The sequence below is a fragment of the Triticum urartu genome, chromosome 7A, assembly GCF_056163025.1.
Source record: "Triticum urartu cultivar PI428250 chromosome 7A, HENAU_Tu73, whole genome shotgun sequence".
Lineage (NCBI taxonomy): Eukaryota > Viridiplantae > Streptophyta > Magnoliopsida > Poales > Poaceae > Triticum > Triticum urartu.
The window spans coordinates 223,158,708-223,228,495 of NC_141879.1; the positions used below are offsets into that span (position 1 = coordinate 223,158,708).

A 69,788-nucleotide genomic window follows, 5' to 3' on the forward strand; every position below is an offset into this window, starting at 1 on the left:
GGACCGGCTATGGAGTTCTGCAGACGCGTACATGGATTTGGCTGCCAGCACTGCTGATGCCGCCGAGTACTTCAAGGATCAGAAAGGTCCCGAAGTGGAGAAGCTGTTCTGGTCACAGTTTGACGCTCCAGTCCGTCCGCTGCTGCTGAATGAGCGATTGACCGGTTGGGCCGAGCTCCATAGATTATCCGGACTGGCCATGAGGTTCGTTGTGGATCATTTGTGGCCAGGAGGGCCAAGGCCGAATAGCTATTAGCTTAGTGCAACAATTCCTTGGCGCCGTGCCACGCATTGATGCTGTGAAGAGGTCGGCGTGCATAGAAGGCTCGCGGATGGCCCTTGCCCGTGTCAAAACATACTGGGCGGAGATGGATTCCACCACTGTTGCGGCACAGGGTTCGGCCATAGGCCGAGTGGCTGCCGAGCACTACTTGAAGAAGTTCTTGAAGGCACTCGTTCAATAGAGGCTCAGTGCTCGAAGAATATTATGTTTGAGTGACATGTATTCCCATTGTAAAAACAATATTTTATTGAATTTATCAAGGCTGTATTTATACTTTTGCCCAAAAGTGCTATGATGCCTCCTGTGCGGCCGTTTAGTATGTATGTATATAACCTGAAAGATTGTAGTCGTCGGCTTCAGCCCCCACGCATATAATGTGGGGGTGTTCGCAGAAGACGCATGTTCACACTTGATCCAACGTCTTGGTCCATTAAGGAGGTGATAGCACAGCGAACTAGGCAACCGAACTATAATGCTTTAACACTTTCACTTAGCCAGAGGAGTTTGATAGTGGGGCTACTACATAGCCCCTGGTGGCTCCGCACTCATCCGAATTCGGGGTGCGTACATGCCTGGCCGGGAAACGGCCCTTCGTTAAGGCAGAGGAATCCCAAAGATTCTGATAGGTCATCGAGTGGTTGACCAGTCTCACGCTATATCATGACAGTCAGTTTTCGGCTTTCTCTACTGAGGTGCTCGTCCGGATGAACCATGGCACAATCGCAGTAGTTCTCCTGGTGCCGCCTTAGCCGATAGAGCAGAACGTAAGGCAGCAAAACACAGGAGCTGGGCAAACCCAACATTTGACCAAAGACATGATTCGGAGCTGATGAATATAAGGCCAAACTCGCGACGACGAACACTCCCTAAGGTATTCGGTCTTTATGGTGTAAACCGGGCCTAAACAGTGCCCTTTGTAATAAGCCCCTGGTGTCCAGGTACGTGCAATATTCTGACATGGCCACATGCCAATACGTCAGCATCCTGCTCAGTTGTACTGAGAATGCAAGGGATGTGTATCAACAAGAGACAGTAAAAAAGGTTTACGCAGGGTCTTAATCTAAAAAGAATCCTTGGAACGAGTCCCTGCTGCACGTCTGCGCCTGTGTCTCCGTTGTGCCGTATTCTGGACTGGTGTAGCACGATGGTCATCTGAAAAAGAGAGGAACTTAATTGAAAAGTTATTGTGCAAAAGGTAAGTTATACTAAATAAACAATATGGATAAAGTTGAGCCTGATTGTCACTTGTGCGCGCGCGTTGAGCCCTTTGTATTGTAATAGGGGTATAGCCATCAAACTTGTATCAATTACATATAGCAGTACCGGACTCGTCCAACCGTGCCCGTGGTCTTAATGACATGTCAGATGCTTTAGTTCGTGAGGCCGTTTAGTGTGCGACTGCCAAGGCAACCGCACGGTCTTCCGCGCGCAAGGAGCGCTCAATATTTCCATTTACTGTAATGATGCCACGTGGACCGGGCATCTTAAGCATGAGGAAAGTGTAATGCAGTATTGCATTAAAGCGAGCGAAAGCTTCGCGTCCGAGTAGTGCTTGATAGCCACTTTGGAACGGAGCGATGTGGAACGTTAAATTTTCGCTACGGAAGTTATCGGGAAAGCCGAATATAGCCTCTAGTAGCAGGGAGCCCGTGCAATGGGCCTCTAGGCCTGGCGTTACTCCTTTAAAGGTAGTATTGCTGCAGCTAATTTTTGTTGGGTCTATCCCCATTTTGCGGACTATGTCCTGATATATCTGGTTTAAACTGTTGCCACCGTCCATCAGGACTCGTGTGAACTGGTATCCGTCAATTATTGGGTCTAATACCAAGGCAGCCCATCGTGCCCGTTGGATACTTGCCGAGTAATCTCGATGGTCGAAGGTGACCAGTTGGGACGACCAGTGGCAGAACTCCGCTGTGATAGGCCCTGGGACATATGTCTCTAGGAGTGCCGCTTTGTTTCTCCCCTTTATCACGTGTAACACGTTGACTGTTTTGACTTCTGGTGGGAATTTCTTCTGTTCCCCAGTGCTTTGCTTGCGAGGCTCGTCCTCGTCTTTGCTTGGTGTATCCTGCCCCTTATGTTCGGCGTTGAGCTTGTCGAACTGCTTGAAGACCCAACATTCTCTATGAGTATGATTTGCAGGTTTATCAGGGGTACTATGGATCTGACATATTTGGTCCAAAATCTTGTTTAGGCTGGACAGTTCGTCTCTGTTGCCTTTGGAGGGCGGCTTTTGTTGACCTGGCCGAGAGCTTCTGAATCCGGCGTTTACCGCCGTGCTCTTCGGGCTGTCTTCTTTATTCCGGCGCTTGTTTTTGCTACGTCGTGATTTCCCGTTTCCGTCCCTGACTTCGGATGTACTTGGGTCGCTGGTGCTGCATCGGGCTAACCAGCTGTCCTCGCCCGCACAAAAGTGGGTCATGAGGCTTGTTAATGCTGCCATTGTTCTCGGCTTTTCTTGGCCGAGGTGTCTGGCGAGCCATTTGTCTCGAACGTTGTGCTTGAAAGCTGCTAAGGCTTCGGCATCCGGACAGTCGACTATTTGGTTCTTCTTAGTGAGGAACCTGTTCCAAAGCTTTCGGGCTGACTCTCCGGGCTGTTCAGTTATATGACTTAAATCGTCTGCATCCGGTGGTCGGACATAGGTCCCTTGAAAATTTGCCTGAAAGGCGTCTTCGAGCTCTTCCCAGCTTCCAATGGAGTTTTCGGGGAGGCTTTTAAGCCAGTGCCGAGCTGGCCCTTTGATCTTGAGGGGTAAGTACTTGATGGCGTGGAGATCATCTCCACGAGCCATGTGGATATGGAGGATGTAGTCCTCAATCCAGACCCCAGGGTCTGTCGTTCCATCGTACGCCTCTATGTTTACGGGTTTGAATCCCTCTGGAAATTCATGGTCCAGCACCTCATCGGTGAAACATAGGGGGTGTGCGGCACCCCTGTATTTGGGTGTACCGAGGTATTAGGATGTTTGTTGTGTTGCATTGCATGCTAGAGCGCGCTTGCGTGGCCTGTAGATGGATCTGGTTGCGCCATACTTTTGATGCGAGTCCTCATGTGGATCGCGTACCGGCTTATTGCGGCGTCGTTTGTCGTTCTATGTTGGCCACGAGGTCGTGTATCCGACTGGATGGCCGTTTTGTTTTTTGATTGCGGGGGATCTAAGGCCTCCTCATCGAATTCAGGTAGCAGCTTTCGCTTCGGGTAGCTCTTGGTGTGGTGATTACCGCCGTACTTTGCTGCAGTGTTGAGTACTTCACTCCATCTGATTCTAAGTGTGTCTTGTGCAGCCCTGAGCCTTTGCTTCTGCTTTTTCAGACTCCTCGCAGTGGCAACCAGCCTTTGATGGGCATTTTGTTGCTCCGGGTGCCTGTCCGGTGTGATGTTGTCCGGACTGTTATCTTCGACGGGGTCGGGTTGTTCGGTTTGATTCTCCGTGTCGCCCTGGTCGGGCGATGGTTCGCCCTACTCTATCGCTGGGTCTATATGACCGCTGTTTCTACCGAGGCGGGATTTGGAGCAGCGCTTACGCCGCCGCTTTGACTGCTTCTCGAGGGAACAACCCTTCGCTGCGTCCTTCCGTTCCTCGTCGTCGTTTTCTTTGGGTGTGTCCACCATGTATACATCATATGATGAAGTGGGCGTCTAGTGCCCTGTGGGCAGTGGTTCCTGTTCGTCTCCTGCATCATCGTCCATACCGTCGATGTCTTCGGAGTCGAAGTCGAGCATGTCGGTCAAATCGTCGACAGTGGCTACTAAGTGGGTGGTGGGTGGGCAGCGAATTTCTTCGTCATCCGCATCCCAATCCTGCCGAACATAGTTCGGCCCGGACTCTCCTGCCAGGGAGAGAGACCTTAATGAGTTCAGTATGTCGCCGAAGGGCGAGTGCTGAAAGATATCCGCGGAGGTGAACTCCATGATCGGCGCCCAATTGGATTCGATAGGCACGGGCGCAGGCGGCTCGGAGTCCATGGCCGGGGAAGAATCTGGTAGTTCGGCGTCACGGCTCCCGTGAAGGGTAAGGTCGATACTCGGCTCGATCACCGATGAGAGTGAGGCCTCTGTGGCGGGTCTATCCACCTGTCCATGGATAGCGCATCTGGCTCCGAATTGAGGGCCGGAGCGGTTGTCGGTGCGATCTCCTGAACACTGTCCGATGGCAGAGCTAAATCATGCTCATCGTGACAGTGGGCGCACTAGGCAGGGGCTCGAATCCGTCGAAGATCAAGTCTCCGCGGATATGGGTCGTGTAGTTTAAGCTTCCAAACCTGACCTGGTGGCCAGGGGCGTAACTCTCAATTTGCTCCATATGGCCAAGCGAGTTGGCCCGCAGTACGAAGCCGCCGAATACAAGGATCTATCCGAGGAGAAAAGTCTCACCCTGGACTGCATCGCTATCGATGATTGAAGGAGCCATCAAGCCTAATGATGATGACACAGAGGAACTCTCAATGAAAGCACCAATGTCAGTGTCAAAACCGGCGGATCTCGGGTAGGGGGTCCCGAACTGTGCGTCTAGGGCAGATGGTAACAGTAGGCAGGGGACACGATGTTTTACCCAGGTTCGGGCCCTCTTGATGGAGGTAAAACCCTACGTACTGCTTGATTTATTCTTGATAATATGAGTAGTACAAGAGTTGATCTACCACGAGATCGGAGAGGCTAAACCCGAGAAGCTAGCCTATGGTATGATTGTCTATTGTCCTACGGACTAAAACCCTCCGGTTTATATAGACATCGGAGGGGGCTAGGGTTACACAAGGTCGGTTACAAAGGAGGAGATATACATATCCGTATTGCCTAGCTTGCCTTCCACGCCAAGTAGAGTCCCATCCGAACACGGCACGAAGTCTTCAATCTTGTATCTTCATAGTCCAACAGTCCAGCCAAAGGATATAGTCCGGCTGTCCGGAGACCCCCTAATCCAGGACTCCCTCAATACCCCTCCACCTCCTCTTCATTCGTGGAGAGAGCCATCAGAACGAACCTACACTTCCAAATTACTTTTCTAAGAGAGAACCACCTACACTTGTGTTGAGGCCAAGATATTCCATTCCTACCATATGAATCTTGATCTCTAGCCTTCCCCAAGTTGCTTTCCACTCAAATCTTCTTTCCACCAAATCCATATCCTGTGAGAGAGAGTTGAGTGTTGGGGATACTATCATTTGAAGCACAAGAGCAAGGAGTTCATCATCGACACATCATTTGTTACTTCTTGGAGAGTGGTGTCTCCTAGATTGGCTAGGTGTCACTTGGGAGCCTCCGACAAGATTGTGGAGTTGAACCAAGGTGTTTGTAAGGGCAAGGAGATCACCTACTTCATGAAGATCTACCGCTAGTGAGGCAAGTCCTTCATGGCCAACGGCCATGGTGGGATAGACAAGGTTGCTTCTTGGTGGACCCTTCGTGGGTGGAGCCCTCCGTGGACTCGCACAGCCGTTACCCTTCGTTGGTTGAAGTATCCATCAACGTGGATGTACGATAGCACCACCTATCGAAACCACGACAAAAACATTCGTGTCTCCTATTGCGTTTGAATCCTCCAAACCCTTCCCTTTACATTCTTGCAAGTTGCATGCTTTACTTTCCGCTGCTCATATACTCTTTGCATGCTTGCTTGAATTGTGTTAAGATTGCTTGACTTGTCCAAAGTTGCTAAAATCTGCCAAGAACTAAAATTGGGAAAAGGATAAGTTTTATTTGGTCAAGTAGTCTAATCACCCCCCCCTCTAGACATACTTTCGATCCTACACAAATAGATCTCCAAGAGACCATTGTATTGAGAATCAAAAATAGAGAAGAAGCCATCTAGCTACTGCCTACGGACCCATAGGTCTATGGTGAACTACTCACACATCATTGAAGGAGCACCAATGAGGATGATGAGCCCCTCCGTGATCGTGTTCCCCTATGGCTGAGTGTCGGAATAGGGCTCTAGATTGGATCTCGTGGTTCTGGAACTTGCGGCGGCTGGAGTTGTGTTTTTTCGACTCCCCTAGGATTTCTGGAATATTGGGTATTTATAGAGCTGAGAGGCGGTGAGGGAGACCCCCGTGGGACCCACAACCCATCAGGGCATGCCAGGGGCCTCTGGCACGCCCTGGTGTCTTGTGGGCCCCACGGGCCTCCCCCAGGTGCTTCCTTGGCTCCCAAGTTGTCTTCTGGTCCAAAGAAAAATCTCTAAAAAGTTTTGCTGCATTTGGACTCCGTTTGGTAGGGATATTCTGCGAAGTAAAAAAAACAAGCAAAAAACGGCAACTGGCACTGGGCACTATGTCAATAGCTTAGTGCCCAAAAATGATATAAAGTTCCTATAAAATGATTGTAAAACATCCTAGATTGATAATATAACAGCATGGAACAAGCAAAAATTATAGATACGTTAGCGACGTATCAGCACCCCCAAGCTTAATTCCTACTCGTCCTCGAGTAGGTAAATGATAAAAACATGATTTTTTTTTATGTAGAATGTTGCCTAACATGTCCATCAGATATTCTTTTCTTTTGTAGCAGGGACATTTGGAATTTTAGATGGTTCAAAGAAATGGTCTATATTTGACATGAAGACTTCAATACTCAAGCATATCAACAAGCACCAATGTTTTTCAAAATATCAACACTAAAGAAAGTTATCCCTAGCCCATCATGCTCAATCATTGATCCACTCACGAAACACACTCAAATATTAGCTACATCCAATGCTCAGGTATGATCATAGTGCTTCCTAGTTTGTGCTTTATAAGAGAAGATGGAGACTCAAAATATAAATATAAATTTCATAAAAGTAAATAGATAGGCCCTTCGCAGAGGGAATCAGAAAATTGTAGAGGTGCCAAAGCTCAAAGCTTAAATTAAGAGATAATTTTTTTTGAGAGGCATACTTTTCCCGTCAGCGAAAATGACCGACTTATTCCCAACACTTTCCATGCTAGATACATCATAGGTGGTTCCCAAACATAAAATAAATTTTATTCCTTTTTCCATCATACTTTCACATTCGGCGACTGGCAGTATCCACGGGTACCGTTCATAGCAACACTTTCTAAGGAATTTATTATTTGACAACATAAAGTAAATTTCTTTTTCATTTCGGGACTGGGTATCCCTATTACCGCTGTACCCTCACATACCGCCGTACGTTCGGTACTTGATTGGTTGGATCGCGAAGAAGTTCGACTACATCAACCGCGTTACTAAACGCGTCCGCTTAAGGTCTATGAGGGTATGTAGACACACTCTCCCCTCTCGTTGCTATGCATCTCCATGGATAGATCTTGCGTGTGCGTAGAATTTTTGTTTGTTTTCCATGCAACGTTTTCCAACAGTGGTTCCTTCTTACCTTTACTTTGTACAAGCTTATATTGTATTGTATCTTGTGTTTGCTTGTGTTGTTGTTGTTGAGCTCATCATATAGGTTGTCCACCTTGTTCTATATCTAGACAACCTATTTGTTGCTAACCGTATATGTTAAAGCGAGCTAAAAATTGGTAGTTGGCTATTCACCCCCTCTAGTCAACCATATCGATACTTTCAACTATTAAATGAACTATGCCGCTTGGTTGTGGCTTTAGGAACACACGCCGGCTAGATTCCCTAAGGGTCATTCTTTTTGTTTCCTTCCCTAACCTAGACATGCAACAACAATGACTGATCTACCCTACTTCCAAGCGAGTTCCTGTCACTCCTGCGTCTGGAGGGGGCGGGGGTCCCAGGGCTTTGGTCCGGCAGTGGTGGGGTAGGAATAAATTTAGAGTGTGTCTTCATTCGATGGTGGCGAGATGATGATGTCGCGGTCGACATGGAATATGGTCTCCTTGCCTCGCCCATGTTCTAGTGATGCTTCTGCCTATCGTATGGAGGTGTGTGGAAGATGGCGTGTCCACAAATCTATTTCTTCGGGGTTTAACATGTTCTTCTGCAGGTTTGTCTCGACCATGTTGTCATGCAGAGCGGATAACGACGATCTATGTCTTGGTCCCTCGGCTCTAGTTTCGACCGACAATGTTTGGTCAACCTGGGCCTCGTCAGGGAGCTTGTGAGATTAGGGTTGGAACTAGGACATTTTATATGCCCTCTCTGGCGTTCTCTTTTCCGAGCAGCGATTTACCACGTAGATCACAACAGCCAACATCTTCTGGTTTACATCGATAATTTCTCAACTGCTACTTTTACAATCTTTTGAGTTTAAACAAGTTTGCTCCATTGAGACGAAGGCCATGAAGGGGCAACTATCTTTGCTCATGATGCGTCGCCGATGGGTGCAGGAGGAAGAAGACCTCGACAGACCCAAGGATTTAGATGTATCTCTGAATTTCTGTAAGAGTGATTTTGAAAGGGTTTTTGCTTCCGAAAATCCACTGCTGATCACGAGCTCATGGATGATCAGTAAAATAAGAAAATAGGGGAAAATGAATATTTTTTACATGAAAGATGATTAAGTTCTCTACGTGCCTGCAAAGTTTCATGACCATATGACATCGTGGGAGCTTCGGACAAAAAGTACTCCCTCCGTTTCTTTTTCCTCCGCATATAAGATTTGGTCAAAGTCAAACTACACAAAATTTGATCAAATTTATATAAAAAAAATATGAACATCTACAATATTAAAACTATATAGTATGAAAATACATTTCGTGGTGCATCTGATAATGTTGATTTCATATTGTCAATGTTTATATTTTTTAATATAAAGTTAGTCAAACTTTACAAAGCTTGACTTGACCAAACCTTATATGCAGACTAAAAAGAAACAGATGGAGTAAAATCGGTGCTCCAAATTCCAAAAAAAATGAACCTTTCTAAAAGCTGATTTTTTTTTCATCCAGAGCTATCCCAGTGTTATATTGTCATGAAATTTTGCAGTCACATAGAAAACTTGTTCATCTTTCATGTATTTTGTTATTTTTTTTCCAGTTTTTTGTAGTCATAGTCTTGTAGTTGGCCCTCCATGTCTCTTTAGTCTTTCTAATCCTGAGGCCTTTTTCCTTCACTGTTCATCCATAGGAGCAGGTGAGCTCGAGCACTGAAACGTCGTCTTCTATGTGATTCTTAGTATATGGTCTTTGTCATTTCCGCAAAAAGTAATAAAACACTAGAATTCTTGTGTGTGCGCGCGAAGGTCATCATGATTAGATTGGAGTCTCTGAGGTTATCCATTTGTGTTCTAGTACTCGCAAGCCTTTTCTGACCTACATTTTGGCGCCCTGTTGAACGTGGTGATATAACAGATGAAGGATAGGCCAAACAGCCGTTTGTTTTCTCATATTATTTGTCCTTAAGGCTAGAGACAGTTCTATCGGGCACTCCACATTTCCGTTAGTTCTTTAGTCCGTCAGTACAAAGGACCTCAACAACTGTACTTTAACAGGAAGTATTATTTAAGGTGTGTCGATCTGTCCAAGAAATATACAGATGTGCGGGTCTGTCAGCGACCAAACTACGGGGGTTTGCAATTGTCACATGGGTTAACATGGGTCCATTCGGAGTTTACAACGACATTCCTCCCTGTCTAGGACAGCCGAGGACATCACATTTTCTTTTACTAAAATATACCCCAAGATTATTGCAGCGAAAGAAGGGGATTATGAACAAAGCAAAATAAGATGCGGGAATAAATGTAAAAATATTAATAAAATTACAATTAATTGTATCTGCGTTCGTTTGATCAAATTGCTCCGAGGGTTAGTTTCCTAAGATCAATGAGCAAACGATCGATCAATGGTTATATTTGTGAGGCGGAGGCCCAGAGGCAGCATCAAACTATGCTCACAGCAAGCCGCTGGTGGATGCGGGAAAGAAGATTTCAACACTTTCATGGATTTAATTATAATTTCATCTTTTTGTATGGGTATTTTGTAAGGACCTACGATACTTAATGTATCGCCATCAACCTTTTCACAAAAAATAAAGAGTTTAAAATCTACCTCATTAGGGTTGATCACTTGGGTCATCTTCCTCCTCACATAGATGTGCTCTCGTCCTTTTGTGGTGCTGTGGTCTTTCTACACACATGGCATATAAAGAACAAAAATCACAAATTGTACTCGGGAGTAGCAACATTTTGGACCCTCTAAAGTGTACCTAGTTGTAACATCACTGAAAATTGACATGTTAGTACACCCTTTTTATTTATCCAAGGAAACAACTAGAAGGTTGAGACGTCTAAACTTGAAAGCACAATGGTGGTACTCTGTTTCTCCCCGACCCCCGATCCGCTCCCGCGAGCGGACGGGGGAATCCCTAGCCCTCCGGCCCCGTCGCTCTTCCTCCTGCCGCTCCCTCCTGCCGCCGCCTGGCGGCGCCGCCGGGCTTCCCGACCCCCGCTCCGCTCCCGCGAGCGGACGGGGGTATCCCTAGCCCTCCGGCCCCGTCCCTCTCCCTCCTGTCGCTCCCTCCTGCCGTCGCCTGGCAGCGCCGCCGGGCGAAGTCCGGCCGGCGTAGGCGGCGGCGGGGCCTCTTCTTCCTCTCCGCGCGGGGGCTCGGGTTGGCGCGGGACAACCTGCCGTCGGGGGCGTCGGGATGCTACGGGGCTCTGCGGCACTACAGCGGGCGCGTGAGGCGGCGTCGGCGGCGTTTGGCGACGGTGCCTTGCTGTTCCGGGGTGGTGTGGTGGCTGCATCATCGGTGGTGGCGGGTTGACCTTATCCCTGCCAGATCTGGCACGGGATTGGCTGATGGCGCAGGGCCAGGGGCGCGGGGGGCGGTGGGTGCGTGTTGCCGGCATGGATCCAGCGGGGCAGCGCGCGCCCAGCGCGGTGGTGCGGCTCGGCTGCAAGGCGGGTGGCGGCGCGTCTGTCCTAGATCTGGCGTGGGATCCGGGTGGATGGCGTGGGTGGGGCAGTGGCCTGGCATCGCTGTTGCTCCGGCCGTGGGTGGTGGCGCTCGGAGGTCCGGCAAGTGGTGGTGGCCTTCCGGGGACGCGCCGGCTACACGGTGGTTTGGCGGATCTGCCTGCGGCGACGGCCGGCTTTCTCCGGCGTCGGCTTGTTTGCGGTCGGACTGCTTCGACCGTCGCTCCATCTCCTCGTCATCCGGACGATTCTTCGGTCGAAGGGCTGGCCCTTTCCTAGCTGTGATTCATCGCTCGTCTCGCGCCCGGAGCTGCAGGACGGAGCTCGTCTTGCGCCCGGCAGCAGGACGGAGCTCGTCTCGTGCTTGGGGCTGTAGGCGGGCGGTGGAGGCCAGTTTTGACCATCCTTTTGGGTCTCGGCGTTGGGGTGGTCCAGGGGTGCGAAAGGCGGGGCCTTTCCGCTCGTCTCTTCGGCTGGACTAGCGGCGGGTCTCGGGTCAGGTGGTGCCTTGGTCTTGGATGTTGGGACGGTGGCCCCGGTGGTGGTAGCGTGGTGATTTTGGGCAGAGCCCGCGGCCTGGTGCTGCCCGGTGGCCATGGCCGTGCGGGCGACGTGGCAACCAGGGTGCGGCGTTCGGTGGTGGTGAGGGGTGGCCGGGGTGAAAAACCGTTCTCTCTGTGGATAGACTGACGGTGGCGAAACTCGTTCCCTTCTTGAAGGCGTCGTCACGGCTCTCACACCCATCGTGTGCTTCAGGGGAAACTCTGATCCTTGAATCGGGCGGTGGCGGCGCTCCGGTGTCGTATCCTTGCTGAAGGCGTCGCCTTGGAGCCCACGGATCGTCGTATGCGGCTTCATCTCTTCGTAGTTAGGGGTGGTGTTGCTGCGCTCAGCGCCTGTGTTTCATGTCTTGGGTGTGTGTGTTTGCTGTGTTGGCGTGCGTTTGTATCGGAATGTTGATGATCTTGGCTTTATATATAAAGCGGGACGGAAGCCTTTTTCGATAAAGCACAATGGTGCCTAATTAACACAAAAGGTTGGTACTATTAGTCAAAACTTTGGATAATCTTTGCTAGCTAACCAACCAAGGATACATTCTTCTCATTTTGTAAACAGAATGCACATGGGAGTTCTCGTTCTTGCATTTTTTTCCGAAAAAGGAGGAAACCCTCCAACCACCTCATTGAGTGATGACCTAGACATATTTTTGCACACATTTTTGTTGCTACATGGAGCAAACAAACGGTAGAGAAGTACATGTATTTTAAAGTGTGCATGCACCTATTAGCATGACATGACAATTCAATAATGGGGATAAACGTGATCAATGTTGGCGAATTCTGTAGATATTTCTTATTGAAAATTACGTATTTACATGTTCGGAAGTGTAAAGTCTGCATCTTGTTACAATGAGGACATTTTTATTGAAACAACACACATGGTGTTCGAAACCTTAGCATTAAAATGTCACAAAAATCAAGCCTCACAACATTTCCCCCCTCTAAAATGCGCCTTGTTTATATGAGTAGTCTATTATTCCTGTTAAGCCAGGATGTCACACGATATTTATTAAAAACACTTCAAATATTTATGTTCCTACCAAATTACCTTTTCATAAAATGTTTCTTCTTTTTCCATTTAAACCAACTTATCTGAATCTTTTCCTGATTATTCAATTTTATACTTTCCCTGTCTTTTAAAAGTTCCCTCTATTATCCTAAACATACTCGCCTGCGTTAGACCAGTTAAACTGGAAAACAATTTTCAGCCATAGTATCTCTTAAAATAGGGCAACCAATGGAACTATTGCAATATTGATGCATTTAGTTATTTCATTAGTCGGCATATTCTGATTGAGCATCTAGTGGAAAGATAAATATCACATTTCACATTATTAAATGAGATGAGTAATTACGATGGTATCGACTGTGGTGCAAAACAAAATTAAACTCCTCAATTTAACCAAAAGCATTTGTGTAGAAGCCAATTGAATAAATGCAGCTATGCAGAATAGTCAAACGGTGCCCTATATTTCAACAAACATCTAGTTGTTTCTTGTTTCTTTACCATCAGAGAGATAATTTTAGAGGTTTGGAGAAGGAGCTAACAAAGCCAAATTTGAAAGGCTCATGGCTTTTGAAGTCTCATAGGCTAAGATACCAAGTAATTAGACTAGTTAAGAATATGAAATAGTAGTAACTATGAATGCACATCCATATTTGACTAAAATAGCACAAATTCATTTTCCTAACATTTACACAATTTTTTAAAACATATTTGCTTACCTTGAATAATGTTGATGTGGAAGAAAACTAGAAGGAACTTGTAGTTCATGCTTTCCAAGAGAATACTAATATTAGAACAAACATGTTTAACCCATGGCATAGTTTCAGATTAAAGCACACATTCGGTTCAAAATTTAGAACACAAAAGCCAACAAAAAATTGAACACGGTACAATCGTAGATGCTCACATACACTCGCCCCTATGAACGTACACACGCGCACCATACCTCTATGAGCACCTCAGAAATATTTAGCCGGCACTACTTGAGATTGACGAAGTCACTACAGATACCTCGTAGTCGACGGGAACATCTCCTTTCACTGAATGAACATCGTCGAAATGTCAGAAGTAAATATAGGAAAATGTGAGCATCGGTACCAAGTCTAGAACTTGACCCCTGATGGGCAGGTTCCACCACAAGGAACCTAACCATCTGAGGTACGCTCAGTTTGCAAAAAACCAACAATTGCACACAAAGTGAAAAAAGAAAATAACTAGAGAAAATAAGTATAATTAATAGGCTACGAGTGACTACGTGAGGTTGTAACGTTCGTTTACACCTTTAAATATATGTTTATTGTTTTTCGTTGACGAAAGCAATTATGAAATTAAATATGTTTTGAGGTAAACTGAAAGTTTTGATATGCATTTTCTCAAAAAAGAAGCTTTGCTATTAATTTAATTATGAAATCATGATATCTAATCAACAGCGAGAATGATATATTACCATGCCAACCCGTAATTTTCTAAGAGATTCGTTTAACCGCCGTGGTAAATATAGCAATAATGTACAAAGTAAGGTTTGTTCAAAAAAATAACAATAATTATAGTACACGGTAAGGAATAATGTAGGAGTAGTACACACAAGGAAAGAGTAAAATCATACATTCATAAACAAATGGAAAGATACACGTAAAATCCCCAAAAAGCTAGGCAACACAGTCACGGCAAGCACAATAGTAGCAGCAGCGCCAACAACCAAACCGGACAGCCCAAGAACCCATCCCCCACCCCCACCCCGCGCACACGCCCACAACTCTACCTCTCCCCCTCCGTTCTCGCATCCCCATCCGTCCCCTACTCCCTTCTCGCTTCCATTTGACCCCTTCCTCTATCTCTTCGTCGACAAAGCTTCGGATTTTCCTCCCTCCCTTATCGCAAGCCTTCTGCTTCCGTGTCAGTGTCTTGGATTTGTCCACCGCGCAACAAAGAAACCGCGTCCATGCGCGTTGGTTCAGTCCGGTCCGGTCCCGCCCTTGTTCCTTCCTTGCCGGCCGCTGCTTTGTGCACATTGTCGACGAAGAGACGAAGGGAGGGGTAAAATGGAAGAGATGGAGAGACGTCAGTTCAGTTAGGTCCTGTCACGTCCTTCCTTCACATTTATTAAATTAGATGAGCAATTACGGTGGTACCAACTGTGGTGCAAAACAAAATTAAACTCCTCAATTTTACCAAAAGCATTTGGGTGGAAGCCAAGTGAATAAGTGCAGCTATGCAGAATAGTCAAACAATGCCCTATTTTTCATCTGATATCTAGTTGTTGCTTGCTTGTTTATCATATATGACACTACTATAACTACATAGAGACAATTTTAGAGATTTGAAGAAAGATTTGAAGAAGGAGCTAACGAGAGCTAAATTTGAAAAGCTCATGGTTTTTGAAGTCTATAGGCTAAGATGCCAAGTAATTAGCCTAATTAAGAATATGAAAATGGTAGTAACTACGAATGCACATGCATGTTTAACTAAAATGGCGGAAATTCATTTTCCCTAACATTTACACATTTTTACTTTCACATATTTGCTTACTTTGAACATCGCTAGTGTGGAGGAAAACTAGAAGGAGCTTGTAGTTCATGCTATTCAAGGAAATGCTAATATTAGAACAAACATGCTTAGCCCGTGGTAGAGTTTCAGATTAAGGCCTCTTTTGGTTCATAGGATAGGATTATCATAAGAATAGGAATTTTGTAGGAAATGAGATGGCATGTATCTTAAATCCTATGAGTAGGAATAGGAAACAAGATGTTATTTGGTTGACACCAAAGGAATTTTTCTATTGAGTCTAGGCTCATTTTTATTTTCCTATGAAATGTGGAGGATAGGAACCAATCCTATGTAGTAATAGAAATCTATTCCTATGAACCAAATGGCTCTAAACGAAAAAATCCTATAAGAATCCTATCCTCTAAAATTCCTATAAATTCCTCCAGACCAAAGGAGGCCTAAAGTACACATTCCATTCAAAATATAGAACAACAAAACCAACATTTTTTTAACAGAGTACAATCTCACATTCATGCACAAAGACTCATCCCTATGAACGCACACATGCACACCATACCCCTATAAGCACCTCCAAGATACCGAGCCGCCACAACACCTTAAGATTGACAGGAAACCTAACCATCTGAGCTACGCTTAGTTTACAAAAAACCAATAGTTGCACACAAAATGGAACAAGAAAATAACTAGAGGCAATAAGTACAATCAACATGCCATAAGTATACGAGTGATTACATGAGGTTGTAACCTTCGTTTACACCTTTAAATGTATGTTTACGGTTTTTCGCTGAGGGAAGCGGTTATGAAATTAAATGTGTTTCATGGTGAACAGGAGGTTTCGATACTATGAAGTTTCTTAGAAAAAGAAGATTTTTTTGAAAGCTTAAAAAAAGAAGATTTGATAATAATTTAATTATGCAATCATGACATCTAATCAACACCGAGGAACGATATATTGCGGTGCCAAACCGTAATTTTCTGGGAGATTCATCAAACCGCCGTGGTAAATATAGCAATACCTAATATACAAGGTAAGGTTTGCTCAAAACGATAACAATAAATATACTATCTCCGTCCTGGTTTATTGGTCATTTTCGTGTTTCGTGCCAAAGTTCGACCATAAATTTAACTATTAAAATGTTAATGCATGTCACCAAAACTTATACCGTTGGATTCGTCTTTGAACATAGTTTTCGATAATATTATTTTTGCTATATATAACTTATATTTTATTAGTTAATATTATAGTCAAAATATGACCCTAAATAAGAGGGGGGACAAGTAAACCAGAACGGAGGTAATACATTGTAAGGAATAATGTAGGAGTAGTATTAGTACACACAAGGAAAAGGTAAAATCATATATTCATAAATGGAAAGATACTACAAGTAAAAATCCACATCTACTACTACCGGACGGCACACGTTTTACCCACCCCCAAAGCGCCAGGCAGCGCACAGTCACGACAGGCACAGCAGTAGCCGCAGCGGCGCCAACAACCAAACCGGCCAGCCCAAGAACCCCTCTCCCCCCTGCCCCACCCCCCACCCCGCGCACACGCACACGCCCACGACTCTGCCTCTCCCTCCCCACCTCCGTTCTCGCATCCCCCGTCCGTCGTCCCCTGCTCCACTCCACCCTTCTCCCTCCTTCCATTTGACCCCGCCCCCCCCGTCTCTTCCTCGGCAAAGCTTCGAATTTTCCTCCCTCCCCCCATCCCAAGCCTCCCGCTTCCGTGTCCGCGTCCCGTCTTGGATTCGTCCGCCGCCCCAACAAAGAAACCGCGTGCGTGCGTGTGTGCGCGTCGGTTCGGTCCCGTCCCGCCCTTGTTCCTTCCTTGCCGGCCGCTGCTTCGCGCGCATTGCCGCCCCGCCCCCCCGCCCGCGGGATTCCTCCGCCCAATAAGTTCCTTTCCCGGGGACGTTTCTCGGAGGACGGACGGACTGGAAGAAAAAAGCCGCGCGCGCTGCCTCGCCGCATGGATCAGGGTCCCCCGCGCTGCCGCCTGGAGCTGGGATTCCGGGACGTTCAGGGGTTCCGGCCGGACGCCGCCGCCGCCGCGCCGCGGCAGGGCGGGATCTCGGAGCTCTGTTGAGGCGTTCCGGGTCAGGTGATTTAGTCCAGTGCTGTCCAGTTCCTCGTGTGGCTGCCTCGCCTGCTTTTTTTTAGGTAGGTGGGGGTGGTGGAGCCTTTCTTGGTGGGTGGGAGCAGTCGCGCCCCGAATTTATTGCGAGGCGTTTCTTGGGTTCTCACCTGAAATCTGACTTCTTCTTCTTGCCCAGAGGGGGAGTCCACTGATTTGTTCCTGATTCATCCACTGCTTCTCGAGGGCTGAATTTTCAGATTCAGCTCAATAAGTTTGAGGCCAAAAGTTCAGTAATCTCGGCAGTAACCAGGAGAGCTGAGCCCTGGGCAGTACTAGTCTGGTGTGGTGATCTGGTTCTTGTGTCGAAATGGCACGGGTAAGGAGGAGGCTGGAGAAGCTGAAGCTGAGTACATTGTACAGCTTCGCGCTCTGCGCCAAGGGCTCCACCGAAGATCACTCCAAGATCGGCACGACGGGGTTCTCCCGAGTCGTCTACGTCAATGATCCAGACAGGCATGAAGAGGAGGGCTTCAGATACCCAAGAAATGAGGTGTCCACTACCAAGTACTCGTTGGTCACCTTCGTGCCCAAGTCCCTCTTTGAGCAGTTCCGGAGGGTGGCCAACTTCTACTTCCTCGTCTCGGGGATCCTCACGCTGACCCCGCTTGCGCCCTACTCAGCGGTAAGCGCACTACTGCCATTGTCGGTCGTGATTACGGCCACCATGCTGAAAGAAGGGGTTGAGGATTGGAGGAGGAAACAACAGGTATCGTTTCTGTTATCTTCTCTTCAAATCCTGCCACAAGTGAATCATATTTAGCAAACTTTCTTTGACTCATATGGATAGTATGTCGTGATTCACAAGAACTTAACATGCCTGCGCATAATCCGACCTTTCCAATGGTTGTTTCATGAACTTCTTAACAAGGACGTACGGGGTTTCCTTTTTCTTGATGACGAGGTGTTTTTTTATTCAGTTGCATACCTGGGCTAGCACCTTGAAGGTTTTTTTTTTGTATGTGATAAGACAAAGTAGGCAGGAACCTAAATCTAGTGGAGCTTTCTTTCTGGATCAACCAATAAAAAGTCATAAATTGACAGGAAGTAAAAAATATGGGTTTTACTATTAAACTGTTGATTTTTATGTAAGAAACTGCAAATAACTGAAGGTCAGATCACTATCGCAAAAGAAGTACAAGAATTATGGATATGATTGATCTTGACATAATATGTGATGCTTTGTATTTTAAGGGTATAATGTGTGTCACTTAGTTACAACCAAGCTATGAGCTTCCTATCGAAACAATGCCATGAACTACGTCACAAATTACTTTCGTCTCAGCACATTAAATATTCAGTTACTTCATTTTGCATGAGATCTAATCATACAATGTCATTGCGAGTTTTACTGGATCTGTTCTATCCTAGACAGCTGATAAACTATTTTAGGAAGAATTTATAATCTCGGTTGTAGCACATGGTTTTGTTGTATCAACTTTTTTTTTCTGTGAATAGATAAATGTTCAGTTTTTCTGGATATTAAGGTAGACCATAGCTAAATTTGTTACGAATTTCCATTCATCGACATGATACACATCTTTGTGATGGACTAGTTGCACAAATATTTATCTTTAAATTTTGCTGCTTTATCTCTATGATTTAGTTGGTCTGTATGTATATGCATATTCTCATGCTGTTGGTATGCAAAGTTAATATATGCAATTCTTCATTCAGGACATTGAGCTCAACAATCGAATAGTAAAAGTACATAGAGGGAATGGCAGTTTTGAAGAGACAAAATGGAAGTATATCAAAATTGGAGATGTGATAAAGGTGGAGAAGGATAATTTCTTTCCTGCTGACTTGATTCTACTTTCATCTAACTATCCGGATGGGATCTGCTATGTAGAGACTATGAACCTTGATGGTGAAACAAATTTGAAAATTAAACAAGCTCTTGAGGTGACATCGGATTTACAAGAGGATGGTGATTTCACAAACCTTAGACAAATAATCAAATGCGAAGATCCGAATGCGAATCTTTATTCTTTTGTTGGTACTATGGATTATAAAGGCATGCAGCATCCTCTGTCACCCCACCAACTCCTTCTTCGGGACTCAAAGCTGCGGAACACTGATTACATATATGGGGCTGTCATCTTCACAGGTCATGATACAAAAGTGATGCAAAATGCAACTGAGCCGCCATCTAAAAGAAGCAAGATTGAGAAGAAAATGGATAACATCATTTACCTGCTGCTGTGTTCTTTACTTGGAATTGCTTTACTTGGTTCAGTCTTTTTTGGTATATGGACAAAAGCTGATTTAAGGAATGGTGAGACAAAACGGTGGTATCTTCGCCCAGATGATTCGACCGTCTTCTATGACCCGAAACGAGCACCTCTGGCATCCTTTTGTCATCTGTTGACAGCCTTAATGTTGTACAACTACTTTATCCCAATTTCTTTGTACATATCCATTGAGATGGTCAAGATCTTACAGGCTGTATTCATCAACCAGGACATTGACATGTATGATGAAGAATCAGATAAGCCAACTCATGCTCGAACCTCAAATCTAAACGAAGAACTAGGTCAAGTTGACACAATTCTCTCTGATAAGACTGGAACCTTGACCTGCAACATGATGGAGTTTATCAAGTGTTCGATTGCTGGCACTGCATATGGTCAGTCTGTCACAGAAGTTGAGAAAGCTATGGCCCTGAGGAAAGGGGTGCCGCTAGGTGACGAGATAGAAGCTGGAGGGCACAAGGAGAAACAAATCGAGGAGAGTCCTCATGTCAAAGGTTTTAATTTGAAGGATCCACGTATAATGGATGGAAATTGGATACATGAACCTAATAAAGATGTCATCAGGGATTTTTTCCGTCTGCTAGCCATCTGTCATACATGCATACCTGAAGTAGATGAAACTGATAAAGTTTCATACGAAGCTGAGTCCCCTGATGAAGCTGCATTTGTTATCGCAGCAAGAGAATTAGGGTTTGAGTTTTACAAGAGGACACAGACAAGTATATTTATTCGTGAACGCGATCCTAGCCAGAATGTTGCAGATTATCAGTATAGGTATGCAAATTTCTTTTTATCATTAAAGGATATTGTTTATTACGTAAATTTGACCTTTAGCATCCTCTTACAGAAAATACGAGCTCCTAAATGTCCTGGAATTCAGTAGCTCAAGAAGACGGATGTCTGTAATAGTGAAGGAACCAGAGCCAGAGGGGAGGATATTACTGTTTAGCAAGGGCGCTGATAGGTAAGTACTCCACATGTTCTAAATTTCTGTATTGTTTCACAATTAACGGGCAAACTTGTATATGCCTATGGCTTCTTATCTGTCTTCTCCATGTGAATAGTGTGATGTTCACAAGGCTTGCACCAGATGGAAGAAAATTTGAGGAAGAGACTAAAAGGCACATAAACGAGTATTCTGATTCTGGTCTACGAACGTTGGTACTTGCATACCGCGTCTTGGATGAGAAAGAGTACGAGAACTTCGCTGAAAAATTCAGGACTGCCAAAATATCTGGAAGTGCTGACAGAGATGAACAAATTGGGGAGGCTGCTGATAGCATTGAGCGGGACTTGATTCTTCTTGGTGCTACTGCTGTTGAAGACAAGCTCCAGAAAGGGGTATGTTTTTTATGAGAAGGCTATGCTTTCCAGTCTAATTCATTTTAAATATTGAATTGTCATTTTTCATTTGTGTGGATGTGCATTTGTAATCAGGTACCAGAATGCATTGACAAGCTTGCACAAGCAGGAATTAAGATATGGGTGTTGACGGGTGACAAAATGGAGACAGCTATCAATATTGGGTACTTAGTGTATTTTTGCATGGACATGGTCTTTTTAGTACGACTGGATTCTAGAAGCTCAAGCTGACTGTTTCTTTTTCTGATTCATCATTCATGTGCTTCTTCAGCTTTGCATGTAGCCTACTTAGACAAGGAATGGCACAGATAATCATCGCCCTGGAAGCACCTGACATCATTGCATTGGAGAAAAACGGAGACAAAGATTCCATTGCCAAGGTGAATAAATGACTGATGCCTCTACTGAATCACTGCCTATGTAATTGTTATTTTTAGATGAGTATATTCGCAACAATCACTCATAAATGTTTACCAAAAAGGAGTTGACAAAACAGGCATCTAACATTTAGAATTCTACTCTATACAATCAAAACTGCAATAGTTACTTTCTATTTGTTGGCTCTTCAGGCATCAAAGCAAAGTGTTATGGGTCAGATAGAGGATGGAATAAAACAAGTCCCAACCTTGGGTCAGTCCAGCACGGAATCTTTTGCGCTGATAATTGATGGTAAATCATTAACTTATGCTTTGGAAGATGATGTCAAGTTTAAGTTCTTGGATCTTGCTGTCAAGTGTGCATCAGTCATATGTTGTCGATCTTCACCGAAGCAGAAGGCATTGGTGAGCTTTTTTCTTGTTTTGGAAGTCATATTTATCTTTTCTATGTAATTTTCTGAGTGTTATTTCCGAAAGCATACATGCTGAGTTATTAATCTGTCGCAACTATTGCAGGTTACAAGGCTTGTTAAACATTCAGATAAAGTTACCTTAGCAATTGGTGATGGGGCAAATGATGTTGGCATGCTTCAGGAAGCTGACATAGGGGTTGGAATTAGTGGTGTTGAAGGGATGCAGGTTGCCTATTTTGATGCTTTGTAAATTTTGTGAATGTGCTTGTGATCACTAGAATCTTTTTTAACGGTTAGTTGTTTCTCTTCACAATGTCTTAGGCTGTCATGGCAAGTGATATTGCCATCGCCCAGTTCCGCTTCCTGGAACGGTTGCTTTTGGTGCATGGACATTGGTGTTACCGACGTATTTCAGTGATGGTATACTCATGTTCCTTTGGACAAATAATCAACTTTCAAAATTCAACTATTATGTTGATATTCTCTTTCTGATGCAGATATGCTATTTCTTCTACAAGAATGTGACTTTTGGAGTCACCATCTTTCTGTATGAAGCGTTTGCATCCTTTTCAGGGAAGCCAGCTTATAATGATTGGTTCTTGTCACTGTATAATGTATTTTTCACCTCCCTACCTGTCATTGCGTTGGGCGTATTTGATCAGGATGTTTCTTCCCGTCTGTGTTTACAGGTATGTCTATGCAAACCCGTTTGAAAGACACAATCTTTCATGGTAGTAGATCAAATTAGGGAAAGTCCATCTCAAACTCCAAATTCTCTTGAAACATGTTCCACTTCATCTTTCTGAGAAAGTACACTGTCTATGTCACTCTACTTCATATATTTAGGAACGGAGGGAGTAGAAGCTACATGGTTATGTTTTGTTTAAGACAAGTTCAAAATTTTACATGTTTTGTATACTTGGTCCATTTGATTAGGTAAAAGTTTGTTGATTTCTTGTGGTATTTGCTTTTCATAGATTCAACAATTTCCTACTTAATTCAAGGCTCAGCAATCCTATTCGTGCCGTTTTAAGTTCCTTTTTCACTGTTTTCTTGGACAAATAAAGATATCATTCCATCTTTCATACTGCACAAAATGCAGAAGCTATGCACATGAATTTCAACTCCATTTGACCTAGCTGTTTTTAAGGAAGTGCCTGTTTGCATGTTACTTGACAGTATCCGGAGCTATACCAAGAAGGTGTGCAGAATGTATTATTCAGCTGGCGTCGGATACTTGGCTGGATGTTTAATGGTGTCGTGAATGCCATCTTAATATTTTTCTTCTGCACTACCGCCCTGAAGGACCAAGCATTTCGCCAGGATGGCCAAGTTGCGGGCTTGGATGCCCTAGGTGCTACCATGTACACTTGTGTCGTATGGGTCGTCAACTGCCAAATGGCCCTCTCGGTGAACTACTTCACCATAATCCAACACATATTCATATGGGGTAGCATTGCTGTGTGGTACATCTTCCTCATGGTTTATGGTTCTATAGACCCGAAGTACTCCAAAACAGCCTACATGGTCTTCATTGAACAGTTGGCCCCAGCGCTATCATATTGGTTGGTGACACTTTTCGTGGTGACGGCCACACTCGTCCCGTACTTCTGCTATGCCGCAATTCAGATCCGTTTCTTTCCAATGTTCCATAACAAGATTCAGTGGAAAAGGTACTTGGGGAAGGCCGAAGACCCAGAGGTGGCAAGGCAGCTATCGTCACGGCACCGGACATCGTCGCACCCAAGGATGGTTGGGATCTCTGCTCGTCGCGACGGCAAGGCCATGCAAGTTAAAAAGGGAACCGACGTAGAGGTTGAAGGATGACATTCTCTCAGTAGATTTTGTGTTTTGTACAGATTATAGAATGTCGTCTCCTGAAAGATGACAGAAGATGGACTGGCTAGAACTTGTGAATATTCTTGGATTGTTGCTTCTATGGTTCATGCAGTTCTTCCAGTTCAGAGGATAGAGCTAGATCACAGAATTTCGTAGATAGGCCACAAGAAGAACAAGAGAAGACCTGCTGTACAGTTCATTTAGCAACTTTAGGCTGCGTGTGTGTGTGTGTTTCCCCCTTCTCTTTTGCTCTTACCCCTGTTTATGCTTGTGCTCCGATGGCAGAATTTCACTTTGTTTCATGACTTTTGCGTTTTGCCACGTAACTGTTGTCCCTCTGTTTTACTGTAAACTGATATTGCTATGTTTTTTTTATATAAATGAGATGATTGCACTGCATTTCGCAGAAACAGATTCTTTCAGTGCCTAAGTGCAACCATCTGATATGGAAGTGTTTGAGGACAACCTCATGATATATTCAACTGATCTACCATGACACTATATAGTCTTATGCTGCGATAAGAAAAGAGAACATCAATTGCTTTGATGGCAGGAAACTTCCATGTTAATTCGGATGAACGGAATGCATCTACACAATCTCTCACTAATAAAAAGAAAAGGAGATTCTTCTAATTAGTAGGAGAAATGAATTATTATGATGTTACAATCGTGTATACTATCTTTTTCTTTATTGGCCTCTCCTATCATACTAACCTGCAAACCGCAGCAAAGAGAAAGAAGAGCAGGAGCCTGAGGCCGACCGATCATTCACGGCTCAGGCAACGGCATCGCCGGCGGCGGCTTGACCTCCTCCTCGGCCGGCCTGACCGGCCGCCGAGGCGCCCGCCACCACCAGCATCTCCGGCGGCCGGCGAGCCTCGCGCAGTCGTACCACTCGTCAGGCCCCTGCGCGTGCGCCGCGCACACCCGGCCGAAGAAGCATGACATGGCGGTGAGCAGCAGCACCGCCGCGAGCACCCCGACGAACGGGCCGACGGAGCCCCGCTGGTGGGCCGCGGCCGCCCCGGACACCTGGTAGTCCGGCAACGGGATCGCCGGCGGGGCCGTCGCCATTGCTGCACAGAGGTACGGCGGCGGTGTTGGTGGAGCAGTGGCGAGCACTTGTTGGGCTTGGACGGGGCGAGGGGGGCATGGGTGGAGTGCAAGGAATGGCATGGGCGAAAGCGTCACCTGCTTTCGAAATTTATTTGTAGAGGATAGTGCCATTGGAGAGGAGAGGATGGGAAAATAATAAAGGCCAGGAAAAACAGAAGGAAAGGGTCGAGGGATGGCTTTGTGGAAGATTTAAGTGGACGCCAACATGGAAAGAATGGAGAGGAAAGCAAAGAGTATGTTACTAGATGGTGTATGTATGTATGTGCAGAAAAAGAGATGGGAACTGTTCTCTTGCGATGCTGATCTGATCATCTATATAATGATTGTGGAGCATGCCGGGAAGAAGAACATCTTTGGATGTATGGCCATGGATTTGAAGGATAAAGGAGCATGTATGATGATGAGAGGAAAAACTAAAGGGAAAAAGAAGTACTCCCCTTTTATTCATTTTGATGACAAGTATTTTCGGACGGAGGGAGTAGTTGTTAATCGTTGGAGTTGCTTTGCTTGTAAACGTTGCCAGTCTCGACCCTTCCAAAGCACTGCTTTTGACAGAATTTAAGCTAGCTAATGGTATCTCATTCAGACATGGACATTATTTTTTCCCTTGGTTTTTTGAAGCTGGTGGGGTATCATCTTGAGATGTGGATTATTGATGAGTGACAGATGTGCTTCCCGTTTCTTTGTTGGCTTGCCCACAGTGTTTGTCTTTCTTGCTCAGCTTGGAATACGGCGTGGTACGTATTTGTCTGATTGGCAGGGTAGGGACGCTGCCTGCATGATTGGCGTTCTTGAAGCTCTCTCGCCGTGGGATGGGGGTTTGGGGTATCCTAAGCTTAAAGCTGACCCAGAGAGGACATCATGTTGTTTGCTTAACGGGCAAGGTTACTCGCCTTTGTTCACCTCCTCAAGTTCTGCCTCATTTCTCAACTTACAGTGCTGTACGTCAGCTTTAAAAAGTACTCCTCATGCACTAACATGTTAGCATCTTCATGCACTAAACGAATTCATATTTCTTCTAAGTCACAATAGAAAAACGTATCCCGGTCAGCAGCAACGATTGTGGTATGATCGTGGGAGAAGAACCCCTTGCTCCAACATCAACAAATGCCCTTTTGACACCTATGAAGACCAATCACGGTCATACCATTTTTTATGTTTGTAAAATATAATCCCACATGCAAGATTATATGTCCAAAGGCTATGCCATGGAGTAAATAAAATATATAGATGAATATCCCATCAACCATCCCCTTCGTGGAGTAAATGATGCTTTCGTCACATTCACATATATATGGCCGCAGTACTCCACATTCAGTCGCAAAAAGTCAAGAAGCATTGTTTTCTTCTACTCACAACTGTTGGAATCCACATGAAAGATGAGGAGGAAACTAAGAAAGATGTATATAGAATAATGGGAATATGAGACATTGGGAAGGAAGCAACCATTATTTGTAAGATCTAGCGGGCTTTAGCACGTCACTTCTCTCTAAACTGTCCAAATATCGCTTAACGATCTAGTTGCTCTGTCACAAGAAGTCCATGATATTCTCTTCCTAGGTTGTCGGAGTTATTATAATTTCAGCCCCAACCGTTGAGAAGTGCCAACCCTTCGGTTGTACAAGTTTCTTCCTTCATACTCGAGCAGATAAATTGCTCCTTCAAACTCTTCTTTTGTTTTTTTGGGAATGAACTCCTTCAAACTGGAGCCAATAAGTTGCTCAATTGGATGATGCTTCGGTTGATGTTAACTGCGACAGATCCTTCCACAACATGTTGAGACCCTGTATTGTTCAACTTATACATCCAATATACTCTTTGGACATATTGAATAAATGCTATATTGCAGTTATTTAAGAGACATCATTACCTAAATTTTATGATTCATTACAGTTTTGTTACTGATGAAACTATTGAGAACTAGGAAATCATTGAAACATGTGCTAAAATCACTAAAACAAGAAATAAATAATGAAAGAAAATATAGATGATGAAAACAATGAGAAAGAGCGCTAATGTACAACCCATTACTCTTTTTCTTGGTGCAGGGTTGCCTCTGTTATGGGTGTAAAGTTAATCAAAAAGAGGAGATCGTTGACAAATTGAAAAGGCAACTTCAACATTATTTTTATTGGAAATATGCCCTAGAAGCAATACTAAATGTTATTATTTATTTTCATACTGATAATTAATCTTTATTTTCTATGCTATAATTGCAATGATTCTTGAATATGAGATTCAGTTGCATGTGTGAAAACATAAACACAAAATAAGTTCCTAGTCTCGTCTCTAAGACTAGCTCATGTGTTGCATGATGATCTTTATTTTCTTATCATAGGGCATTGTTAAAGTCACAAGGATGCCGACAACAATGAGTGCACATTGTTATCAGAACAATGGTGTTGAATGGACCCGATCAAATGATATAGTACGAGAACACATTGTCACATTGTTATTAGTGTTATCAAAGAAGTGTTAACATATACTCACTTTCTTAGACCATGAGAGTATCGAGCGCCTTCATGCCAGATGGTGTACTTCGAGGTTTGTCAAATGTTACTTATAACAGGGTAATTATAACAACAACTTTTGGATACATCGGAAAAGTGTGCCAAGGCACTTGATAACTCAAGATTACTTGATAACTCAAGATTGAGATTTGCTCCAACATCATGTACTTGTAAAATGTTTTTTTCACATAGTACAATCCTAGGTGCTCACTTACACGCACATACCATCTGTATGAACACAGCATGAACACCCTACCACTATTAGCATTTTTGAAGCCTTATCGCTATGGGATGGGGTTATGGGGTATCCTAAGGCTTAAAAGCTGACTCGGAGAGGTCATCATGTTGTTTGCTTAACGGGCAAGGTTACTCACCTTTGTTCAGCTCCTCAACTTCTTACATCATTTCTCAGCTTACAGTGCTGTACATCAGCTTTAAAACGTACTCCTCACGCACTAACATGTAGCATCCTCATGCACTAAACGAATTCATATTTCTTATAAGTCATAATACAAAAATGTATCGAAGTCAGCAACATTGACTGTGGTATGATCATGGGAGATCAGAAGAAGCCCTTGCCCCAGCCCCAACAAATGTCCTTTCTACAGCTATGAAGACCAATCACGGTCATACCATATTTTTTTGTAAAATATAATGTCACATGCAACATTATATGTCCAAAGGTTATGACATGGAGTAAATAAATATATAGATGAATGTCCCATCAACCATCCCCTTCGTGGAGTAAATGATGCTTTCGTGGAGTAAATAAATATATAGCCGCAGTACTCCACATTCAGTCGCAAAAGGCAAGAAGCATTGTTTTCTTCTACTCACAACTGTTGGAATCCACATGAAAGATGAGGAGGAAACTAAGAAAGATGTATATAGAATAATGGGAATATGCGACATTGGGAAGGAAGCAACCATTATTCGTAAGTTCTAGCAGGCTTTAGCACGTCACTTCTCTCCATGTCCAAATATCGCTTAACGATCTAGTTGCTCTGTCTCAAGAAGTTTGTGATGTTCTCTTCCTAGATTGTCGGGGTTATTACAATTTCAGTCCAAAATGTTGAAAACTGCCAACCTTAACTTCGGTTGTAGGCATAGCTCGATACAGAGGCCAGGCGTTATCCTCTTTTTCAGAAAAAAAGCATTGTTAAAGTCACAAGGATGCTGACAATAACGAGAACACATTGTCATCAAAACAATGGTGTTGAACAGATCCAGTCAAATGATATACTACGAGAACACATTGTCACATCAGGAAAGTGTGTCAATGCACTTGATAACTCAAGATTGAGATTTGCTCCTCCGACAACATGTACTTGATCACATATACTCATCCCTACAAATGAACGCACGCACACACCCAACCTTTATTAGCACCTTTGAGATAATGAGCTGGCACAACATTTTGAGATTGACGAAGTCAACACAGACACCTGATACTCAATGAAAACGCATCCTCCCACTGTATGAACGTTGCCAAAAAGACCAGAATAAATTTAGGAAAATGCGTGCACCAGCGCCAAGTCTAGGACTAGAACCCTAATAGGCTGGTCCCACCACAAGGAGCCTAACCAAGTAACCATCTGAGTTAGGTTCAATTAACTGTACTTGGAAAATTATCGTGTATTCCTAAAAGTGCTCAAAACATGTATTAAAAAATATACACCATGTATTTGAAAAATACCCACTGTGTATAAAACAATATATATTTTATATGTGCACTAAAAATATACATGGTGTACTGAGAAGAAAAAATGGACATGTGTTAATAAGAAGAAACCTGATAAAAAATCAAAAAAGACAAAGAAAATCAAAATAGAATGAAGAAAGGAAGAAAACCCAAATAAAACCAGTGAGAAAACGAAGGAAACACAAAGTATAACAAAGAAAAGAAGAAAAAACAAACAAAACCGGTGAAAAGCGAACAATGAAATAAAAATAAAAATAAAACAGAAGAGAGCAAATCTACACCAACTCAAGCAATAGCGAGCGGCTTGCGTAATGGGTCGACCTGATAGTCGCCCCTTGTAGGCAATTCCTAATAGAAATTGGTACAGATGAGACATATAGCTCTCGCGTTCCCAGATTTGGTAAGCAAAACTTGGGGACTAGGCGACTAGCTAAGCTAACCAACGGTTAGCTCTTGCAGGACTCCCCACACGGGTCAATTACTAATCATGAACACGTCAAGTGATGCGTCCAGCCAACATCGCGTGTTGTGTGTTGGACACTCCTTTCGGTTTTTTATGCGTTTTTGGATTTTAGATTTTTTTGAATTTTTTTTATTTTTTCTAGGTTTTGAAGATTTTTTTGCCAAGTATATATGTGTTCTCGAAAATAATATTTGTGCTTTCACGAGAAGCACAACTTTGCTTCTACCCGAAAAAAGAAAAACATAGCCTGTCCTTCCCAAAAAATGAAAATATGAAGCATCCTTCCGGATTCTGGTTTTTTCTTGGTATTACTTTTTTTGTTGCCGTTTTTCTGGTCTCGTTATTTTGTCGAACTTTTTAGTATTAGTTGTTCTTTTTTTTGTTTCTGTTTCTTTGAAAAATATTCAGCAAAAGTTATTAACATGAGATCTAGTTTCTAAGATCTCGATGCAAAAAAAATAATCCAACAAACGGTTTGGTGTTTGAACACACGGCTCAAGAGATAAAACATTTTAAATAAACGAGTCTACGAAAAAAACTCTCAAGTTACGACAAGTGACACATATGCAATGCGCCACTTATCGGCGCCAAAGAAGGTGGTAAGTAACCTTTGCAATGGGTAACTCTTTAGCTAGTTTTTTTAGGCTACCCTTTAGCTAGTGATTTCGAGCCCTGGCCTGACGGCTATAGCTAGCCAAACGGGCCGGCCTAGCCCGGCACGGCACGACCCATCTTAATCGTGTTTGGCATGGCCCGGCCCGCCATGGCACGATTATTAGTCGGGCCATGCCGTGCCGGCCTGCGTTCTATCTCCTCCGGCCCAAGCACGGCCCAGGAGCCAAACGGGCCGGCCCGATGGCAGGCACGCTGGCCCACTAGCCTGATGGCCTGCTAGGTAGTTTCTTGGGCTGATTTTAGCCCGCTGGGCTGTTTTTGATGTGTTATATATATATATATCTAAATAAAAAATAAAAAAAGATAAACGGGCCGTGCCATGCCGGCCCGTGTGCCCAGCCTTCAGGCCCAAGGCGGGCCGCGTGCCTGGCATGGCCTGATTAGAGCGTGCCGGGCCTGGCCCATCACGTGCCGTGCCAGCGTGCTTGCGGGTCGGCATGCCAGGCCCGGCCCATTTGGCCAGCTATACTGACGGCAGATAGATGATGGATGGGGTGGGCTGGCCCGGTGAATCCATGTGATGTCCGGCCTGCCTTATCCGCAAGGTGGTTTGTGTTGATGGAAGATGGTTTCGCTTGGACCTCTCATCGCCATCAAGTTGACTTGTTTGATAGTTTCCATAAAGAAAAGAAAAAATGATGCTGACGCTGCTGCACATCCCTCCACTTCCGATCAATCCTCCTTCCTCTCCTCCTCCCCGCCGGCGCCGCTGCCCACCTCCCATGGCCGCCTTCGCGTCCGCCCCCCAGCAGTCCAAGCCCCTCGTGCTCGGCTGCGGCGCCGTCTCCGTGGACTACCTCGCCACCGTCGCCTCTTTCCCCAACCCGGACGACAAGATCCGCAGCCTCGCGCTCAAGGTCGAGGGAGGTGGCAACGCCGGCAACGCCCTCACCGGAGCCGCTCGCCTCGGCCTCAGCCCAAGGATTATATCCAAGGTAAGGGCCGCACCCGTCTTTCACTACCACCACCTACCTAGTTCCTTCGCTCGACATCACCCCACTGATCTATGTATATGCATGCTCACTCCTTGCTCTTACTGCTGGAGTAGGCGTCCAATGATGCACTGGGAAAAAGCATTCTCAAGGAGCTGCAAGACGACGGAGTAGACACTTCCTATATGACGGTATAATACGCAATGCAGTATTGCAATTGCCTTACTCCATTATTCCATTCCTATATCACGGTCCTTTGTTTTATCATAGCAGCAGCATTCATCCATCCTAATCCCACTTCCTTTATGTGGCTATATCTTCTTACTCCAGATAGCAGACGGGGGGAATTCACCCTTCACCTATATAATCGTTGATAGCCAGACGTGAGTGACAAACTGAAAGAACAAGCTGTGATATTGTCATCCTGTTTTTATACAAGTGATCTTCATTCTCGTATTCCTTACCACTCTGTTTTGAAAATGACGATGTTACTACAGATATAGGCACGAGTATTTTGCTCCTTACAATTGTTTTATTCCCCCTTTTTCGTTTTCAGGAAAACTCGTACTTGCATACACACTCCTGGTTATCCCCCAATGAAGCCAGAGGAGCTCACAAAGGAAAACTTGTTTGCTGCTTTACATGGCGTAGAAATGGTGTATTTTGATGTTAGATTGCACGAGACTGCTTTGCTTGTTGCAGAAGAGGTAATATTTTCCTGCCACAACATAACATTTCATCTTATTATAGGCATTTCAAGAAACATGAGTGCATACATAATATTCGACTTCACTTCCATACATTGATGATCAGCCAATAATATCAGAAACAAAAGTCTTGTGTTATGTGTGAATACCAGCATGTCGCACAAAAGACAACGCATAACTTCTTCTGTCTTAATGTCGCATTTTTCTTTTCTGTTCTTGGTTTCTCTCTCATCCACATTGGTGTTGAGATTGATCTTCGTTTATGGGATCAATCCAGTGCAGGCAAGCCAAAGAAAAATTCCTATTTTGGTCGACGCAGAGAAAAAGAGGGAGGGATTGGATGACCTTCTGAATTTTGCATCATATGTTGTATGCTCTGCAAATTTTCCTCAGGTGAGTTTTTTTATTTCCAACGACAACAAAGTAAGCTCTGCTACCTACGCGTATTTAATTATTTACTGACATTACCTTAGTCAAGGAGTCTGATGTTTTGATAAGCTTCTGTGGATATCTTTTATTTGATGGTTATTTGTTAGCACAATTGATTAAGGTCATTTGAGCAGCAAGGCTTAGCTAATCACCTTGTCCAGCATCTGAGATCCCTAGTATTCCTATAGTTATATTCTTTTCACCTAATCTTAATATGCAGGCCTGGACAGGAGCCTCATCGACACCAGTTGCTTTGGTACACATGCTTCTAAGGTTACCTAATCTCAAGTTCGTTATTGTAACCCGGGGAGAAAAAGGTTGCTTAATGCTTGAAAGAAGTATGACAGGTGAGTTTATTGTAGTTCTCCGTGTCAATTTTAGCTAAGCATTTCACAAAAAACAAACTCCTAGGATTGCGCATTTTGCTTACAAGGGATCTGATGGTGATTCCTTTTGATATAAAGAAACATATAATGGACAACTCAACTTGCAGATGCTTCTGAGACTGAGGAAACCGATGTAGAGGATCTGCTAGAATCTTTAGAGCAGAAAGTCGATTTGAGTTCTAGCATGGCAAAATGTGTTGCTTCCAAGGTATGCTATCTTTTTGTGGGTGTCTGCTTGCAGTAATTCTTGAATATGAAATTGAAGTTCTTTAGCTTGATCAAAGTGATAAACATAAACCTTGCAAAAAGGGTTCACAATAAAGCAAAAATGGCAATGTATGTCTTATTTTAGTATGTTGAATTGTCTGTACTTTCTAAAATATATGAATAAAGTGTATATGGTGGAGCGGAGCCTGGACTATCAAAGACAGTATTCTATAATTATATTAGTTTATGGTATAGCCTAGTCTCCAAAGAAAATTCCCTACATGTCTTATCCTTTAAGCTCTAAAGATGTACATTTCCAGTTTTCGCTCATTGGAAGCTTATCTGATTGCACAAAACATTTCAGTTGTTCTCTGACTTTATTAGTAGCTCGTCATTTGAATTTGATTATTTTAGATAAAGATTTGAAGTAAAATAAAGAAAACAATGCAAATATATATCCACAAATAATAATAACAGAAATCTATTGCTATTTAGTTATAAATTAAATATATTTTGTAAGAAATGAACCCACAAAAGAATTGTTCCGCGGGCTAAAGTTCATTTCTCTGACGTACCTTATTTGTTTGTAGTTGCCAGGGTGTATTTGCTATCTTTTTTAGTTACTAGCTTGGACGCTAACTTATTATACCATGTGCTTCTTTTATAAATCCAGCTTATAAGATTCTAATTCATACTTACGGTTTTTCATTTGTCTGCTTCTGTAGTCAAATTTGAGAATAAGTGCAGATGGGGTTGGCTCGATGAGTGGCAGGTTACTTATGGGTACAGCTGAAGCTATACCATCTGAAGAGCTCATAGATACAACTGGTGCAGGTGATGCATTCATTGGAGCGGTTCTATATGGTAAGTATACAACTTAAATGTTTGACTTCTGGATGGTAAGGGTAGTAGGTGATACAGAGCTCAGGCGGTGAGGCCCCTTTGATTGAAAGGAAGTATATGGCTTGCCCTTTTAATGTTAAACAACCGTAACATGTGTTCGGTTTTCATCACTTCTGTTAGTGGGTCTTGTAATCTTTTCTCAGACATATCTTGCGGTAAACAATACGCTTCCATATGCCATGCCCTCGTATTCACATAATTTGTACTGCCAAAAGTGTTGAAACTCTGATCATACTTGATGGGGCAAAGAGTAAGGAATAGTAGACCCCCCACCCCCCCAAAAAAAAAACGCATACCTCGGTGCTATTATATCTGATTTCCTTATCCATACGTCTTTGAGATTTTGAACTGGAGGCATTTTTTCTTTGTTATGAATCGTGACTGATGACCGCTGAGAGGTTTTCGATGAGCTGATTCATTGTGCCTATTGATTAGGTTTATGCACCGGCATGCCAGTTGAGAAGATGCTGCCTTTTGCAGCACAAGTGGTAAGGCCTGCTGCATTTGACTACTACTAGTATTGTATTACGGGCGAACATGAAATGGTAATGGTGCGTGCATTTGTATTTGATTTGCAGGCTGCTTGCGGCTGCAGAGCTTTGGGGGCCAGGACTGGTCTTCCTCATCTAACGGACCCGCGCCTGTCTCTCTAGTATCCGCGTACTGGCCCTCCGGATCAATTTCTGTTTCCTCGTTGTCTGTGGCCGTGGAATAATCCGATTCTGGTGTAGTAATGCCTTCAGAAATCCTGTCTTTCTTTTATTGTGAAAATTGTGGCAATCAAGAATTTACAAGGGCATACATTTTTCTTCACTAACCCTTGATATATACTCGTAGTGGCTTCCATACCTATCTCCTGGTGTGATGAAGTCACCGCAAGCTTCTAGCTGTTTTGGCTCTTGTACACATTTTTTGACCCAAAAACCATTGAACAATCGTTCTATGGTATTTTCATTAAAGTAAGTATATACTACCTCTGTACCATAATATATGATGTTTTAGCAGTTCAAATTGAATTGCTAAAACGACATGTATTATGGTACGGAGGGAGTATATACAAAAGCCAAAAGCCAAAAGAAAGAAGAAAAGAAAAAAAGAAAATTACAAAGCCTCTTGGCCTATCCAATGCCAGTTCTTGCAAACACCATGATTAAAAAGACTTGGTCTCAACTAATATGGGCTGTAATCCACTCTTTAAAATCACCTGCAAATTTAGGCTTAATCCTGTGAGTGAGAAGTAGTAGATCTTGTTTTAAAGAGAAGCACCAAGAGTTCAAATTAGGTAACTGATGTCTAAAGATCCATCCATTCCTTGCATCCAAACATGCCAGCTTCCCATGATGATGATTATTAAAGCATTTTTCTTCGCGAATACGCAAAGCTTGCGTACCATTCTATTAATAGAAGAAGTTAGAGTGAGTATAAGAGGTGGTACAACACATGGCACATAAACAAGAGGCATGAACATGATGCTCGAAGCAGAGAGACATGAAATGCTCAACCCAAGCAGAGCAAAACACAACTAAATTTGCCGTCCTGAAGAGCGGAGGTACCAACGGCGGAGCTTGCTGTTGTAGCAGCATGGTATATATGGTGGCAGCGCCGACAGATAGTAAAGGGAGTCAAAGTCCAAACGCCGGAAAAAACTGCACTAACCATCAAGGTTTTGGCGACAAATTTCCTCAGGTCAACTATACCCAAAGGACCAATACGTAAGAACGACTACATGTGGAGGAAACCAGGATATGGGATCATGAAGATAAATGTTGATACTTCCTTTCAGTATGAAACACTTTCAGGTGCTTGTGGTGCTGTGGCTCGGGACTACCGGGGTGATTTTATTACTGCAGCAAGTTGGTTTGTTCTAAACATCAGTGGAGTTGACTCAGCTGAGCTAACTGCCATCAGAAATGGGATATACTTGGCAACTCACATTGGATGCAACAACATAGAAATTGAATCAGATTGTTCGTTCGCAGTGGACTCGCTGAACCAAGTTGATGATTATTTAGGCCCGGAGGTAGCTATCATCATAGAGTATAAACAACTTATGATGGACTTTGCGTCCATATCCTTCAGACATTGCTATAGAGAGGCCAATCAGGTGGCAGATAAATTAGCAAAGAACTCTTTTACTACTAGATCTTCTAGTTCTTGGGATGATGAGATCCCTGATTTTATTTCTCATCTGCTTGTAGATGACATGTCTATTATTTGAGAAACAAAGTCTATTTGCAGTCAAAAAAAAAAAACTTGCCGTCCTGAAGCAACCAAAACCAACAACTAGACAACTAACATATCCAAATCCAGAACCAAGGACGCCACGAGCAAACAGGACAATGCCTTCACGAAGGAGAACGACGCCGTGAAGATGTTGTCGTGTTTAGGTAAACATAGGTAAACTCACCGTAACTGAAGCAGGATTTTCCTTGGTCTAAAGGTACTTTAAACTTGGAACGAGCATGAAGAGATCACCGAGACTTTTCTCTTTTGATTTTTTCTGGCGGCCAATCTTTGAAAATGCGACATCATTTTATATATTTAAGGAAAGTGTTTCTAATCGGCTGGTTGTGCGCTCACCATGGATATTATTTCGACCCTTATAGACAAATTTCTTCAAGTGTGATGGTGTTAGGTAAATTCACCACATGGACACAAGGTAGGATTAACCATCCGTGCATAGGTAACCAAACAACCGCCCATTGTATTTGGAGAGCAGAGATTCGTAACTAAAAATCATACATTTGTTTTCCTCAGTCTGCCCGAAGGGGATGAGGACAACCAAACTAGATGCGGAACATAGTCTAGAGGTTGCTTTTCCTCGGCTAAGCTCCACCGAGTCAGGTTCACCGAAAATAGAAAAATGATACGACTAATTAAACAGGCCCATAATGCACACAATTAGTAAAGAATAATGTTTGTGAACGGCGCGCCGGCCGAACCATTGGGCCGGACGCACGCAATCCACTGGATCTTCCCTCATCGCGCGGCTGGCAGCACCCTTCGCAACCTCCCCACGTGCCACCTATTTCCCTTGGCCCACCACCATCGTCTTTTTCCTCTCTTCTACCTCTCATTCACCATCCCCTCTCTCCCGAGCAGCCATAGCCAGCTACCACCCCGTCGCGTGTTCGCTCGTGCTCCTCCTGGTAACTGCTGCAGGGCCGTGCTCCAAGAAGCCGTACCGTCATCGCGAGTGCCGCTGTTGGGAGCATTGCCATGGAGCTACATGCAGCAAGAAAAACTTGCAACCGCTGTCGGCGAGGACGCGGCGACGCTACTCGGGAAAATAACCAGCATCACCGTTTTTTCCACATGCTTCAAGCCTTCAACCCGCGTCGCAATTTGCTACCCCCGGCATCACATCTTGCTACAGCCCGGCTGCGCACCCCCGCAACACCGCCATGGATGCTCCACTCAGCTCCACTCCGACGAGCGAACCTCCACCCCTGGAAGTTGCAACCAGCTGAGCCAGAAGCTGCAACCATCGTCGAATTTTGCTACTACCAGCAACGGAATTGCTACATCCATCGCGGTAGAGCTGCGACCTACTACGACGGTGGCTTTATCTGTTGCAACCGTCATCAATTTTTGCTACTACCGGCGAGGGATTTTGTTACAACCAATAGAGCATTTTTTGTTGCCACTGCCCGATGCCGGAGCTGGAACCGGCAGATTGTTTTGCTACAACCGGCGAACACTTGAGCTGGGAACATCATCTTTTTTTGCTGCATTGACTAGAGCAATTTCTGCGACAGCAACACCGGAGACTCTATTTTGTTTCAACTGGCAGCAAAAGCTTCCATCGACATGTTTTTTTGCTACATAGGAGCTGCATCCAGGGGGAGAGGGTGAGGTTGCAACAGGGGGGCGCATGATCGTGCTGCCGGCGAGCGGCGCCGATGAAGTTGCAACCTATCAGGGCGGCGGCCGAATCCGGCGAGGGGGGCACTATGGGGGAGCGGCAACCGACTGTTATTTGAGACCCGCGAGCTTTGCAAGGCACGCGACGAGCTCGATGGGGTGTGCGGGGGAGCATGGGCGACCTCGATAAGGCATGGGGGGCGCGGGGGGTTGCCTCATACGAAGGAAGAAGAAGTGCGGGGGGAGGAGATGATGAATCGGACGGTTACGGGAGCGCCAATCGGACGACCGCTAGGCGATTGGGCCGGTGCGCCGGCGCCTAGCAGTCGCCATTAGTGAAATGGTATTTTAATACTAGGCTCTTAGGCGAACTAATCTGTGATTAGATGCTTAGGAGGACAGCGGTATCTCTGGCCCACCAAAGTTCAAGTTTTAGATTTAACATTGATGTTCGCATTTTTTTTAATTTATCTTTGGCCTTCTGGTGACGTGCTTTTAGTGGAAGGAGACATTCTCATCATCTATGGAGGCGCCTGTGGTGATTTCATCAATCCTAAGATGAAGCGTCGGCTTATGCCTGTTTGGTTCATAAGTCCTAGGACTTTTTCTAGTCCCAACTAAAAAGTCACTAGTCTCTAAAAAGTCCTTCCCTGTTTATTTCCAAGGATTAAAAAGTCCCTAGTCCCTCCCTAAAGGTTATTAAATGACCATGTTACCCATAGTATATAGAAAAATAACAATCAAACAACATCATGGGATGGCGGGCCAATAAATGCATGGAGGAGCATTGTTGGAAAAGTCTTAAAAAGTTCCAAAAAAGACTCTTCTTAAGAGTCTTCTTCATTTAGTCCCAAAAAACAACTTTTAGTCCATAATAGTCTCTTCTGTTTGGTTAAAAAATCTTTAAGAGGGATTTTTTCTAATCCCTACAACCAAAATGTCCCTGAAAACAAATACCTCCTTAGTCTCTCAAATGTGCTCATAGGGATAGAGTGTACGTCGCGCGTGCGTTCATCCGGTGTGAGCGTATGTACGTATATACGAGTGTATGTGTCCACGGGCCCGGCCACCATTGACATTTTTCGCTGATCTTCGTTCCTAGTAGATCGGACGAGTAGCCTGATTTTAATCCTACGGCCACCGACTGGTCCGATAGGAAGCACAGGTCGCTGGTCCGATCCCTAGCGCTTCCATAGCTACCGTTGGATCACCGGAGCAACCGAGCGGAAGGGACGGGGTTCGGCCTCGCCGAGCGTCGACGCGATGGAGGCGGAGGCGGCGGCGCTATCGCAACTGCAGCTGCAGCTCCTTGCCCTCGTCTCCGAGCTCCGGCTCACCCGCGTGAGTCACCGAACCACCCTTCTAGACCTTCCAGAGCCTCCCAGGTCCTAACTCTCCCCTCCTCTTCCTCCCGTTCGCAGGAGCGGGAGCGGGCCGCGCGGGAGGAGCTCCACGCGTCCAGCGAGGTCTGCGGCCCACAGATTCGATCGGTGTTGGACCTCTTAGGGCTTTCTGGTTGTTCTGGGAGAGATGTGTTTCTAACGCGATTTTGGGTGGGAACGGGATGGATTGTGCAGAGGTGGAAGGCGGCGGAGGAGGAGCGCAGGAGGGAGGCTCGGGAGCTGCGGGCGGAGTTGGCGGCGCGGGACGAAGCGCTGCAAAGGCTCGAGTCCAGGGTTCGTACCCCTTTGCCCCCATTATCTCCCGTTTGGCCCATCCAGTAGAGATTATCCTGGTTACTGCACTGTTGTTGTGTTTGGGGCCATTTAAACCATACATTTCATCACAAATTTTGATCTGAGGAGCACTGAGTAGACATAAGCAACACTGTTCTTAAATGCCCATGATGCAATCGCCGGTAGTGAATTCTCGAATCCTCCCCTTGTGGGCGATTATTGCCTGTCAGGCTGGGAGTCATTGCAGAACTTTTTTTTTTTTGGCTCTACAGGTGAAGTGCCTTGAAAATGAAAATGAGCTGCTGGAAAGAAACGAAAAGGATTTGAAAGAAAACATAGAGAGACTGCTTCAATCAAGGGAGGCATTCATGAGACAGTACGAGGCATGTGACGACCTTAATATTTGTCCCTTCTTTTGGGCTGTTGTTACTGCTAAGTTGAATCTGCTGCATTGTATTCTCTCAGTATAAAACTTCACTGAACTTACAGTCTGTGTTATAATAGTTACATGTTCATGCAAGGCTTCGTTCAGATATTTACCTTAAGATTTCTGTTATCAACATCATGTATGTATATGGATAACTTCTAGGAGTGTAAGATGATAGATGTACCACTTTCTTTCATTTTATTTAGCAGCTGTCATATGCTCTACTGTACACTGCAGTAATCTCCTTGCAGATTTGTATTGTGCACATACTTCTATAAATGTAATACCATTTCAATTTGTGGATGCCGCATTACTTCTGCATGTATGAAGAACGTAGGCTTGAATTCTGAACTGTTTATGGAAGCAGTCTGATGTTTGGCTCACGATACTATGTTTGATAGGCAGGACTCTGCTTGTTCTCTGCAATGGACCATCCAGATGAGGGATAAACAGATTACCGTAATTTCAGAAAAGCTGAATTCCCATCTGGCTTTGTTTAATTCAGTAGGAAAGGAAGTTGCTGCGGTAAAACAAGTACTAGGTGACGTGGAATGCCTAGTTGGTGAGAAGGAAAATGTAGGTATGAGCGCATTATCCTAATATTGTTTGACCAATCAATTCCATTGCTGATGTAATATTAATAATGTCCTTTACATTACTATTTCAGTCTCTGATTTGAAGTGTAAGGTCCAAAGGATTTCTGTACTCGAGAAAGATTTTGTTGGTATGGTTGCTTCTTGTAATATGGCTTCATTAGTTTCAGATTATTATCTTACGGTGATAATGGTTATCATGTATATGAAGAATCTTTGTGTAATCTGGTCTCATTCTGGTGTTCCATTTATGTAGAGAAACTTAGTTTCTTGGGAGATAAAATTACTAGTTACCAGCTCGAACTTCGAAATAGGGCGAGGATCATATATGGATTGAAGGAGCAACTTGACGCTGAGAAGCTTAAAAACAATTTTCATCCCCAGCTAGAAGAAATATCCATACTAAGTTGAAAGCATTGCTCATATTCATTCTTAATTTCTATGGATCTCGTCATGTTTGTTGCTTTTCCATTAACGTTGTTACCTTAAGAAATCTCTGCTGGTGAAGGATGAAATTATCGAGAGGTTGATTTCAGATAAGCAGGTTGTTCTGTTAAGATGTTCATAGCTTTCCGATTGTCTCTGGAACTCCAAAATCTCAAATCAATCTAGTCTGTTCTTTATACAGGAAATGCTTGTGGAGCTTCACAACATGGAAACTGCTCTACAGAAATTTCAAGACATATTCAGCAGGCTTGGGCATGAGGTAAGACACAAATGCCATTACTCATTTATGCATTTCTTGTAATCAGTCTTGCAATTCTTAGCTACTTCTCCTAACTATCTAATAGGAAATGAAAAGTTCTCTGCCAGTTTCTGAAAGTCAGGATTGTAAAGTAGATAGCATTCCAGGTAGTCAAGTTGATCTTCCTAATGAGGATAGGATGATACCCATAATTGATGAAACAGGTAAATCTTTAATTTTAACGATCTCCCTGTTACACTGATCATACAAGTTTGTCTTGACACATTTTCATAAGATACAAAGGACATCTTGGAATCCAGTCCCTCCTATCCAAAATACTTGAAGTTCTAGGTTTGTCCTAAGTCAAACTTCTTTTAGTTTGACCATGTATATAGAAAAACATATTAACATCTACAATGTCCAATATATATTTTGAAAATATATTTTATGTTTAATCTAATGAAACTAATTTGGTGTTGTAGACGTTGGTATATTTTTAAGTAGACTTGGTCAAACTTAAAGATGTTTGACTTAGGACAAACCAAGATATTCGAGTTTTTTTTCCTGAAGGGAGTACTCATCTGTGAACTGAAATGTTATGTTCTTTCTGGCAATTCTGCACTTCCTTTCTGCCAAGTGTCAAGTTCTAATCATAGTCCATGAAGTTGCAGACTACAGTCCGTTGTTTCCAACCACATAGAAATTTTATCCTTGGAAAGAAAACATCATAGAAAATTTATCAAGTCATATATCTGCCGCTGCTCATTGACGTTTGAAGTGTCCATGTCATGCTTCATTTATGAAATATGAATGCTGTCAAATCATGCGCTTTTTAATCTCTTCCACAGCAAATGCAAATGTAGAATGTAAGTCGGAAATTGACACTGGCAGCAATCAAGTACAGAGCCCACCGTCCCTTAAGGTAAGTAGCCGTCTGATTCTGTTGATTCTCTAGCACAGTGCAATCTTGCTCTAGCTCTACACCCACATCGAAAAAGCCACTTATCTCTTGTATGCATGCAGCATTATGCCTTGCCATGTTCAGAACCTGTAACTGCAAATGTTGAAAAATCTGAGTGCCCTCCTGAATCCGAAGACATTGAGATGGTATGATGAGCCGTACAGGCATACACCCCATGTTTTCGTGTGCTATTCAACTATGCCATTATCCATTCAGGAGAATAAGCAGAATAAGCCCTTTTTTTCTTTGTATTACTATTTCCTCTGCTTATAATGGATAAACATTTGCTACCAATGGGGGAATTGCTTCTTATTTCCAATTTAGATAATTAGGTTTGTTGTATTAAAACTTATGCTGGTTCACTTCACTTGCTGTTTACAGGGCAATTCATCTCCCGAACAGCAAACACATTCTGCGAATCCAGACCCTGAGGTAGAAAATCAGTCCTGAGCACGATCAGTTCCAGAGGGACACCACGACTACAATGTACAAAGCTGCCAATTGCCTATATGGCTATATCCAGCGTCGCAGCTCATGACTTGTGCTCGTAGTTGAGTGGTTGCTTGTGCACGGTGCTAGTTAGACACAAAAGATGGGGTTGATGGAGCGAGAGATTTTTATTTTTCATAATCCATCTTTTAAAGTTGTTGTCACACTTCTCTGCGATTGCTATTTTTCCGGAGAAAACTCAGAGCTCTTTCTATTTAAGCATGCAAAAGCTCAGATATCTGTATTCCTACGTGTCCCGCATGGCCAGGGCTGCTGCTCCATAAATCGACCTCGGCATGTTCACGTGAACCGGGCCGTGGCTCCACCATAAGAGTATGCCCGGGAAAATTTCAGGTGATACCGAGACTTGGAGCATCTCCAACAGTCGCCGAACGCGCCGTGCGTAAAAAACAGCTTTGCCGCGCGCCCATCGCCTGGTTTGGCGCGGCGCGCAGCGCTGGCTTCAGCAGCCGCGCTAAGATGCAGCGCGCGCGCCGCTCCAGCAGCGCACAAAAAATGCAGCACGCGCGCTCATTTTACAACATTTTCGAAAGCATAGATAATAAGATAAAAAATAATAAATTGCATAGATAAAAAACGATACAAAGGTATTTTACATCGGTGCAACTAGATAGATAGTTCGAAAGCATAGATAGATAGAACTACGGTGCAACTAGATAGAAACTACTACGGCATATATAGATAAAACTACTTCAAGTCGCTACCACCATCATCATCCTCGTCGGTGTTGTCCGAGGTATCGAGCCACATGTCGTCCCAACGTTCATCGTCTGACGTGAAGATCGACCTCCCACCTGCTGCAACGATATCGGACTGCGCATTCGCCAATGCCTTCCACCGACGCCGGTCCGCCCGCTCCGCGCGGCGCCTTGCCGTCCTCTCCGCCCAGTAGGCACGCTCGTCGGCGACGTCCTCCGGGTGGCGATGGCGCCACTCCGCCATGGCTCGCTCGTCCTCCTCGGCGATGAGGAGGCGGCGGCAGCAGCGCCGAGCGTGGTCGGCACGGTCCATGTCGGTGATGAGACGCAGCGGAGGGGCGACGCGCTGCGCCTGCTCGCGCGTGAAGATGTCCCGGAAGTTCATCTGCGACCGGGGCCTATCCAAGCGCCACGCCGCCGCGTCGTACGCGCGGGCCGCCTCGTACGCGCTCCGGAACGACCCGAGGCCGAGCCGGACGTCGCCGGACCGGATCTCGGCGGAGTACCAGCCGTTGGGGCGCTCGCGGACGCCGCGGTAGCCCGAAGAACCCCGGCGGATGCGGCATGGTGGCGCGGAAAGCGGCGAAGCGGCGAGGTTGCGAGGGGAGGGCGCGTGGCTGTGTCTGTGCGCATGGCAAGCGCGACATTTTATAGGCGCGCGCGAATGGCGCGCCAAATCTACCGCGCCGCGTGCCGCTTTCTCCCCCCCCCCCCCCGGCACGCGGTAAGTTCCCGCCACCGCTGGAGCGCGCGTAACCAGCCTGCACGCGCTAAAACCAAATTTTACCGCGCGGGCGCGCCTTTTGCCGCACCTGTTGGAGATGCTCTGAGCATCTCCAACAGCCGCGCAAGGCTCCGCGCGCTAAAAGTCACGATACAGTGCCGGTTAGCCAGCTTTTGCGCGCGGCGGTGCGCTGGCTCCAGCGGCCGCCGCAAATTAAAGCGCGCCCACGTCGCTCCAGCCGGCGCGCTATATTTGATCAGTTTTTTTCTACTACGATTCGATACATTTATACTACTACTACTACTACTACTATTACTACTACTACTACTACTACTACTACTACTACTACTACTACTACTACTACTACTACTACTACTACTACTACTACTACTACTACTACTACTCGTCCGACTCGGACTCTGTCTCTTCTACTACTACTACTACTCGTCCGGTTTCGTAGATAGTTCTCCTACTACTACTACTCGTCCGACTCGGACTCTGTCTCGGTGATGTCCTCCTCCGACGTCAGAGCGTAGGTGTCAAGGAACCGCTCGTTGCTGGAGTTCCAGGAGGACGCATCTCCTAGCACTTCGTTGTATTTAGCGACCGCCTTCCGCGTTCGCTTGTCCTGGCGATAGTCGGCTCGCTCCTCCCTCCTCTTCGCCATCTTCGCCCTCCTTTGGGCGAAAAACTATTCCTCGTTGGTGTCTTCCGGGAAGCGATGGCTCCACAGCGCCATGGCTTGCTCGTCCATCTCGGCCAGCCTGAGACGATGCTGCCGCCTCCGGTGCTTGCGACGATCCTCGTCTGTGAGAAGCCACGGGAAAGGCGCCAACTCCTGTGCGCGCTCCCGCGTCGCCACGTCGGCGAAGTTCATGTCCTGGCGAGACCGCAGGAGGCGCCACGCTGCAGCGTCGTACGCGCGGGCGCCCTCCTGGGCGGTGTCGAAGGTTCCGAGACGGAGCCGCATGCCGCCGCCCGACCGAATCTCGGCGGCGTAGGTGCCGGACGGACGCACGCGGACGCCGCGGTAGCCCGTACCTCCCCGGCAGCGAGGCGGCATGGTGGCGCGATGGTGGCGTGTCGACGGCAGAGCGCGGCAGAGGGCGACGGAGAGATGGAGAGAGCGGCAAAGGGCGATGGAGAGATGGAGAAAGCGACAGAGGCGCTGCAATTTATAGGCGCGCCGGACGCGACACGCCAAATGTAGCGCGCGAGCGGCCGCCTTTTCCCGCGCGCGCTAGTTTCCCGCCACCGCTGGAGCGGGCGAAAACGTCCCGCGTGCGCTAAAAAGCCAATTTACCCCGCGCGCGCGTCTTTTGGCGCGGCTGTTGGAGATGCTCTTAGATGATACCGTGATACAGACTTCTTGACCGTTGGATCTCAAATCCGACGGCATCTAAAGAGTTATTATACCTGCACACGATTTTGAGACTCTTAGATGACTTTTTTACAAAATGTTCAAGAGCTTCCCATGGCCATCAGATCTGAGATCCAACGGCTCTCGGGAGCCCGTATCATGGTATCACCTGATATCTCGAGTATGCCCAACGTAATTGGTTTGCTGCTCTGGAAACCAACCTCGGCACGTTCAAGTGAACCAGACCGTGGCTCCTGGATGATACATTGATAAATTTAATAGCACCCTCTTGGATTCGTTTGCACCGCTGCATGGGCTACGTCAAGGTGACTCCCTCTTTCCGTTTTTCGTTTCTATTTATAGCTGATGTCGTCTTGCACGGTTGAAGGATGGCATAGAAAAATGAAATTTTACTCCCCTCAAGGTGTGCTGGAAAGCCCCTGATATATCCCACTTACTGTTTGTAGATGATACTTTGCTAATCTTTAAGGCAGATGCACATAATGCTAATGAGGTCTTGTAGCATCATCAGGCTAGTTGTAATGGAGAGTATCATATACTCCCTCTGTTCTCAAATATTTGTTTCTCTAGACATTTCAAATGGACTACAACATATGGATGTATGTAGACATATTTTAGAGTGTAGATTCACTCGTTTTGTTTCGTATGTACTCACTTGTTGAAATCTCTAGAAAGACAAATATTTGGGAACGGAGGGAGTATGATACTAGTATATGATACTACTTCAGTAATGCATATCATAAGTTAGTATCTTAGGTTGCCTTATTAATTGTCATGCATGACAAAAGTTGTACGACATTCAATATGATACGGTACCATGATATAATACCACACTCTATCTTTACTCATTTAATTGTGTGCCATATCATTCAAAAAGTCTAGCTGGCATGCACGATACCATACTCCCATTACAACCGGCCTTGTCATAGTGGGGAGTAACTTATACTAGTGTCATGCATATGACACTATGTTAAGGCATATCTCTATCGATGTAGTTTTGGTGATTGATGACAACATGTTTGCGGACTAACCATGTGCTTTGAGCCTTTCAGAGATTCATCCTTTGGCACGAGACGATTTCTTTCCCCTCGGAGTGTTTTTCAAGACGGTGTAGCTCCTTCTTTCTTGTTTGGTGGACTAGTTTCATAGGAGTCACCGTTCTATCAAGAGGGGGTCCGCTTTGGTAAGGCTTGGGTGGAATCAACACATACACATCCTTCTCTCACCCTCTGAGCTTTTCCGCTTCAACTAGAGAGCTCGTTCCCCTTGCAGTTGTGCTGATTTGTGTCCGACGTAGTACCGCTTGTGGTTCTCAGCCGCAGTACCGCTGCGGTACCGGGCTACTACTGCGTCGACTTGAGGGGGTCGCCCCTCATGTTGGGTTGAGCGGACTTTGCAGCGGTTGTAGAAGCGGCAGTACCGCTCGAGGGCGGTAGTACCGCCCTACCACCGCGGCAGTACCGCGTTGGGCACGTTTCATGCTCTCTCTTCGAGCCCTCCCAGGCTGGGCGGTAGTACCGCAAGGGGGAGCGGTAGTACCGCTGCCACCTGCGGTAGTACCGCCCTATGCAGGGCTGTTTTGGGGGTAACGGTTGGATGGGATCCCCTTCTATAAAAGGGGGTCCTCTTCTTCTTCGTTGACTTACCTCTTCCCCCCAAAGCTCCATTAATGCTCTAAGCTTCATTTTCGCCCGATCTCTCTCCCTAGCCAATCAAACTTGTTGATTTTCTCGGGATTGGCTGAGAAGGCCCCGATCTACACTTCCACCAAGATAAATTTGATTCCCCCACCAATCCCTAGCGGATCTTGTTACTCTTGGGTGTTTAAGCACCCTAGACGGTTGAGGTCACCACGGAGCCATAGTCCATTGTGGTGAAGCTTCGTGGTGTTGTTGGGAGCCTCCGATTAAGTTGTGGAGATTGCCCCAACCTTGTTTGTAAAGGTCCGGTCGCCGCCTCCAAGGGCACCAATAGTGGAATCACGGCATCTCGCATTGTGTGAGGGCGTGAGGAGAATACGGTGGCCCTAGTGGCTTCTTGGGGAGCATTGTGTCTCCACACCGCTCCAACGGAGACGTACTTCCCCTCAAAAGGAAGGAACTTCGGTAACACATCCTCGTCTTCACTGGCTCCACTCTTGGTTATCTCATACCTTCACTTGTGCAAACTTATTAGTGTTACTTCTCTTGCTTGCTTGTGTGCTCGTTGTTGTTGCATCATATAGGTTGCTCACCTAGTTGCACATCTAGACAACCTACTTTGATGCAAAGTTTAATTTGGTAAAGAAAATCTAAAAATTGTTAGTTGCCTATTCACCCCCCTCTAGTCAACCATATCGATCATTTCAATTGGTATCAGAGCCTCGTCTCTTTACTTAGGACTTTACCGTCCGAAGAGTGTGGTTAACATCGTAGACGGTGTGGAGGAGCACTCCGGTGTGAATCCGATCTCGTCTACGGGTGATGGGGGAACCTCGGTCTCCCGTGAGGAATTCAATGTAGCCTTGGAGACATTGAAAACCTCAATGACGACCGAGGTTGAAAGCATGTTTACTAAATTTATTGAAGGGCTTAAACTATCCACCGCACCATTGAAAGTGGGAGATCCCACTGACAAGGTGACGGATACTAACTCCGACAAGGGGGAAGCTAGTAGTGAAAAGGCTCCTTCTTCTTGTGGTAAAAATGACACCGGCATCTTTGCCCATGTGGAACCACCACTTGTTTATGGTGGACCGATTCCTTCCACTCATTTGAATCATGCCGGTCCTCCCCCTAAGATTGTGAAAAATGAGGACTTTGATTCTTGGGTTTATCGCTTTAAGCGTCATTTAAATCATGTGAATACTAATCTTTGGGGAATCATTGAAGAAGGTTTCTATCCGCATGACCCAAGCAACTTCACTCCTCGAGAAGCCGCGAATAATCAATTCAATGAGAATGCTCTCTTCATCATCCAAGATGCAATTCCACCCAAAGATCTACCTCATCTTCGGCCCTCCGCCTTGGCCAAAGATGCATGGCTTTGTGTTGTCTCTCTCTACCGGGGAAGCGCAAGCATTCAACGCTCCAACTATGAAGTAGTGCAAGATGAAGCCGATGAGTTTGCTATGAACGAAGATGAAGAACCTCGTGAGCTTTATCAGAGAGTAACCAAACTCGCGGTCTCACTCCGAGATCATGAGAGCAAGGACACGGATGACAATTGGATCAAGCGCAAATTCCTCAAGGCAATGATGCCTTACCACAAGGCCATGTCCTCCGTCATTTGTCAAAGGCCGGACTTCCACACCTTGACCTCAAGTAAAGTGTTGGATGAGTTTGTGGCTATGAACATCTTGGACAAGACCGCCGACAATGCGGTGCTTCGCTCTCAAATGGCAAAGAAGCCCAACCTTGCATTGAAGGCCAAGGTTTGTGTTGAAGAAGAAGAAGAAGAGGAAGAAGAGGAAAGCAACCCTGAAGATACAAAGTATGCCTATCATGAACACATGGCACTTGCTTCAAGGCAATTTTGGAGCAAGAAGAACTCAAGGCCAAACTTCAACAAGAACAACTCAAGTGGCATGAAGAGCAAGCAACGTGTGAGGACTTGCTACAATTGTGGCAATGTGAGCCATTTTGTTGCGGAGTGTCCGTATGAGAAGAGGGAAGACAATGGTGGCAAGCTCATCCGAAAGGACAAAGCCAAGTCTTTCCCCAACAAGAGCAACTTCACCAAGAAGACCCCTCACAAGGCGTTGGTGGTTCAAGAAGAGTACCATGAGGATGATGATGATGTTGATGAAGATGGTGAGTCGGTTTCCATGGCCTCCGTTGCCATTGCAAAAACTCCACGAGTGTCTCTCTTCGACTCACCCAATGAGAACATCACCGCCAAGTGCCTCATGGCTAAAGCCACCAACAAGGTAACCCCCAACATCAAAACTACCATCATTAATAATCCTTCCTTGACGGATTGCATTGATGAATATGAGGGATCCAATGTGGAGGAAAATGAGTTTGAGTACTTTATGGGTAAACTCAAGGGTAAATCCAAGAAGCATTTTGTTGCTCTCTTGAAACAACTTGGTGAAGCCAATGACATGATCGAGGCTCACGAAGATACTATCTCCAAGATGGAGGGGCATAGTCGTGACTATGACGATGAGATTTCGGATATTTCCAATGCTCTTGAGGAAGAGTGTGGTCTTCGTTTGGCTCTTGAGGAGTCACACAACGTTGATCACGCTAAGTTAAAGAAAGATTTTGATCATGCTCTTGTTGTCTCTCGTGTGCTAAACTCCGAGAAGGCCAGGCTTGGGGTTGATCTTGCTAGACTCAAATAGGAGTTTGATATACTTGACAAGTCTCACAAGGTCTTGAAGGGTGCTCATGCTAGCCTCAAAGAGTCTCATGATCAACTTCAAGTAAAGATAACCAAGGAGAAAGCCACTTTTCCTCGTATGATGTTAATTGATAATGCAAATGCTACTAACCCGTGTTGTGAGCATGTGCATCTTGTTGAGGAGAACGCTAAGCTAAAGGTGCAACTTGAGAAAGGTCTTGTGTCTTGGATACAAGGCGAGAAGAATCTCAACGACCTTTTGACCAACCAAAAGGGAGTTGTGGCCAAGGAAGGGATTGGGTACGTGCCCAAGTCCAAGAGCAAGAAGAATGATAAGGCCAAACGACCTCCTCCTCTCAAGCAAACTTTTGTGAAGGAGGGAGAGGGTGCTACTAAGGAGAAGGAGAAGAACTCTGTGAGGGGTAGTGATGCCAAGAAGGGCAACACTTCCATTCCCAACAAAGCCGGCGACTTTAACCCTTCTTATGTGTTGTGCCGTGCTAGAGATGGGCATGTTTATGCCAAATTTGTTGGTTATCCTTATGAGTACATTGAATGGTCTATTTGGGTTCCTAAGACCCTTGTTACTAACATCAAAGGACCCATTACAAAATGGGTACCTAAAACCAAGCATTGATCTCTTGTAGGTGTTTGCTTACGGTGGGGGATCATGGTTCCTCGATAGTGGAGCTACTAATCATATGACCGGAAGCAAGGACTTGGTGGTGGACGTGCAAAAGATTCCATCCATGCCCACCAACATCGAGTGGGGTGACGCCTCGTCCTCTAAGGTATTGGGACTCGACAAAGTTGTCATTTCTCATGATCTTACGATCGAGAAGGTCATGCTTGTTGAGTCCCTTGCATACAATTTACTTTCCGTTCGTCAACTAGCACTTATGGGCTTTGCCACTTTCTTTGATATTGATACCGTGGCCCTCTTGTGGAGCAAGACTATTAAAGTATCCTTTGTTGGGCATGTCGAGAATGGTCTCTATGTGATTAACTTTTTGGAGCGACCCACTAAGACCGCGACATGCCTAATGGCTAAGGTTGACGTGGGATGGCTTTGGCATCGCCGTTTAGCCCACGTCAATATGAGATCTTTGCAAAGTCTTCTCAAGGGGGACCATTTCCGTGGACTAACAAATGTTAGTTTTGCCAAAGATTGTGCTTGCAGTGCTTGTATCAAAGGAAAGCTACATGAGAAGGCTCACCCTCCCACGACTATCATCTACTCGAAGAGGCCTTTGGAGCTCCTTCATTTGGATCTCTTCAGGCCTCCATCCTTTGATAGTCTTGGTGCTAGAAAGTATTTCTTGGTGATTGTGGATGACTATTCAAGATACACTTGGGTATATTTCTTCAAGAGGAAGAGCGAGACCCAACAAACCGTCATCGACTTTGCAAATGAAGCTCAACGACAACACAATACAAAGATCTTGACTATAAGAAGTGACAACGGCCCCGAGTTCAAGAACTACACCTTGGATGAGTTTTTGAGTGATGAGGGAATCAAGCATCAATATTCCGCACCTTATACCCCTCAACAAAATGGTGTAGCGGAGAGGAAGAACCGGACACTGATGGATGCAGCAAGGACCATGATGGCAGAGTCCAAGTCTCCCTACAACTTTTGGGCCGAAGCCATCAACACCGCGTGTCATGCATCTAATTGGCTCTACCTCCACAAAGGCTTGAACAAGACTCCATATGAGATACTCACTGGTAACAAGCCCAACCTCAAGTACTTCCGGGTGTTCGGGTGTAAGTGTTTCATTCTCAAGAAAGGTGTCCGTTTGTCTAAATTTGAGGCTAGAGCTTATGAGGGCATATTTGTTGGTTATGCTACAAACTCTCATGCTTACCATGTTCTCAATAAGTCCACAGGACTTACTGAGGAAACGTGTAACGTGGAGTTTGATGAGAATAACGGCTCCCAAGTGGAGCAAAGTGGTACTTGTGATGTAGGTGATGAAATTCCTCCCCAAGCCATAAGAAGAATGGGTGTTGGTCATATCCTACCCATTGAGGAACCCCTTGTGGACGAAGGAGAAGGACAATGTTCCACTCAAGTGGAACCTTCACCAACCCAAGACCCACACGCTTCCGAAGAACAAAGTGAAGGCCCTCAACCTCAAGAACAAGACCAAGGGCAAGGTCAATCTCAAGATGGTGTTGTAACATCAAGTGATGCCCAAGGTCAAGTTCTCTCCTCTGAGCAAGTTCAAGATCAAGAGCTTCCTCAAGATCAAGAACAAGCTCAAGACGACGCTCAAGATGATCAAGTGACCACTCCTCGTCTCACCCCCGAGGAGGAATTGGAGCGTCGTGCCGCCAAGATTGCTTCCACGCTCTCCACCAAGGATCATCTCATGAAAAATGTGCTTGGAAGCTTAAGAAAAGGGGCAAGCACTCGTATACAATTAGCAAACTATTGTGAACATCACGTGTTTGTCTCGTGTGTTGAACCCCAAAAGGTCTATGAGGCGCTGGAAGATCCGGATTGGCTCAATGCCATGCATGAAGAACTCAACAACTTTGAGCGCAACAAAGTGTGGAGATTGGTGCCAAGGCCAACGGAGAACCACAATGTCATTGGAACCAAGTGGATATTCAAGAACAAGCAAGATGCTCATGGGATTATCATTCGCAACAAGGCTTGCTTGGTAGCACAAGGCTACTCCCAAGTTGAGGGTATCGACTACGGTGAAACCTTTGCCCCCGTTGCTCGTCTTGAATCCATTCGCATGTTGATTGCATATGCTTCTCATCATAACTTTAAGTTACAACAAATGGATGTGAAGAGTGCTTTCCTTAATGGTCCGATTAATGAATTGGCATATGTCAAGCAACCCCTCGGGTTCGAGGATCCCTAATTTCCCGATCATGTGTATCAACTCGTTAAGGCACTCTATGGCCTTAAACAAGCCCCACGTGCGTGGTATGACCACCTTACCGAGTTGTTACAAGACCGTGGTTTTGAAGTTGGGCTAATCGACCCCACTATTTTTACTAAGAAGGTCAAAGGGGAGTTGTTTGTGTGCCAATTATATGTTGATGATATTATCTTTGGTTCCCCTAACAAAGCTTTCAATGAGGAATTTGCCGCTCTCATGACCTCAAAGTTCGAGATGTCTTCCATGGGAGAGTTGAAGTTCTTTCTCGGGTTCGAAGTGAAGCAAAGGAGAGAAGGAACCTTCATCAACCAAGCCAAATACACTCAAGACATGCTCAAGAGATTCAAGCTAAGTGATGTCAAGCCGGCTTCCACTCCCATGCCCACCAAGTGCCAACTTGACATTGATCCCAATGGTAAAGCGGTGGATCAAAAGGTATATCGCTCCATGATTGGCTCCTTGCTTTACCTTTGTGCATCTAGACCGAATATCATGTTGAGTGTGGGAATTTGTGCACGGTTTCAAGACGCACCTAAGGAAAGTCACTTTGTGGCGGTCAAGCGAATCTTTCGATATTTGGCTCATACCCTAAACTTTGGCTTATGGTACCCAAGGGGAGCAAACTTCAAGCTTGTAGGTTATTCGGACTCGGATTGGGCGGGAGACAAAGTGGATAGGAAGTCCACTTCCAGAGGGTGCCAATTTCTTGGTTGCTCTTTGGTGAGTTGGTCTTCCAAGAAGCAAAGTTGCGTATCTCTCTCGTCCACGGAAGCGGAGTATGTGGCTGCCGGTAGTTGTTGTGCACAACTTCTATGGATGAGGCAAACTTTAAAGGATTACAGTGTCATTTGTGACAAAGTGCCTCTTTGGTGTGACAATGAAAGTGCCATCAAGATCTCTCTCAACCCGGTGCAACACTTCAAGACGAAGCATATTGAGATTCGGTATCACTTCACCCGGGATCATATTAGGCGAGGGGAGATCGAGCTCAACTATGTCAACACTCTTGATAACCTTGTAGATATTTTCATGAAGCCTTTGGATGAAGCAAGATTTCGTGAGTTAAGGCATGAGCTAAATATCATTGATTCAAGCAATGTGACTTGAACCCTTGCACACGCCACCACACTCAACTTGTTGTCTAGTTTAGGTGTAGGCATGGACATAGGGGGAGTGTTGTTCTCTCAATGAACTTTCCCTCCCCCATAATGCATAAACTAATCAAACTCTTTCACATTAGCCATTTTGATGGTACTTGTGCTTCAAAGATGAGTGTTGGTCATGGGCCCAAGGTTAAAATCTTCACGGCGCCATACCTCTGAACTCAAACATAGGTGGCCTCGGCCACCGCCCTCTCTTGGAGAGGTTTGTCTTTGTCGGTTTTGTGTGTGTGTTGGTTCTCACTTTCGTTTCGATTTCTTTTTCTTGAGCTAAGCCTTTTGGCCAATCCTCTTTGCGACAGAGCGGTACTACCGCGGCGTGCACGGTACTACCGCCCACCCCAGCGGTACTACTGCTGCGGGGCGGGCAGTGGGGGTTATGTCGGGGCAGGGGGAGTTGTTTTCTCCCCCATACCCATTCGCCCCCACTCGCTTGTCTTCTTCGTCGCTCCAGCGACGCCTCGCCGCAGGAAGGCCTTGGCCGGCCGCCGTTTTGTGCCGTCCCTCTCCATTTCCTCCGGTGGAGTCGATCCCCACCACGTCCTCTAGCCCTGGATGCTGTTATTGCCCCCGACCCCGTTCTCTCTTTGCCTAGATCTTGCATCTAGTTTTTAGGGGCAATAGGCATTGTTTTACTCATCTTTTGGCTAAGTCGAGGCTTGAGTAGGATGGAGATGGCTTCTAGGCCCTTTGTATTGAAGTTTGGTAGGCTTATTTTTGAATTTGGCATCTCCGGTAGTGCCGGATCTGTCCACGGCAGTAAGGGAACTGCTTTTCCTCATCTTGAGCGGTACTACCGCCCTCCTTGAGCGGTACTGCCGCGCAAGCTGTACTGCCGGGGTTGGGTCGCGGTACTACCGCTACATGCCCAGTTCCATCATTTCCTACCATGTTTTGATCCTTGTTGCTTTGTTTGGTGGCTTATGCTCTTTCTTTCGTGTTGTTTCTTCTGCTCGTGTGTTTGGTTCCAGGTGATGATCATCCTGAGCAGCAGGTCCGCCGTGCCAATCCCGGTCGTGCAACGTCAAAGCGCTACCGCACATCTGAGTTAGCAGGTGGTTCCACTAGTGCTCCACCGCCGCCAGCCGGTGCTACCTCAAGTGCTCCACCACCGCCTCAGCTCACGAAGAGATCGGCAAGCAAGCCAAAGGGAAAGACTGTGTCTGAGATGACTGCCAAGGTATTTTGGGCAAAGCGTCGCCGCAACCCCTATGAGGAAGACCAAGATCCCACTTTCGTCAACCGCCCGTTCTGGAACCGCTTTCAGTTCGCCATCTTCTTTGATGTGATCAAGGCTAAGAAGAATCACTTTGTTGATGTTCGTTCCATTGACACTGATCCTATGGAAAAGGACCCTGAGTACTTTGGCGAAGCCCTTCAGATGTGCACTCCGTTGAACATTCTCATAATCATGCAGTTCAACAAGGACTTTGATGCCGATATGATATGCCAATTCTATGCCACTATCCATCTTGGAACTGATGCAGAAAGGACTCTGACTTGGATGACAAATGGCTAGTTGCTCACTGTCACGTGGAAGGCCTTCATGGAGTTACTTGGGGTGGAAGATCACGGGCTTGAGAATCCAGTCGGCTTCCGTCCTCACCGCAATGTCACCTCCACTCACAAGCAAGCCCTCTGGCCCTACTGTTCTAAGAAGGTTAACCCCAAGACAAAGAAGGTAACCTATGAGCTGTCTACCTATATGGACATCCTTCACCGTGTCTTCCGAGAGACTCTTTTCCCTCGCATTGGGAATCTGGATATGGTCCACTCCTATCTCGTGGACATGCTTCTCTTCTGCCAGCATGAGAAGGAAGCAAACACTGGAGAGTCCCTGGACATTTCTCATGTTATGTGGTCTGAACTTCTTTCTGCCATTTCTGAGCGCAAGTGCCCGATCTATGGTCCTTTCATCATGCTGCTCATTGAGAAGGCCTGTGCACATCACTATCCCAGGACTGCGCTGGAAATTGGAGAGTTGATTTCTCACGATATCAAGCGTCCGAGGAAGAAGGACAACTGGGGCACCCAAGCCCCTCGATCTGGTGATCCACCTTCTGAGGCTGACATGGAGACCGAGGACGAGGCTGAGGCCGACAAGGATGAGGACTATGAGCCCTCCGGTGTGGAGCCCTCATGGGCTAAGAGGATTAAGCGCAAGATGAAGAAACTTTTCTGCATGGAGTCTCATGGCCAGTACATATCTCATGTCTCTGAGAAGAAGGCCCGCAGACGTCACAAGGAGCTCATGCGCCAGTTGGGTGCCACTGTTAACAGCGGATCTGAGGAGAGGATCACTGATGAGGAGTGGGTTCAACAGCATTGCCAGTGGACCGATTCAGACACAGAGCAGTTTCTGACCAATGATGGTGGTGCAGATGATCTCGCTGGGATGTGATGTTTGAGATCCTCAGCTTGCTATCACCTGGATCCGTAGCAACGCTCTTTGCCCTTTTGGTGTCTCGATGCCAAAGGGGGGAGATTTTAGGGATTTGTTTTGTTGCTGTTGCGAGTGTGTCTTTGTGGTTTGTGGTGTCGTTGTGTTTTCTCGCCGTTTGCTTTGTTTGGTTTTGTGCCAGTGAGACCTAAGTTCCAAACTTATGGTGTGAGACATATGCTACCTTATCTTTATCTTATCATTATCTATGTCTATCTAGTACTTTGGTATCTTATGAGTTGCATGCTTATCCTGTTATATACCCTACTCTCTTGTAACCTGTGCTTAGATTGTTGGACTATAAAATATAGGGGGAGTGTTGATCCTAATGTGTGTGTCTTGCATTCCAAAGGCACTACTAACTAGGTGCACACATTCAGGGGGAGCCCGTCTATATTTTGTAGTTCTAAGTATCTTTACTTTCATGCCTTATCCCTGTGCAAATCCCTGGTTGTCATCAATCCACCAAAAAGGGGGAGATTGTTAAGGCATATCTCTCTCAATGTAGTTTTGGTGATTGATGACAACATGTTTGCAGACTAACTGTGTGCTTTGAGCCTTTCAAAGATTCATCCTTTGGCATGAGCCGATTTCTTTCCCCTCAGAGTGTTTTTCAAGAAGGTGTAGCTCCTTCGTTTCTTGTTTGGTGGACTAGTTTCGTAGGAGTCACCGTTCTATCAAGAGGGGGTACGCTTTGGTAAGGCTTGGGTGGAATCAACACGTACACATCCTTCTCTCACCCTCTGAGCTTTTCCGCTTCAACTAGAGAGCTCGTTCCCCTTGCAGTTGTGCTGATTTGTGTCCGAGCGGTAGTATCGTGGTACCCAGCGGTAGTACCGCTTGTGGTTCTCAGCCGCAGTACCGCTGCGGTACCGGGCTACTACCACGTCGACTCGAGGGGGTCGCCCCTCGTGTTGGGTTGAGCGGCACTTTGCAGCGGTTGTAGAAGCGGCAGTACCGCTCGAGGGCGGTAGTACCGCCCTACCACCGCGGCAGTACCGCACTGACACGTTTCCTGCTCTCTCTTCGAGCCCTCCCAGGCTGGGCGGTAGTACCGCAAGGGGGAGCGGTAGTACCGTTGGGTCCAGTGGTAGTACCGCTGCCACCTGCGGTAGTACCGCCCTGTGCGGGGCTGTTTTAGGGGGTAACGGTTGGATGGGATCCCCTTCTATAAAAGGGGGTCCTCTTCTTCTTCGTTGACTTACCTCTTTCCCCAAAAGCTCCATTAATGCTCTATGCTCCATTTTGCCCGATCTCTCTCCCTAGCCAATCAAACTTGTTGATTTGCTCGGGATTTGTTGAGAAGGCCCCGATCTACACTTCCACCAAGATAAATTTGATTCCCCCACCAATCCCTAGCGGATCTTGTTACTCTTGGGTGTTTGAGCACCCTAGACGGTTGAGGTCATCACGGAGCCATAGTCCATTGTGGTGAAGCTTCGTGGTGTTGTTGGGAGCCTCCGATTAAGTTGTGGAGATTGCCCCAACCTTGTTTGTAAAGGTCCGGTCGCCGCCTCCAAGGGCACCAATAGTGGAATCACGGCATCTCGCATTGTGTGAGGGCGCGAGGAGAATACGGTGGCCCTGGTGGCTTCTTGGGGAGCATTGTGCCTCCACACCGCTCCAACAGAGACGTACTTCCCCTCAAAAGGAAGGAACTTCGGTAACACATCCTCGTCTTCACCATCTCCACTCTTGGTTATCTCGCACCTTTACTTGTGCAAGCTTATTAGTGTTACTTCTCTTGCTTGCTTGTGTGCTCGTTGTTGTTGCATCATATAGGTTGCTCACCTAGTTGCACATCTAGACAACCTAGTTTGATGCAAAGTTTAATTTGGTAAAGAAAAGCTAAAAATTGTTAGTTGCCTATTCACCCCCCTCTAGTCAACCATATCAATCCTTTCACACTAGTCTAAGTTACTATCTTCATAGTGTAAAGTAACATAGTAGCAGTGTCATAGATGTATTCATTTATTAGCTTGTAGACTCATCCTTTCTCGGGAAGCGCTATGTTACAGTAACATATTATGTTACTCTAAACACATCTCTTATTAACTACATGTCACATAAGCAAAATTTTCTTAGAGTGCGCTATGTTACTATCTAAGTTACTCCCACTATGACTAGCCTTATGAGAATTCCCCGGTCAGCTTATTAATCCCGCCAAGTGCAGCATAATGTATGGGAAAGCGTGTCCAGGAAACAACAGGAGAGTATACTTGTAGCTCTGCCCTCTTTTTTTGAGGAGAGATTTATGGGGCTGCCTACTCCTGATGGCTGAATGTTGAAAGCCCTCTTCTTTTGAGGAGAAATTTATGGGGCTGCCTACTCATGATGACCGAATGTTGAATTGTAAATTTCAAAACCTCCAAGCTCGTCTTACTAAGACAATTATTACACGGAGAGATATGTTATCTCTAGCAGAGAAAGAGATGATTTTTAAAGCGGTTGTGCAGGGTATCCCCACATATATGATGGGTGTGTTCAAGCTTCCCATGTCCATATGTGATGATTTAAACATGATGGTTCGAAAATTTTGGCGGGGATCGTCAAAGGGAAAGAGGAAAACACATTGCCATTATTTGCATAATATCATGAAACGTAAATTTTCAACCAAGCCCTGCTTGCTCGGTAGGCTTGGAGACTTCTAACCAAACATGATAGCCTTTGTGCATAGGTTCTAAAAAGCTCGCTACTATCCTGAAGCTTCTTGAGGACCCTGTCACCTGGAAGCTATCCAACATGTCTTAGAACTTCTAAAGAAGGGGTTGGAATGGCGAATTGGCAACGGCACACATATTCGAATTTGGTGCGATAGATGGCTACCCTGGGAGCCGTCGGGCTAGCTCACCTCGCCCCAAGGGAACAACAGGCCTCGCGGGTCACCGAGCTCTTGACGAGAATGACTCCTTGCAGATGGACCTCCTTCACCAACATTTTCCGTCGGTGGACATTGACGCCATCATCCGCATCAAGATGTCCTCGCTGGCGCCGCGGAAAATACCGGCATCTTTATAATCCAGTCCGCATATCTCTTTGCCATGGACGAGCAAGGTATCGGATGGTCGCCGCACCATCTGTAAGACCATATGTCGGTGCCCTGCTCCCCTAAGGTACGCGTCTTCGCATGACGGGTGGTGTCAAACTCTCTTGCCACTTGGTCGAATAAATTTTCCAGCAACGTGGAACGTACTAATATCTGTCCCCTATGTGGTACGGAATGATGACTTCCATGCGATGTGTAGATGCCCATGTGCCAAGGATCTATGGTGTGCTATGTCCAGAGAGTGGTCTTTCCCACTTCCCAGACTTCAACGCCTTATGCAACATGAGGCCAGAGTGGCTCTTCGGCGTGCCGGAGCCCCTTTCAGAAACGACTCGCAGGGTGGTGCTCATGACCTTTTGGCGTTCTTGGCATGTCTGTAACGAGATCACACAAGAAAAAGAGATGCCACCCATGGAGGCCTCCTTCAGATTCTTGCAACGCTACATCTCGTTGCTGATATGCATCAAAGATTATCCTCAAGGGAATATGGAGCGGGGGAAGATGGTGATCAGGACGCCAACTGTTCAAGGGACGCCCATACGTCATGCGGCCAAATTCACTGTCTTGACCCTTTGCACATCTTTTAGCCGCATCTGACCCCTTCCGTGGATTTTTTTCGGATCTGACCCTTTTCCTACCACCACCTGATGAAGCTATGTACCTAGGGTAGGGTCATAGGCCTGACCTAGACGCCCTCCCCAAGGTCATCGCCCTAAAGCCAGAAGCATTCGAAGGGTACCATCATCCACTCGACCAGAGACATTCCACTCGGAAAAATCATGACACTCGACCGTCACAGTAACCACTCGACATACAGAAGACCTAAAGCCACTCTACACAACAACGGTCGGGCATTTACTCATAGACTTGATTATCATTTATATCACTTAATTGCTAGTGTTACTAGTAACGTTCCACTCTTAATGTACATTGAATCCTGTGTAACGGGGGAGAGCTAGAGTCCTGGCGCACTCTATATAAGTCACTCCCCTCCTCTGGGACAAGGGTTCACATCCTTTGTAAACATAGACATATACACAATCCAGTCGACCGCCTCTGATCACCGAGATGTAGGGCTGTTACTTCCTCCGTGAAGGGCCTGAACTCGTAAACTCATGTGTACAACTACTCCATAGCTAGGATCTTGCCTCCTCATACCTACCCCCATTCTACCGTCAGTCTTAGACCCACGACAGTTGGCGCCCACCATGGGGCAGGTGTCTAGCAGTTTGTTGGAGAAGTTGCAATTTTTCCGGTTCCCATCATCATGGTTTCTAGCGGAGGATTGACTGAGGGCCGTGAGATCCGTCTTGGAGCGCTCGTCTTCATTGCCGACGGCTCCGCTTGGCTCCACAAGGCTCCACTCGACGTCGACGCGGTCCCCGTCCGCGGGGCGACGCACTTCCGCGCGTGCGTCCGCGGTGTCCTTCTTCGACAGCCATCGACTTAGTTTCAGTCAGCTCCTACGGCGTCCTCGCTCCTCGCTTCTCACCGGCGCAAGCGATCCGGTCGGTCACGACTTCAGCGGTGGGTGAGGCACGCGGTGGCCTGCCAATCGGCCACCCCACAAATTGCGGCGATCGAGCCCGATGAAACTCTCTATGGCCTGTTCGACCTGTCGACTAGCTCCGTCGAGACTGCATCTGAGTGCGACAGCAGTGATCCCGCGGCGGAAGTCTTGTTGGTCAATGGACCGTGCAGTCCTCCTGGCTTCCCTCGCGACGATGGTGGCAATGGCGTCGGCGATCCGTCGCGCGTCCACGAAGAGTACCGCCCCGAACCCCTCTCTTCGCAGCAGAGAGAAGATCTTCGTCGCCGCAATATGGATGCACTTCACACTCCTATCGTTGGAGAAACCCCCGAGGCCCGGGCCTTGGAGGAGGCGCGCCTGGCCAACTTGGCTGAGCGCACTCGACTGGAGAACCTCTAGCGCGCACTCGACGAGCATGCTTGGCAGCGGATTCCTGAGTCCAGTCGACGACAACTTTTTCCGCCTCCGACTCAGGTATACCGAACTCCGATCCAGAATATCACAGCTGCAGCCCGAATAGCGGAGTCAATTCAGCCTTCCCAGTCGGAAGCTGGCCGAGGTTTGATGTAGATCCGGGCTTTACTCCGGGCAGCAGGAGAGCAAAATACAACAGTATCTCAGTCGCGGAATAGGATTCATAGCAGATCTGTGGTGGCAGACACTGTCCAATCTGCTCACAGCCCAAGATCGCCTCCGCGGCATGAGGGACGTGGGCACCGGCAGGATCAGTACAGGAACCGTGAGCAATATGATCATCGACTCGACCACGATGACCGTCGTCGAGTGACCACGCCTCCTCCGAGGAGTGGGTCAGACGTGCATCAGCGGCAAGAGGACAGGCGCCCCCATAGCGGCGAATGAAGAATTCCAGTCGACCCCAGAGAGCCAGGCTTTGATGCGAGATCTATTCTCGTTCAAGGTCTGGTTGACAGGAACATGGCACACAGAGAGGGCCATGATAGAGATTATCCGACTGGAAGCAGGGTGCATGTTTCAGGTCCCGAGTGTTTCGGCATAGCCATCAGAGCAGCAGTGATTCCTCCCAACTTCAGGTTGGCGACTGGAGCCAACAAGTTCACTGGCGAGTTCAAGCTCGACACTTGGCTTGAGGACTACCGAGTGGCTGTGCGGATCGGTGGCGGCAATGATGAAGTGGCCATGAAGCACCTTCCTTTGATGTTGGAGGGCTCAGCCAGAGCGTGGTTGAATCAGTTAGCACCTGGCAGCATATATAGTTGGGAAGAACTTGCCCGAGTGTTTGTTAGAACCTTTGAAGGTACATGCAAAAGGCCGGCAGGGTTGACAGAGCTGCAGTCCTGTGTGCAGAAGCCGAATGAAACCTTGAGAGATTATATCCAGAGATGGATCACGTTGCACCATACAGTGGAGAATGTGTCGGATCACCAAGCAGTTTGTGCCTTCAAGGAAGGTGTTAAGTACAGAGAGTTGAATCTGAAGTTCGGTCGGACATGAGATATGTCCCTGAGTCGAATGATGGACATTGCCGCCAAGTATGCCAATGGTGAAGAGGAAGACCGACTCCGGAGTGGCAAGCACAAAACAGTCGCCCAAGAAACCGGAGGAGGGAATTCCAGTCGGAAACAGAAGCGCAAGGCCGAACCAGCTGCTCCTGGTGAAGCTTTAGTTGTGGCCCAAGGGAAATTCAAGGGGAAGCCCAAAGGGCCCTGGACTCCCACGAAAGTTAAAGATCAAGATGGGAATGATGTGTTGGATTTACCATGCCACATTCATACCAAAAAATATGAAGAGGGGAATCTCATTTACCCTAAGCACACCACTCGACAGTGTCGTCTCTTGATCCAGCAGTTCTAAGAGAAACAACCCAAGGAGAAGGAGAAGGAGTCGGACAAGGGTGAGGAAAGGGAAGAAGATGATGATGGTTTTCCCAATGTCAATTCCACTCTGATGATTTTTGCTGATGTTGAGAGCAAAAGTCTATTGAAAGTTATTAATAGAGAGGTGAACATGGTTGCTCCGGCAACACCCAGTTATCTGAAGTGGTCCCAGACTGCCATCACATTCGACCAGTCGGATCATCCAGCACATATAGCCACCCCTGGGAGGCAAGCGCTGGTAGTCAACCCTGTTGTTGAAGGCACTCGACTGACTAAGGTACTGATGGACGGTGGCAGTGGTCTAAATATCCTTTATGCTGAAACTCTGAAAGGGATGGGCATTCCGATGTCCAAGCTTAGCGAAAGCAATATGAGTTTTCATGGAGTTATACCTGGCAAGAAGGCCCAGTCACTTGGCCAGATCGCCCTTGATGTGGTTTTTGGCGATTCCACGAATTACCACAAGGAGAAGTTGACATTTGAAGTGGACTTCAAGAGTGCTTACCATGCCATTCTGGGAAGGCCTGTTTATGCACGTTTTATGGCTCGACCATGTTATGTGTATCTCAAATTGAAGATGCCTGGTCCCAGAGGGGTGATCACTATCACTGGCAATCGCCAGAAGGCAGAAGAGTGCTTCCAGAAGGGCTCAAAAATTGCCGATGCACAAATGGCAGTAGTAGAATTGCAAGAGTACCAGGAAAATGCAGATCCGAGTGATTTGCTGCGAGCTAAGAAGCCTGCCACAGACTCTGCATTTCAGTCGTCTGGAGAAACGAAACCGATTCATATTCACCTGACCGATCCCAATGCTGCTCCCTGATACGTCTCCAACGTATCTATAATTTTTGATTGCTCCATGCTATATTATCTACTGTTTAAGACATTATTGGGCTTTATTATCCAGTTTTATATTATTTTTGGGACTAACCTATTAACCGGAGGCCCAGCCCAGAATTGCTGTTTTCTGCCTGTTTTAGGGTTTCGAAGAAAAGGAATATCAAACGGAGTCCAAACGGAATGAAACCTTCAGGAACGTGATTTTCTCAACAGATAAGACCCGGGAGACTTGGAACCTACGCCAAGGCACGTAACAGGAGGCCACGAGGTAGGGGGGAACGCCCTACCCTACCAGGCGCGCCCCCACCCTCGTGGGCCCCCTATTGCTCCACCGACGTACTTCTTCCTCCTATATATATCCACGTACCCCAAACAATCAGGGCAGGAGCCAAAACCCTAATTCCACCACCGTAACTTTCTGTATCCACGAGATCCCATCTTGGGGCCTGTTCCGGAGCTCCGCCAGAGGGGGCATCGATCACGAAGGGCTTCTACATCAACACCATAGCCCCTCCGATGAAGTGTGAGTAGTTCATCTCAGACCTACGGGTCCATAATTAGTAGCTAGATGGCTTCTTCTCTCTTTTTGGATCTCAATACAATGTTCTCCCCCTCTCTTGTGGAGATCTATTCGATGTAATCTTCTTTTTGCGGTGTGTTGGTTGAGACCGATGAATTGTGGGTTTATGATCAAGTCTATCTATGAATAATATTTGAATCTTCTCTGAATTCTTTTATGTATGATTGGTTATCTTTGCAAGTCTCTTCGAATTATCAGTTTGGTTTGGCCTACTAGATTGATCTTTCTTGCAATGGGAGAAGTGCTTAGCTTTGGGTTCAATCTTGCGGTGTCCTTTCCCAGTGACAGTAGGGGTAGCAAGGCACGTATTGTATTGTTGCCATCGATGATAACAAGATGGGATTTTCTTCATATTGCATGAGCCTATCCCTCTACGTCATGTCATCTTGCTTAAGGCGTTACTTTGTTTTTAACTTAATACTCTAGATGCATGCTGGATAGCGGTCAATGAGTGGAGTAATAGTAGTAGATGCAGGCAGGAGTCGGTCTACTTGTCTCGGACGTGATGCCTATATACATGATCATACCTAGATATTCTCATAACTATGCTCAATTCTGTCAGTTGCTCAACAGTAATTTGTTCTCCCACCGTAGAATACTTATGCTCTCGAGAGAAGCCACTAGTGAAACCTATGGCCCCCGGGTCTATCTTTATCATATTGTTCTCCTACTACTTTTCTATTTACTTTGCCTTTATTTTACTTTGCATCTTTATCATAAAAATACCAAAAATATTATCTTTATCATATCTATCAGATCTCACTCTCGTAAGTGGCCTCATAGGGATTGACAACCCCTATTTGCGTTGGTTGCGAGGATTTATTTGTTTTGTGTAGGTACGAGGGACTCGCGCGTAGCCTCCTACTAGATTGATACCTTGGTTCTCAAAAACTGAGGGAAATACTTACGCTACTTTGTTGCATCATCCCTTCCTCTTCGGGGAAAACCAACGCAGTGCTCAAGAGGTAGCACTCCCACTCATATTTCAACGAAACTCGACAGCGAATTGGAAGAAGCGCTCATCGAGTTCCTCCGTGTGAATTGGGACATCTTTGCATGGAAACCTTCTAACATGCCGGGTGTACCCAGGGGACTGGCTGAGCATCGTTTGCGAGTCGACTCGAAAGTTAAACCTGTCAAGGAACATCTCCGACGGTCCGCCGTCCAGAAGAGAAAAGCAATTGGTGAGGAAGTGGCTCGGCTCCTGGCAGCTGAGTTCATCCGAGAAATCTACCACTCCGATTGGCTCGCCAATGTAGTCATGGTCCCCAAGAAGGATGATTCACTTCGCATGTGCATTGACTTCAAGCATATCAATCGGGCCTGCCCAAAAGATCATTTTCCTCTCCCCCGCATCGACCAAATCGTCGACTCAACTGCGGGGTGTGAGCATTTGTCTTTTTTGGACGCCTATTCCGGGTACCATCAGATCCGACTACATGGACCTAATGAGATAAAACAACTTTCATCACTCCATTTGGATGCTTCTGTTATGTCACCATGCCATTCGGCCTGAAGAACGCCGGAGCCACATTCATGAGGATGATCCAGAAGTGTCTGCTCACTCAAATCAGTCGGAATGTGGAAGCATACATGGATGACATTGTGGTCAAGTCACGTAAGGGTTCCGACCTACTGGCTGACCTTGCTGAAACCTTTGCCAACCTTAGAAGATATGATATCAAGCTCAATCCATCAAAGTGCACATTCGGAGTCCTTGGCGGAAAGTTACTCGGTTTCCTCATTTCCGAACGAGGGATCGATGCTAATCCAGAGAAAGTTGGTGCTATACTTTGGATGAAACGCCATGTGCATGTGCACGATGTCCAGAAGCTTACTGGTTGCTTGGCCGCCTTGAGTCGATTCATTTCTCGCCTCGGTGAAAAGGCATTGCCTCTTTACCGACTGATGAAGAAGTCTGATAAGTTCGAGTGGACTCCCAAAGCTGATGCAGCGTTTGCAGAGCTCAAAGCCCTGCTTTCCACCCAGCCGGTGCTCGCTGCACCAATCAGCAAAGAGCCTTTACTACTTTATATTGCAGCCACTGGACAAGTTGTCAGTACAGTACTCACGGTCGAGCGGGAAGAAGAAGGAAAAGCTTATAAAGTTCAGCGCCCAGTATATTATGTTTCTGAAGTTCTGACTCCATCGAAGCAAAGATATCCGCACTATCAGAAGCTTGTTTATGAGATTTACATGACCACGAAGAAGGTTGCACACTATTTCTCTTATCATTCCATTACAGTCGTCAGTGACGCTCCATTATCAGAGATTCTAAAGAACAGAGATGCAACTGGTTGAGTGGCGAAGTGGGCGATTGAACTCCTTCCCCTGGACATCAAGTTTGAGAAAAAGAAAGCTATCAAGTCCCAAGAAATAGCAGATCTCCACGCCGAGTGGATCGAACAGCAACTTCCAGCCCAAATTCACTCGGAGCATTAGACCATGTTCTTCGATGGCTCCAAGATGCTGAATGGATCTGGTGCGGGGGTGGTGTTGGTATCCCCCCGTGGTGACAAACTCAGTTATGTTCTCCAGATTCACTTTGACTCTTCCAACAACGAGGCCGAATATGAAGCACTCCTGTACGGGTTGCGTATGGCCATTTCACTCGGCGTCTGTCGCCTCATGGTCTATGGCGACTCAGATTTAGTGGTAAATCAGGTGATGAGGGAGTGGGACGTCAGAATCCCAGCTATGACTGGTTATTGCAATGCAGTGAGAAAGTTAGAAAAGAGGTTTGAGGGGTTGGAGCTCCATCACATACCCCGACTGAAAAATCAAGCAGCTGATGTTCTAGCAAAGGTAGGTTCCAAGAGGGAAGCCATTCCCAGCAATGTGTTCCTGGAACATATTCATACACCTTTAGCTCAAGAAGATCCTTTCACCGAAGAGCCCCCACAACCAAAGAGTGCCACTGATCCGACTGAAATCGAGGTCCCAGCCGTGGTCGATTTGATCATGGAGGTTTTGGTCATCACTCCCGATTGGACAGTACCATATATCGCGTACATTCTTAGAAAAGAATTCCCAGAGGATGAAGAAGAGGCTCGATAGATCGTCCACCGATCCAAAGCCTTTACCGTGATAAGAGGACAGTTGTTTAGAGAAAGTGCGACTGGAGTCTGCCACAAATGCATAACACCTAAAGAAGGTCGAGTGATCCTCAATGACATCCACTCGGGGACCTGTGGTCACCATGCGTCCTCTCGGACCATTGTGGCCAAAGCATACCGAGCGGGATTTTACTGGCCACGAGCAAATGAGATGGCAAAAGAAATAGTCGACAAATGTGAAGGTTGCCAGTTTTACTCCAACATGTCTCACAAGCCTGCGTCGGCCCTGAAGACCATTCCACTCGTCTGGCCTTTTTCTGTTTGGGGATTGGATATGGTTAGACCTCTGAGGACTGGTAGGAGCGGATTCACTCATGTGCTTGTAGCAGTCGACAAGTTCACCAAATGGATTGAAGCCAAGCCTATCAAGAACCTTGAAGCCAGCACTGCTGTCAGCTTCATCAGAGAGTTAACATTCAGATATGGTGTTCCACACAGCATCATCACTGACAATGGGTGAAACTTCGATTCTGATGAGTTTAGGACTTTTTGTGCTTCTCAAGGTACTCGAGTCGACTATGCTTCAGTCGCCCACCCCCAGTCGAATGGGCAAGCTGAAAGAGCAAATGGATTGATTCTCAAAGGACTAAAACCCCGACTGATGCGTGATCTGCTACCTCTTGAGCACTATGTTGGTTTTCCCCGAAGAGGAAGGGATGATGCAGCAAAGTAGTGTAAGTATTTTCCTCAGTTTTTGAGAATGTTGGTTTTCCCCGAAGAGGAAGGGATGATGCAGCAAAGTAGTGTAAGTATTTCCCTCAGTTTTTGAGAACCAAGGTATCAATCCAGTAGGAGGCTATGCGCGAGTCCCTCATACCTGCACAAAACAAATAAATCCTCGGAACCAACACGAATAGGGGTTGTCAATCCCTACATGGCCACTTACGAGAGTGAGATTTGATAGATATGATAAGATAATATTTTTGGTATTTTTGTGATAAAGAAGCAAAGTAAAATAAAGGCAAAGTAAAAAGCAAAGGAAATAACTAAGTAGTAGGAGATTAATATGATAAAGATAGACGCGGGGGCCATAGGTTTCACTAGTGGCTTCTCTCGAGAGCATAAGTATTCTACGGTGGGTGAATGAATTACTATTGAGCAGTTGACAGAATTGAGCATAGTTATGAGAATATCTAGGTATGATCATGTATATAGGCATCACGTCCGAGACAAGTAGACCGACTCCTGCCTGCATCTACTACTATTACTCCACTCATCGACCGCTATCCAGCATGCATCTAGAGTATTAAGTTAAAAATAGAGTAATGCCTTAAGCAAGATGACATGATGTAGAGGGATAAACTCATGCAATATGATGAAAACCCCATCTTGTTATCCTCGATGGCAACAATACAATACGTGCCTTGCTGCCCCTACTGTCACTGGGAAAGGACACCGCAAGATTGAACCCAAAGCTAAGCACTTCTCCCATTGCAAGAAAGATCAATCTAGTAGGCCAAACCAAACTGATAATTCGAAGAGACTTGCAAAGATAACCAATCATACATAAAAGAATTCAGAGAAGATTCAAATATTGTTCATAGATAGACTTGATCATAAACCCACAATTCATCGGTCTCAACAAACACACCGCAAAAAGAAGATTACATCGAATAGTTCTCCACAAGAGTGGGGGAGAACAATGTATTGAGATCCAAAAAGAGAGAAGAAGCCATCTAGCTAATAACTATGGACCCGTAGGTCTGAGGTAAACTACTCACACTTCATCGGAGGGGCTATGGTGTTGATGTAGAAGCCCTCCATGATCGGCGCCCCCTCCGGCGGAGCTCCGGAACAGGCCCCAAGATGGGATCTCGTGGATACAGAAAGTTGCGGCAGTGGAATTAGGTTTTCGGCTCCGTATCTGATCGTTTGGTGGTACATAGGTATATATACGAGGAAGGAATACGTCGATGGAGCAACAGGGGGCCCACAAGGGTGGAGGGCGCGCTTGGGGGGGGGGGGTAGGCGCGCCCCCTACCTCGTGGCCTCCTCTTTTGTGTCTTGACGTAGGGTCCAAGTCTCCTGGGTCTTGTTCGTTGAGAAAATCACGTTCCCGAAGGTTTCATTCCGTTTGGACTCCGTTTGATTTTCCTTTTCTTCAAAACCCTAAAACAGGCAAAAAACAACAATTCTGGGCTGGGCCTCCGGTTAATAGGTTAGTCCCAAAAATAATATAAAAGTGGATAATAAAGCCCAATAATGTCTAAAACAGTAGATAATATAGCATGGAGCAATAAAAAATTATAGATACGTTGGAGACGTATCAAGCATCCCCAAGCTTAATTCCTGCTCGTCCTCGAGTAGGTAAATGATAAAAACAGAATTTTTGATGCGGAGTGCTACTTGGCATAATTTTAATGTAATTCTTCTTAATTGTGGTATGAATATTCAGATCCAAAAGATTCAAGACAAAAGTTTAATATTGACATAAAAATAATAATACTTCAAGCATACTAACAAAGCAATTATGTCTTCTCAAAATAGCATGGCCAAAGAAAGTTATCCCTACAAAATCATATAGTCTGGCTATGCTCCATCTTCACCACACAAATTATTTAAATCATTCACAACCCCGATGACAAGCCAAGCAATTGTTTCATACTTTTGGTGTTCTCTAACTTTTTCAATCTTCACACAATACATGAGCGTGAGCCATGGACATAGTACTTATAGGTGGAATAGAATGGTGGTTGTGGAGAAGACAAAAAGGAAGAAGATAGTGTCACATCAACTAGGCGTATCAACGGGCTATGGAGATGCCCATCAATAGATATCAATGTGAGTGAGTAGGGATTGCCATGCAATAGATGCACTAGAGCTATAAGTATATGAAAGCTCAAAAAGAAACTAAGTGGGTGTGCATCCAACTTGCTTGCTCATGAAGACCTAGGGCATTTTGAGGAAG

At 45.9% G+C, this 69,788-nt stretch overlaps 6 protein-coding genes across 13 annotated transcripts; 3 read left to right on the forward strand and 3 right to left on the reverse strand.

The window, feature by feature from the left end:
• Positions 1–14,422: 14,422 nt before the first annotated feature.
• On the reverse strand, positions 14,423–25,351 carry LOC125520283 (uncharacterized). Of its 2 annotated transcripts, none has more exons than XM_048685165.2 (2): positions 24,251–25,351; positions 14,423–14,639 (listed from the first exon to the last, which is right to left on the reverse strand). In XM_048685165.2, exon 1 carries the CDS (start codon positions 24,761–24,763, stop codon positions 24,305–24,307), a length of 459 nt encoding a protein of 152 aa, XP_048541122.1. In that variant the 5' UTR covers positions 24,764–25,351; the 3' UTR covers positions 14,423–14,639; positions 24,251–24,304. The 2 variants fall into 2 exon arrangements, with proteins under 2 accessions (XP_048541122.1, XP_048541121.1); XM_048685164.2 differs by lacking the exon at positions 14,423–14,639 and adding an exon at positions 17,898–18,029 and having other exon boundaries at positions 24,251–25,350.
• On the forward strand, positions 16,704–23,841 carry LOC125520282 (ATPase E1-E2 type family protein / haloacid dehalogenase-like hydrolase family protein). 2 transcript variants are annotated; one of them, XM_048685163.2, is made up of 12 exons: positions 16,704–17,316; positions 17,430–17,999; positions 18,968–20,319; positions 20,393–20,509; positions 20,610–20,886; positions 20,983–21,071; positions 21,179–21,287; positions 21,477–21,689; positions 21,801–21,923; positions 22,019–22,117; positions 22,195–22,386; positions 22,877–23,841. In XM_048685163.2, exons 2-12 carry the CDS (start codon positions 17,601–17,603, stop codon positions 23,522–23,524), a joined length of 3,618 nt encoding a protein of 1,205 aa, XP_048541120.1. In that variant the 5' UTR covers positions 16,704–17,316; positions 17,430–17,600; the 3' UTR covers positions 23,525–23,841. The 2 variants fall into 2 exon arrangements, with proteins under 2 accessions (XP_048541120.1, XP_048541119.1); XM_048685162.2 differs by having other exon boundaries at positions 16,704–17,999.
• Positions 25,352–30,597: 5,246 nt separating the features above from the next.
• On the forward strand, positions 30,598–34,472 carry LOC125521463 (pfkB-like carbohydrate kinase family protein). Its single transcript, XM_048686512.2, has 10 exons — positions 30,598–30,937; positions 31,051–31,125; positions 31,265–31,317; positions 31,491–31,641; positions 31,924–32,034; positions 32,291–32,417; positions 32,564–32,664; positions 33,389–33,527; positions 34,002–34,054; positions 34,145–34,472. The coding sequence occupies exons 1-10, from the start codon at positions 30,638–30,640 to the stop codon at positions 34,217–34,219; spliced, it is 1,185 nt and encodes a 394-aa protein (XP_048542469.1). The 5' UTR covers positions 30,598–30,637; the 3' UTR covers positions 34,220–34,472.
• A 4,085-nt stretch (positions 34,473–38,557) lies between these two features.
• Positions 38,558–42,480, forward strand: LOC125522650 (uncharacterized). Of its 6 annotated transcripts, none has more exons than XM_087536280.1 (13): positions 38,558–38,771; positions 38,852–39,106; positions 39,379–39,489; positions 39,939–40,113; positions 40,201–40,257; positions 40,383–40,519; positions 40,611–40,670; positions 40,755–40,832; positions 40,918–41,035; positions 41,115–41,162; positions 41,660–41,733; positions 41,835–41,918; positions 42,154–42,480. In XM_087536280.1, exons 1-13 carry the CDS (start codon positions 38,694–38,696, stop codon positions 42,220–42,222), a joined length of 1,344 nt encoding a protein of 447 aa, XP_087392406.1. In that variant the 5' UTR covers positions 38,558–38,693; the 3' UTR covers positions 42,223–42,480. The 6 variants fall into 6 exon arrangements, with proteins under 6 accessions (XP_087392406.1, XP_087392403.1, XP_087392404.1 ...); XM_048687698.2 differs by lacking the exon at positions 41,115–41,162 and having other exon boundaries at positions 38,568–38,771; positions 38,852–38,896; positions 39,008–39,106; XM_087536277.1 differs by lacking the exon at positions 41,115–41,162 and having other exon boundaries at positions 38,559–38,771; positions 41,835–41,913; positions 42,152–42,480.
• Positions 42,481–42,969: 489 nt separating this feature from the next.
• LOC147959113 (uncharacterized) lies at positions 42,970–44,371 on the reverse strand. Its single transcript, XM_087532472.1, has 2 exons — positions 44,187–44,371; positions 42,970–43,603 (listed from the first exon to the last, which is right to left on the reverse strand). The coding sequence occupies exons 1-2, from the start codon at positions 44,369–44,371 to the stop codon at positions 42,970–42,972; spliced, it is 819 nt and encodes a 272-aa protein (XP_087388598.1).
• A 24-nt stretch (positions 44,372–44,395) lies between these two features.
• Positions 44,396–44,767, reverse strand: LOC147959114 (pathogenesis-related genes transcriptional activator PTI5-like). The gene has a single exon (XM_087532473.1). The coding sequence runs from the start codon at positions 44,765–44,767 to the stop codon at positions 44,396–44,398; it is 372 nt and encodes a 123-aa protein (XP_087388599.1).
• Positions 44,768–69,788: the final 25,021 nt, after the last annotated feature.

Bases quoted from the DNA above. Each gene is read 5' to 3' on its own strand.
- LOC147959114 (XM_087532473.1), bottom strand. From the start codon at position 44,767: ATGCCGCCTCGCTGCCGGGGAGGTACGGGCTACCGCGGCGTCCGCGTG.
- LOC125520282 (XM_048685162.2), top strand. From the start codon at position 17,601: ATGGCACGGGTAAGGAGGAGGCTGGAGAAGCTGAAGCTGAGTACATTG. The intron at 20,510-20,609 runs GTAAGTACTCCA...CCATGTGAATAG, and splicing joins TTTAGCAAGGGCGCTGATAG to TGTGATGTTCACAAGGCTTG. The intron at 22,118-22,194 runs GTATACTCATGT...TTTCTGATGCAG, and splicing joins ACCGACGTATTTCAGTGATG to ATATGCTATTTCTTCTACAA.
- LOC125521463 (XM_048686512.2), top strand. From the start codon at position 30,638: ATGATGCTGACGCTGCTGCACATCCCTCCACTTCCGATCAATCCTCCT. The intron at 30,938-31,050 runs GTAAGGGCCGCA...CTGCTGGAGTAG, and splicing joins GCCCAAGGATTATATCCAAG to GCGTCCAATGATGCACTGGG. The intron at 31,126-31,264 runs GTATAATACGCA...TTCTTACTCCAG, and splicing joins TAGACACTTCCTATATGACG to ATAGCAGACGGGGGGAATTC.
- LOC147959113 (XM_087532472.1), bottom strand. From the start codon at position 44,371: ATGGCGAAGAGGAGGGAGGAGCGAGCCGACTATCGCCAGGACAAGCGA. The intron at 43,604-44,186 runs GTAGTAGTAGTA...CCATGCGCACAG, and splicing joins ACAGAGTCCGAGTCGGACGA to ACACAGCCACGCGCCCTCCC.
- LOC125522650 (XM_087536280.1), top strand. From the start codon at position 38,694: ATGGAGGCGGAGGCGGCGGCGCTATCGCAACTGCAGCTGCAGCTCCTT. The intron at 39,490-39,938 runs GCATGTGACGAC...TTTGATAGGCAG, and splicing joins CATTCATGAGACAGTACGAG to GACTCTGCTTGTTCTCTGCA. The intron at 40,520-40,610 runs ATATCCATACTA...TAACGTTGTTAC, and splicing joins TTCATCCCCAGCTAGAAGAA to CTTAAGAAATCTCTGCTGGT.
- LOC125520283 (XM_048685165.2), bottom strand. From the start codon at position 24,763: ATGGCACTATCCTCTACAAATAAATTTCGAAAGCAGGTGACGCTTTCG.